This window comes from Lytechinus variegatus, chromosome 14 (genome assembly GCF_018143015.1).
Source record: "Lytechinus variegatus isolate NC3 chromosome 14, Lvar_3.0, whole genome shotgun sequence".
Lineage (NCBI taxonomy): Eukaryota > Metazoa > Echinodermata > Echinoidea > Temnopleuroida > Toxopneustidae > Lytechinus > Lytechinus variegatus.
In genome coordinates, this window is record NC_054753.1 from 25,489,909 (window position 1) to 25,550,145 (window position 60,237).

The window sequence follows — 60,237 nt, forward strand, 5'->3', positions numbered from 1 at the left end:
AATACCCCGACTTGATACGATTAGTTTTCCCCCTCTCCATCAACTTTTAAGAAAAAGGGTGCATATTTTCATAAAAATATCATGTGTTATATCGACGGACGCCCGTGCGTACGAGCAGGAGGAAGCCAAATGTCTCGTATTTTTCATAATGATAACGTTAACACGATGAAGTCCAGATCAGCACTGCCTTTACTTTCCAATTCAATCTTTTGGGAAGTTCTGCCAATGTACCCACATTGGATAATCATAGAAATCAACCAATCAAATACAAGGAAAATGGTATGAACTATAAAATGAACTAACCCTATTTAAAAATAAGAACCAATCAGAGAATAGAGAAGGGTGATCATGAGTTAAACTGAATCCTAATGGAATTAAACAATAAGACCATGTGGAGTGGAAAGCTAAAATGGAAACCCGGGGCGGTATTCTGAACATTGTCTTATCTCCATATTTTATCTTATCTCAGAGATATGACAAAATCGATATTCTGGTGGATGTCATAACTTTTGTCACAAAAATTGTCATAAATTTTGTCAGCTCTTTGGCGCGCACCAAAAATACGCGGCTTTGATGCGCGTAATCCTTTTATACAAGCAAAAGATATGACAAAAGTTATGACAGGGGGTAGCAGTCATAAATTTTGTCATATCTTTTAGTACCAAATATCCCGATACCCTGCCGACTGAATGTCAAGCATATAACGATATCATTTAGATTAGATTGTGACATAAGTTTCACTCATCATCCACGACAATTTTCAAAATTATTTTGTCATGCTACAATTAGTTAGGCCCTACATATTAATTTCTCCCTTTTTTCTCTGTTTTCCTTATTTTTCTACTTCTCCTCTAAAATCCTTCACAGCTCCCTGTCTCTCTTTGTAATTAAGCGCATCAATATTCGCGTAGTTGCGCGATGCCAGAAACAGAATTGGGGATATCCCCTACCTGTCACGGGGCATTCCTATTGGCTAGAAGGGCTCCCACTGGGAACTAACGATGATTTTGATTGGATTGCTTCCGAAAAGATGGGCGGGAACTTTGAGAGATATGACAGGGAAAAGACAATGTTCAGAATACCGATTTGTGACAATCATAGCGGTGTCACATCTCGGAGAGAAATGACAAAATTTATGACAAAAGTTATGACAGAGTTACAGAATACCACCCCAGGAAGCATGACTGAGGGGAAACTGAATGAAAGAATGAAATGCAATGAACCTGTGTTGCTATGTGAGATGTATTGTGGAGATGGAATGAAAGATGAGATCATGACAATGTATGTGGATTGTGAGGATGGAAAGAAGGATGAGATGAGTTGGAATGGAAATGAACAAGTTGAATGTAGAGAGTACACTACATTTTTGGGGGTTGAATTTCAGCAGCCATTTTTCTATTTTGAATGCATTGTAATGAAGGAAAAGCCCGGGGGGGGCCACTTACATTGACGAGTGGATACCATGCGCGACCAAAAAACACGTAAAAAGGATGTCTTTTTCACGATAGGGCACGTTACGTACGTAACGTGATAAGGGTGTCAAAAACACAAAAATAATGAAAAAAGGGTATCTATTTCGCTAGGAAAATTACGTGTTTAGGGTCGAATTTGCGGGGATGATAAAACAAAATTAAAATGTTTGAAAAAGGATGTCCTTTTTGCCCCAACACTTCGTGTTTAGAGTCCGATTTGCGCAAGGTGTAGAAGGTGGGGTCGTACTAAACCAATAACGTAAAGCAGACGACCGAATTAAGGACCCGTAACAATAAAACATTCCTGTACTTGTTTAGGGGTTCATTTCAGGGAATATTTGCCAAGAGTATCGTTTTGTTTCCAATACTTGTTAAGGGGTGCATTTTCAGAATATGGAAATTACGTGTTTAGGGTGCTTTTCGAGACCCCATGGTCGCGCATGGTATCCACTCGTGAATGGAAGTGGCCCCCCCGGGAGGAAAAGCCTAAATCAAAAGAATACATGAACAACCAAGACATCAAAGGTGGTAGTCCAGGATAGAAGAGGCATAGCCATTGTATACACTATCATGTACAATATGAATAGGGAAAACTAATTTTCACAAAAATGAGCACTAAACTGCAAAAAATTGCAATGTATGAACGAAGTAATATATGCAAATCACCATTACTAACGAGATATATAATTTTGATGTCATATATGGGAAAATTGCAGAATTTTGATGTCTAAAATAGCCGCCACTGGCCCAAACAGTATTGCGTACAATTGCAATGCCGGGGGGCCAAAAAATTCTCAAGAGTGATCACTATAATGCTTATTATGAAGATTAAACAATTGGAATACTGACTATAAACATAATTATTAACGAAATATATTATTAATATGCTATGTATGTGGTAAATGTTGTATTCAGATATTCAAAATGGCTGCCAAATGCCCTAAAAGTATTATACACAATGAGAAATGGTAGAAAATAAATCACAAGATTGAGCGCTAAAATGCATATATATATGTGATAAATTAACTGGATACTGTCTAAAAACGTATTTTCTAACGAAATATATCATTCCGGTTTCAAGTTTGTGTTAAATACTGTATTTCGACTTTCAAAGTGGCCGCCATCGACATTAACCGTATTATGTACAATGCAAAGTGGGAAACCAATATTCACAAGAGTGAGCACCATAAATGCACGTAATAGTGATCTATGAGTAAAATATTGTCTGAAACCATCATTTCTATTAAGATATATCATTTATTCTGCCAGTAAGGTGATAAATACGGTTATTTTAAAGTCAAAATGGCCGCTACAGTCCCTTACGGTATTATACACAATATGAAAGGGAACAAATCATTTGAAACAGAATTTGGCTTTGCTTGGTCAAATGGTGATGTATGAGTGGAATATTGTCTGAAAACATGATTTATACCAAAATATATATAATATCTTATGTAATTTAGGTGATAAATACTGTATTTCAACATTCAAAATGGCTGTCATATGCCCTTTTTGTGAACATCATTTGTCTCCACCCTAATTGTATATATACGATAAGTGCTTATGGTGGCCATTTGTAATTAAAAAATGCAGCATTTATCACCCGAATTACACAACATTATGATATATCTAGTTAGAAACCATGGTTTTAGACAATAATTCACCTTTACATCACAATTCACAATTATATGCAATATTTAGAGTCAAGCAAAGCCAAATTCTGTCCAAATTATATGTCCCATGTTACAATGTATACAATACTTTGAGGACCTATGGCAGCCATTTTGGATTTCAAAGTACAACATTTATTACCTCCACCATGTCCACGACCAATATGTGATGTATTCAGTGAGAAATAATGTTTAAGACAATATCTTTACCCATACATCACAGTTACATCCATTTTATGATTCTCACTCTTGTGAAAATTAGATTCCCTGTTCGCATGTTACATAATTTATTAAGGGCTTGTAGAGGTTATTTTGAATGTCAAAATACAGTATTTATCACCTATGTGGAAGAAGAAATGCGATGATTAAAAAAAAAATGTTTTCAAATAACGTTTTACTCATACAACAGGATTATATGGATGTCATAGTCAAGCAAATCCAAATTCTTACAAAATTATATGTCCCAATTCACATTGTAGGTAATACTGTTAGGGCCTATAGGGGCCATTTTGAATTTCATAATACAGTATTTATCTCATGCATGACAAAAAGAAATGATATGTCTTGCTATAAAACATGTCGTCAGACAATATTTTATTCATAGATCACAATTACATGCATTTTATGTTTCTTACTCGTGTGAAAATTAGTTTCTTTATCGCATTGTACATGATTAATATGGGGGCTATGGCGGCCATTTTGAATTTCAAAATACAGCATTTACCACATAAATGGCATATTTACAATTATGTTTTTAGTCAGTATTCCACTCGTTTATCTTAATAATCTGCATTTTAATGTTCAATCATGTCATTTTTTTGGCCCCGGCCATTGCCATTGTACACCAATACTCTTTGGGCCAGTGGCGGCTATTTTAGATGTCAAAATACAGCAATGTTCCAATATTTGACATAATAAATAATTCATCTCATTAGTAATGATGATTTGCATATATTACTTCGTTCATACATCGCGATTTTTGCAGTTTAGTGTTCATTTTTGTGAAAACTAGTTTTCCCTATTCATATTGTACATGATAGTGTATACAATAGCCTATGGCGGCCATTTTGAATATCAGGAAAATAAATATTTTGTCAAAAATTAATTTTTAATATTGTATTTCACTCCTGCCACACATTTTCATGATTTCACAGCCAATGTGAGGACAAGTTTATGAGTTTCATGGGTACTTTGCATATTTTGGCGGCCATATTGGATTTTGACAATTTGCGGAAAATGCTCAAGGTTACACGAGTGGCATCATTCAGATTCGTAATCAGCATTGGCGGCGGAAGCCAAAAATTTTAGGAGGGGACAACCCAAGAAAAAAATTTGACAAGCAAAAAGTTTCTCAACCTAAAAATTTTACGGGGGACGCGTAGGAAAATAAATTGACAAGCAAAAAAAAAAAAAAAAAAAAAAAAAAAAAAGGTCATCAACTACAAATTTAGGGGGGGACCGTCCCCCCCTCCTCAAATTTAGGGGGGACACGTCCCCCCCATCCCCCCCGCTTCCGCCGCCTATGGTAATCAGCACCCTCGAATTGACAAGAAACCATCAAAAAATATTAAACAAGGTTTGGTCAATTTTCTATGGGCCCTATCCTGGACTATGGTGCTTATCTCAATAAATATTAAACCGCCATGTCACTTGGACACTGTTGACCTTTTTCTGAATATAGAAGGACGTCCCTGTTCTGATCATGCGCAGACAGAATGGAACTGCATGGCTGCTCCGAAAGGGGAATTCCCTTTCATCATCAGCTGCTCGCATGTGCGTAAACATATATATTATAACACAGAGATTTTTTTGCAATAGGGGATTTCCCGGCGCTGCCAATTTCTTCCGTTTCTTCTTCTTCCTATATACCGTATATAACACAGAGATAACACAAACGTATAACATAGAAACTCACATACACATACACACACACACACACACACACACACGATGTATAAGGTCTCATGCGATCGCTGCCACTGTGATCTTCCTTCCGGTATTATCAAGGCGCTTAGCTCCTTGGTATTATGTCGACCACGTCCGGTGAAGCAAGGAGCGCTTAGCTCCTTGGTATTATGTCGACCACGTCCGGTGAAGCAAGGAGCTAAGCTCCTTGGGTGAAGCTAGCCTGGAAGTGGTATTCCGGTGGTATTACAGGCTGTTTTGGTTCCTGACAACAGAAACATCCGTCTTTACTGGACATTTATTGAATAACTTGGCATTATCGTGATATTGGGAACCACCGTTCACTTCATACAGCAGCGCTTTATTCAGTCAAACGCACGGTTCCCTATTTCCACCTCCATTCACTTTGTACACAAGTGCGCGTACACAAATCTACGAGTGGTTCCCAAAACCACGATTTGGCCAATAACTTCTGACATTTGCCTACCATCCTCAGTTCATAACTTAGCCAAGTTAATTAAGTGAGACTTAGAACTGAGATTTTCGTTTCAGCGGAACATCAGATTCGGAGACGAGACTGAATTGAACAACAGTATGTGTCTGACTTTGCATGCTCTGAGATACTGAGGCTGGGCTGAGCTGAGTCTGGACTGAAGCTTTTTTTTTAACTGCATGAACGTCATTTCTCAGGGAGACCAGTGGCAGTGGAGCAAGATCAGATTTGGTATCATCGAAAATTGGTCATGATATTAACATACAGTCTATGTTGCTTTTAGTTTTACTTGCACGCTGTAATGTAACTTAGCATTTTTTATCAGATGATACACTTGCAGACTGCACTTCACCAGCACGACATTACACCAGACAGTGTCTTGAATTGCACTTGTACTGTCTCCATGCAGAAGACGAAGACGAGAGAGCAGCTTTCTCTTTGCATTTATCTTGTTTATTGACGAACAGCATAGAGATCTAGATCTCCCCTTAGCTGCTAGCATGAATTTGATAAAACAGCCAAACTTCCTTCAAATTCATGAAATTTGTCACATTCGAGCGAACAAGCAATTGGAAAACTGGTACTATGTGAGTATACCTACCTATGGATACCTATGGATGCTTCTGAACGCAGTCTAAGACTCTATATTCAGTTCCAAATTCTGTCTCCTTTTTAGGTTGGCCGGGTCATGTCCTGGTGGGTCAGCATCAAACTTGAACTTCACAGGTTCACATCTCCAATACTTATCCAATCCATTCTCGAAGCTGTGGACACTGGGTGCATTTACTAATTCATTACTTAGGCTATTCCAAGGTTTCCTCATTCTTATGTAAAAGGAATTCTTACGTTTCTCAGTTACTGACCTCGGAATGTACAATTTTTTATCATGACCCCTGGTAGGCCCCTGCACCTGTCCCAAATCTGGCACTACTTCCTGGTCATACCTGTGAAATAACTTGTATGTTTCGATCATGTCTCCTCGCGCACGGCGATAAGCTAATGTAGGAAGTTTTAGTTGAATCAATCTTTGTTCATATGGGAGGTTCTTAACCTCAGGTACCAACTTAGTGGCCCTTCTTTGTACATTTTCTATTGCTTGAATATGTTTCTTTAAGTATGGACTCCATACTGCATGAGCATACTCCAAATGAGGTCTAATCAATGCTTTGTATAGGAGCAAGAAGTTCTCCTTGTGAAGATAAACAAATGTTCTCCTAATAAGATTCATTAGCCTATTGGCTTTATTTATCTTTGACTGAAAGTGCTGGTCAAAACTAAGCTTTGTGTCAACGATCACTCCTAAATCTTTACTAGTTTCAACTTGTGATAGATTATGTAAGGCATTATCATGTGTCATTGTATAGTCATTGGAATCATCATTTCTTTTACCTCTTGTAAGTACACAACATTTATCCGGATGGAACTTTAATAGCCACTTGTCTGACCATGAAACTAGACGATTTAAGTCCGCCTGTAATAACTCAGCATCTCTGTCATTTTTTACATGCTTGTATAACTTGGTGTCATCTGCAAATAAATGAACAGTACCCAGTAGTTGTGTGTCCGGACAGGTTGTGTGTCCGGACGATCACTTTTACATGTAGAATGTCATTTGGAAAACTTTACAAGTGAAGTTTCATCAATTTTTTAGTACAAAATGTTAGGAAATATTATAAAGAACAAAATAGAAAATGATTGCAACTATTGAATTCATATTTTTAGCGTAATCCAAAGACAAAAAAGAAGGCTTCAAAAATATAGTGTCCGGACACCTGACCCCCCATCCTATGAAGTGTCTTTGGAGAAATATTCAATTTCAATTACCTTGCAAATGAAATTTCATATTTTTTTCAGATTTGGCGTACAACTACTCTAGTATGTAATTTTGTTGAATACTATGTAAATTAGATATGAAATTCCTGAATAAATAAATTTATGATTTAGTGCCACCCATTTCAACGTTATTAAGTTAGAGATTTATGAAGTTAGAGAGCATTGACTTTTCCTCTCATCTCTTGACAATGACATGAAAAAGTTAAAAAACATGTACATTTCATGTTTTCTTCATTTGCAGAACTTGACTTTTGACCTTCATGCAAATATTTCCTTTCTGAAAAATACACTGACTTACGTACATTCCCAAAAAGCTGGCTAAAGGAAATCAGCTGTTTTTCTTTTGCTCAAGCATAAGTTCTCTTCAAACAACATAAAGCATGTGAAACCTCAAATTGGTACTTTGCTCACTTTTTAATTCCTCCTTTGGAACTATCCAACCTACCACTCCAGAACAGATCATATCACTTGTAGGTACCCCTAAGTCTTGTCAATATGATGATATTGAGTCCAACTATATTCAATCTTTTTACTACCTCCAGCTTTGGAAGAGTTCCTTTGTGACAGCTGCCCAGGCCAGAGTGAAACAAAAGTATATCAGGGTTAGGTTGGCTGTCGCAAAAGGAACTCTTTCCTATAGCTTTTATTGAATAGTATCATACTACATGTACGGCATTTTCATGAAATCAGGAACAACCATTCACATCTTCAGTTCCACGTATTGGTTCCCTCGCTTGTAAACAAGTGTGCGAGTCCGGGGGGGGGGGGCAGTCAAATATATTGCTGTACACACGCGTGACCAAAAAAATCCCGCAAATAACTTGTTTAGGGGGTTATTGTGCACACAGAAAAACTTGTTTAGGGGGTGCTTAGAATTAATTTAGCCACACGTGTGTACAGTAATACATTTGACTGCCACTTGAAAGGAAAACCTTGAAATCTTATACATTTATTTTGCATTGACATTGCATATAAAAATGTAGTATTTTCAATGAAACTGGATAAAAAGGAATGTGTAAAGTTGAAAAAAAAAATGAATTAATGATAGTGATTTTTCTTTTCAACCTAACCTTATTTCGTAGGTCTATGCTTAAAGTAAGTGTTAGGTTGCCATTAAGCAATTATAATTATTGTTTTCATTATTCGTCCCTATTTTAGACTTCCATTTGACTTTACGATATTGGTGTGTATACACTAGAAAACGTTGGTTAACCTCGGTCTGTGAGAAATATTTTTTCTTCAAAGTAAACAAAGTCAGGTTGTCGAGTAAAGTTCACACACACACAGGAAAATGCCCCACAAAGCGTATTAACAACAATGTCATTCTTTTCCTCTTATTTCCTTTACTACAGATGAAACTTCATCTTCTAATATCACTCTACTTCCTTTCTGTAAACTTCCCAGTGACTATAAAGGCCTTGCCCATTCAACAAGTACCATCTCTCTCTCAGGTGAGTTTAAACATTTCATTTCCTCCCAATAAAACCCTAAAAAATCGATGTTGCCCTCATCCAACCGACTGCAAAATGCGACAAAAGGATCAACATTTTTTTTTTCAGCAGAACCGAGATATAAAAATGCAGTGTTTTCATGAGAAAATGTCAGATTTAGGCAAAGAATTTGTCCAAATTCATATTTAGTTGTGTGAAATGCAAATAATTTTCCATTTTGATTGCATGAATAAATAATTCCATGTATGAATTTCTTTTGTGCAGTATAGCAGCGAAGGTATAAAAACAAAATTAAAGTAAACCAACCGACTCAACTTTCTGATTTCTGGCTTGAGGCCAACATATTAGTTTTTAAAGGAAAATTACTATTTTCTGTGTTGAAGTGATTGACCTCATTGGCTAAATAAAAGATAAATTTTTTATTAGTTGGTCCTAATTCATCCTTTCTACATTTCTGGCAACAGCCACCCAAAGTGGGCTCCAGCCTCCAGTTTCTTCAGACCTTCAATTTTACAAATCAACTTATCGGCCATGCTCCCTCGTTGGCTAGCTTACGTACATTTTAAATCATTTTAACCATTCACACTCCCACCCTGAAAGATACTAGTATATGCATGGCCTTGCATACTACAATCTACATGTACATGTACAGTTGTGCTCAGAAGTTAGTAAACCCCACCACAAAATCCACTCCTTCATACTGATTTTTTTAATATAGACAGCAACACTATATGTACAATGTTTGGCAAGCCCAGCAACAAACTTTATTTAATATGATATTTGATTGATCATCTAACTTTACAATTAAATATCCAAACATTGTAAATGTGATAATTTTCTGATGGGGCTCACTACTAAAATTTGAGCACCACTGTATATTAAATCATTATCTGCAATACTTATTTCAAATTAAGCTGACCACGAATACACAATTAATTTCCTCCTTTGTTACATTAAGAGATTTACCTGAATCAAAATCGCTGATCTTTTTTTTACACATTGATTAATAATAATAAGAATGATAATAATAAATAATGATAATAATAATAATAATGAAGATATTGATTATATTAATGATGATAATACTACTACTAATAATAATGATAATAATTGGAACACCTCATATCCTACGGAAGGTCTTGAATTAGAAAGAGAAGTGAACAATGAGAGGAGGACCCATTTGATAGAATATAGAACAATAACCCTAGATTTCTGGAAGAAGTCCGGTTGCTGTTTAATATACCGATAGAACATCAAGTTGTGGACAATGGAAATAATAATAATAAATTGGTACTTACATGTATATGGCGCATAATCAATTAAAATTGCTCTCTACGCTTTAATACAAATAGCTCTCCAATATTACATTTAAGCTACAACAAAAACAAGTATGCTTTCAAATGTATTTTAAACGATTCAACAGATGTACATGATCAATGGTAAAAATCAAAGCCAGCTCTCCCCCCCCCCCCATAATGGTAATGATTGTTGGGTTTCTTAAAATACTGGAAATAACAGGTGAAGGGCTGAATTACATCCAGTTCACAATGTAATGTTGTTTAAAAGAGCATGCACACCATTAAAAAAACACTAATGTTTAGTGGCTTACTAGTATAAAGAAAACACTGTTTTTATTTGTTGTTATGGCAACATGATATCAAACTTGTGAAATTTTACCATAAATAGAACATGTTTAAAAGTTGGTAGGCTACTGGACATTGTGCGGTGTCAATAAGTGCAAAGAGGTTAAATAATTCTAGGACACATTTGCATGTTACATGTATTTTGTTCTTTCCCTTCCGGATTGTCATGACAACTTAGATAAATAAATGTATTGGAACAAGTACTGTAATCATGAATGAATCACTAAACTCCAACTCTAAAGCAATCAACCCATTGTTTAATGAATGGGATTTTTAGCAGGTGTCTGCCATCCAGTTTAAAATGTTTGGTTTGTTGCTATGGCAATTTTTAGCATCATTATATTAATATTATTATGTATATTGTTATTATCATGTCGGCATGGTAATATTTGAATAAACTATTGTGTTGAAAAGATTAGTTACTCACACATAAAAACAAACAGAACTAGCAACACTTTATTGATTTCATTGTATTGAGGTTCACACAAAATCCACTCTCTTGTTTACATTACATTATTCAAAAGACTTTGCAGTATTTTTAGAATAATTGATCAGACGTCCTTTTGTTGCTTTATAGTGAATTCTTTACTTTAGCCCACGTATTTTAGAATGTTTATTTTTATAGTAGTTATTAATAACTCAGAAGATGTAGGAGTATATACATTTTGTGCATGCTTTATACCATGATATAGATACCCATGAGTCTTCAAATTTCTCAAGTGATATATGTTTTATAACAAATCCATTAGCCAATGACACAATGATCTCTTTTAACATGCAATGTTATGTATAACTCAGGATGATATGATTATCTTTAATATATATCCACCATGAGTATAGTAACAAATGAAATTCAAAGTTAGGAGCATGTACTATATACTAGCATACAGACATATGCTAACATATAATGTGAGTGTGTGTGTGGATTTTTGTATGTATATTTTTCATTTTTACTCTCTACATTATCATTGTATATATTTTTCATCTCATTCTTGCTGTAATGTTCTATATAAGGGACCCCTCTCACAAGCTCTGCTTCTATGGGATCCCAAACCTATCATGTATTCTCATTTTTTGTTAAATCGTGTAATATGTCTCTTGTTTTGATTGGTTTAAATAAACTTGAACCTGATATGCTCATTATTCTCATTCATGATAATGGTGTTTGGCATGTTCCCCTTTTGGCCAGTATTTTTTTCATCAAGGATGATAAAAAATTAATAAAGTTTTGAAACTCAATTTTGGAAGAAAAAGGGGTAATTTTTTCAGGTTTAAGTCAGTTTTCCAATCATCTGTCAGGTTATAGGAATTTATATATATTTTTTTTCTTTTGCTTCTATTTTTTTCTATTAATGAATGTTAAACTTTTTACTATTATGTTTAATACCCACGAGGATTATTTTTTTAAATATTTTTTCTAGACTCATGATTGGGCCCAATGTGAGTTTCAGGGATTTGAAGATTATGAAGAGGTTTGCCATACCCAAACTATAACACTGCCCACATGCAACCCCGGATATAGAAGGGCATGGCCCTGCTTACCAGATTTCGATGGACTTCCAGAGGACTTTGACCCAAATCATGATGTGTAAGTTAATAATATTATTAGCTGTGAAGGAAATATTTTTATTATTATTTTACGGGCTACTCTACCATATTGGGGTAATTGTTAATTTTTGGGGGCTATTTCTTTCATTTAAAGGGCTACTTTTCTTTACCTCATGATAAATTATTTCTGTATAAGCTTATCTGATTATTTTGCTGAATATAGAATGTTGATTTTCAAAATGTTGTATGTGGCAGATCATGGGGCAACTTCAGAAAAGATGTATTGCCCCCCCCCCCCTTTCCCCCAAAAATCATTCTATTTTTGCAAATTTTTGTGTGCGAGTTTGGCTGTCATGAGAGTATAGTGGCTGGTCTTCCTCATGTAAGTCCTGTAAATTTTGATTAATTGCCATTCCGCAGATCATAAATCCTGTTAGTACCCTTTTGAACTTTCCCTTTCCCAACTTAATCAAATCTGATTAAAAGGATGCTTCGATCTGAAGATATTTATATCTCAATAAATAGAGTAAAATTCACAAAGCAAAATGCTAAAAATTTGATCAAATTCGGATAACAAAGTCATTGAATTTTAAAGATTTGCATTATTCCGATGAAAAAGTTCAAAGGAATGTCTTCATGAATATTCATAAGGTGGGCTGATGATGTCATATCCCCACTTGTTCCTTTATAGTTTATTATATGAAATTAGGTTTATTCAAAATGTTCCTACCAAGAATTAAAACAATTGGAATGACAATCGATTAAGTGCATTCGTTATTTCTTGCTGCAACTTATTTCATAATAATGGAGACATATCAATTACACATTTATGAAAAAATGAAACAATTATGATTTCACGTAATAACATGAGAAAAGGGAAAGTGGGGATGTGACATCATCAGCCCTACCTATTGAATATTCATGAAGACATGCCTAGAATTGTTTTACCAGAATAATGCAAATCTTTAAAATTCAATAACTGTGTTATTATTATCCGATTTTGCAGAAATTTTCAGCATTTTGCTCTCTGAATTTTACTCTATTTATTTAGCTATTAATATTATCAGTCCAGAGCATTCCTTTAAAGTCTGAAATAGATAATTGATTTTATTTCCCCATCTCTTCTTCACCTAACATATGTCTTTCGCTTCAGATGTGATCGCTGCCCACCGAATACATTCCAAACTTATTATAACAAATGCCCGGTATGCCACAACTGCTCTGTGTGTGATGACGGAGAAACAGTCCAAAAGCAATGTGATATGGAGAGTGATACAGTATGTTCGCCGTCGGATTCCGAAGAATTGGTTAGTGGTTGCTTATTCCATGGAGTTTTGCCAAATTACTAGTTTTTGGCATTGGCATACATGTACAATTGAATTGTTTAATGATCAGTACTGGCTGCAGGGTAAACATTGTTTAATTGTGCAACAGAGCACTGTAACAGTAGATCTGATGTCAGACGTCGATCCAAGATGTACATTAAATAACAAGTTCTTGTGACATCAGACATCACTGTGACATTAGGGGGCTCACTGTTAACACAGGGCGAAAGGTACAGAAGTATGGTACCGTATTGTTAAAATTGTTCTTTATGGCTTCATCATCATATCCATTTTATCCCTCCTCCGCCATCAGCAACATCATAACTGTTGTCACCACCAACACACCGCCATCAATACCACGATCACCATTATTCTCACGTCTTCCTTCCCATATCATCATCAATATCTTCATCATCCTCCTAATTAACATCTTCGCCATCGTCATAAAAAACACCACCACCATCATCACCTCATCACTACAACTCCATCACAACCACCACTAATACCATCACCTTCACATTCTTCTACTCCTGATCTACATCATCACTGCACCTCTGCCACCATCATAATTTGCACCTTCATGATCATCCTCCTTTTCATCACATATCAAGTCCTTTTACGCCTTTTGGACCCCTTGCGCGAGCCAATGCTCAGCGGCGCATGCACAGTCGCACAAGCGCAGCCCGGCTAGCGCTAGGGCTATACGCTAGGGCACGGCGGCCGTGGCCCCTGCCTGCTGCACTGCATATTAGGTACAGTACGCGCCCGGCCCGAATATGACAACTTTTGCCATTGGCTTGTGGTCTGACACATGTTTATTTAAAGCTAAAACGCGAACGCAAAGTTTGACCAATGAACATCATTCTTACATCATCGTAAAGCTTAGAAAAAACTGCACAATGACTCATGGGAACTAAGCTGTACGATACCATCAAGCGAAATTGGAACGAGTGGGAAATCGTTTGTGGTGACATAAAGTAGGATTTTACGTTGAGTTTCATCCTATTTTTTATATGAAAGGGATGTTTTTGACCCCAAAACGCGAATGTAATTAACATCTTTGCAAAAATGTCAATTATTTAATGGAAATAATATGATATCAGCATTATATCATTGGAACTAGGGATAAAAGTGGGAACTTTTTTCAGGAATGACAAAATTGTTAACAAAACATGAAATTTCCAATGGTATTTCCATAGAGTGGTAGACACGCGAGGAAAGCAAGCGCAGTTATTGTCCCATAGGATCCGATATGTAATTACCATCATCATCATCAAAGTGATCACATCCATCACCACTGCCACCTTCACTACATCCTCCACCATCACCACTATCATGCACCACCCTCATTATCATCATCTCCCTCCTACTCTTGATCAACATCATCACCACCATCATCGACATCATCATCACCATCATCGTTGTTGTTATAAAAAGCATAACCACCACCACCACCATTATCATCACTACTGCCAACATCACCACGACCAACAGCACTACCCACACCATCACCATGAGTCACTACCATCATCATCATCACCACCACCACCATCAGTCAATTCCATCATCCCCACCGCCATTATCATCACCATCATCATCACCACCACCACCATCAGTCAATTCCATCATCCCCACCACCATTATAATCACCATCATCACCACCATCAGTCAACTCCATCATCACCACCGCCATAATCATCACCATCATCATCATCACCACCACCATCAGTCAACTCCATCATCACCACCACCATTGTCATCACCATCATCATCACCACCACCATCAGTCAACTCCATCATCCCCACCACCATTATCATCACCATCATCATCATCATCACCACCAACATCATCATTATCCTCAACAACATCATTGTCTCCCCCTGATCATCATCATCATCCTTCTGATCAACATCATCATCCTTCTCCTGATCAACATCATCATCACCACCATCACTGGTGGTGATGGTGGTGATGATGTCTCTTCAATGGTGATATCTCTCTTCAATCCATGCGTCACACCTGTTGTTCAGAGGGGGATGATCTATTGTTCCATCCCCGTCCCTGAACAATAGGTGTGACTCAAGGATTTATGCCAGTGATCACCATTATCAACATCATCATCAAGATTACTTGTATTACTGCAGTAGCACACTTCTTACTGTGCTATTCTCCAATTTATACTTCATTATAATTCATGCCTTTCTTTTGCAAATTCTCTACCTCAAACCAGTCGAGTCCCTTGATGCCAATAGTCCCAACTGTGAAAGAAATTATGCCATCTTCAGCGGAACCAAATAGCTCTCTTCAACCATTCATTCCTACGGTAATGTCACCAGATGGGCAAACTCAGAGAACTCATGAAACTGATTTACCAAATGGTATGAGGAACTCTTCTTATTTTGTTTTTGTGATCATTATTTTATACATGTCATTTTTTCCAAACACTGAGATAGTAGGGGAGACCGGGGTTAGTTGGAACATGGGGTAAGTTGAAACATTGTAATTTCCTTTAATGCCTGTAAAATAAATTTATGTAATACTGCCCTCAAATTTATTGCTATTAATACGACAACTGTGAAATTGAGGGCAGTATTGCATAAATTTACTTTACAGGCGTTAAAGAAAATTACAATGTTTCAACTTACCCCATGTTCCAACTAACCCCAGTCTCCCCTACTGCTTGATTTTTTAATCTTTTTTTTTTGAATTCTCATGCATCTTTTATATCAAATTTAGACATTACATAGGGGTACAGCATTGAGACCAACATAACTTTTTAGAGAGCATGTCCAAAAGTTTTTTTTTTTTTTGGGGGGGGTGGAATATGTGTAAAATTCAATATAAGTCTTGAAAAATTATCAAGGGTTATTATTTGTGGTTTATTTGGTCCACCTTGGTAATTTTCTTGATTAAACAATATGATGTAGTTTGATATAAATTGTAAGTAAAAAAACCCCAAGAAAATGCATTAGAAATTTATAGACGTAACTGAAGGTTAAACTACGTTACGTTAAAACGTAAGGTAAAAATTTGAATTTAAATGTATGTTATGAGGAGCATTCACTTAGAAGATACAAGGGTCATCTGCCAACATATATTAAATGTTAGGTGAAACCAAATGTTCAATTTGAGACAAATTGTATGAGAGGTATTTTTGGTACTACTTAAGAAGGATTTCTTTGCAGAATTATTATATTGTATTTGTAAAAGTATCATGAAATTTTCTTATTTTCTATTTTCAGATTTCATTTTACAATATTATAGGTATTTTAGAAGGATTTTTTGCAAAAGTATTATGTTGTATTTGTACAAGTGTAATGACGTTTTTTTTAATTTCTTTTTCAGATTTCATTTTACAATACTTTAATTTTACAATATTATATTTAGAAGGATTTTTTTGCAAAAATTAAGTACAAGTATCATGAAGTTTCCTTATTTTCTATTTTCAGATTTAAATTTTACAATATTTACTACATGAGCTTGTCTGAAAAAAAAGTGCAAGTGAATATCAGTTTCACTTAAAATTTTGATTATTTTTCAACTTCATTTTGAAGAGGATCCACATGATCTGCCTATTGCTGAGCCAAGGTCTACCAAGGAAGGAGTGTATGAAGCAGTCATTATTGGTTTGGCTGTATTGTTCATCTTAGCTTTGATAGGTTGGGGGTGGAGAGAATGGCATTTCAGAAAGAAGCTGCAAGATACTAAAAATGGTCAAGGTAATTATACCTCTATTTCTTATTATTTTTTTTCATGCAACATAACTTTTCATTGCATGTAATCCTGGAAACTTTAACAAAACTCATACAGGTGGATGCATATAAAAAGAGAAGTAAAAAATTCAAAGCGTACATTATTCTATTTATTATTTATTAGCATATATTCATCCTGCTGCAAGAAGTCAGAAAAAACACAGCAGCAAAAACGCAGTATTTCATCAATGGCCTCATGCAAAACTCACAATCGCAGCAGAAAATATTATTAGTAGTAGAAATAAAATCATAATGACAAATATTTTAATCTTAGTAAATGCTTATTGAATTGAATAAACAGATACTTTTGCATAAACAATAACTTGAAAATGAACAAAATTTTGAAGTTAACACAGTGAAAAATATGAATATATAGTAAACTATAAATTGTATAATCCCTGAAATTAAAGTGGATTCAGATTCACATGCAAGTTTCTACACAAATCATTTCTGATATGCCTCAGTAGTTATCGATTATAATCTGCCATGCGCGTACGATTTCCTACGCTGTTGGACTCGAATTCGAGACGAGATTCCACTCTTACCTTAAGTATCAAATTCATAGTAGAAACATGTTTAATAATTATGAAATCTATCTCTGGAAATGGGTTTCCTTTTTTGTGGGACGCACTCTATTTAATATTTTACCTTCTTTTATACTTTCTTAGAGAATATCCAACTGGAAACAGGTTTGGCTAATGGTAGAGCACCACATGGAGCTGATGACAAGGATCGTGAAGAAAGAGGTGTCTCAGGTCAGTATTAATAAACATGTGTATCTTTTTTGGTTCCTTCTTTTTCGCATTTTGAAAAATACCTGCATTGCTTACAATCAATTCTTGTTTTTTGATGAAAGGTCATTGTTTCATTAATTTGTGCCCGAATATCTTCCATGTAGTGATTATGATTATAATTTTTCTTTTTTTCTTCCTTGTCCCTGGATTTGTTTTTAGAGCCCCTGCTTGGAGGGTGCAGAAATGGAGAAGCTGGGGGAGCCTCGGGTCATGCACCAAATGGTCAACTTGTTGGAGGAGCTTCTGGAGATGCCCCTGGTGGTGCTTCTGGTGGTGCTTCTAGAGGTACCTCCAGTACTGCATCTGGAAATTTGTCTGGTGCTGCTTTTGGTCTTTTTGCTGATCTCAACCCACATTGTCAACATGACGGTGTCTATGGTCATCCACCTGATGATGCCTCTTTTCATTCATCTAATAATGGAGATGATGCTCCTGGTCACGCAACTGCTAATGCTCCTTACTACTCACCTGAAAGAATCTGTGGACAACCTATTGTTTGTGCCTCGGAAGATCCACCTGATGGTGCTCCTGGTCAGCCAACTGCCGGTTCTTCTGACAACCCTTCTGAAGTTGCCCAAGGTCACCCTGATGATGGTGCCCCTGGTCATCGATCTGATGGTACCTCTGGTCAACCATCTTGTAGCACCTTTAGTCATCCAGATAAGGATGCTCTCAATGATGCATCATCTGACCATGGCTTTGATGATCCATTAAACAGTGCCACTGCTGATCAATCCGACAGTACTCTGGGACATCAGACCAACGGAGCCTGTGGCAATCATTTAGAGAGTTCCCTTGGTCATCAGTACAATAACACCTCTAGTCAACCAGCTAAAAGTGCCCCTGCCAATCTTTTAATCAATTCATCTGATCATCAATCGGACAGTGCCTCAGAATCTATCACTGCCTCTGTTCATTCTGCCTGTGGACATCAATCTGAAACTGCCTCTGGCAATCTGTCAGACAATGCCTCTTCGTTAGGCAGTGCCTCCATCCTTAACCTATCTGACATCGACTCTGATGATCAACCTGAAAGTAGCTGTGGTCAACTAAATGGTAATGCTTCTGGTCGTTCATTCGACAGTGCGGATGTTGATGACAGAGGAACTAATGCAATCCCAGTAAGGCCAGAAATCCCAGCAGGTGAGAATACAGTACCTTATTAAAGCTGGTGGGTGTTTCATAAAGCTGTTCGATGACTTTTACAGACAACTGCTGATCCTTTCTTATACTATATAAACACACAGCAGATTTTCGTTGGTGCAAGTTAGGTTCCTAAGAAAGTGTCACCAGTTACTTGAAACGTCGCTTGTAACTTATGAGCTCTATGAAACAACACACATCTGTTTTGGTTGATATTTAGACGGTGTTTAATGCAACACATGCAAGCATTCCTTTCGTCAGGCCCATCATAGTTTACTTGTCTTGGGAAAGATTTCTATGGGAAACTTGCATACAATTAATGACATGAAAACACAGGTACAGGTCAAGTCAGATGGCAAAGTCATTGTTCTGTCCATGTGATCTTGAAGTTTGAATATTAGAGAGAAAGTCTGTAAGAGACCAATCTCCCTTTAGGAAATATAACAATTCCAGTCCAGTTTACCGTTGTAATAACCCATTGCTACAAGAAACAGACAACCTAATCATAAATGTATAATAGGGTGTTTTCCTTCATCAATGAATACTCTATACCACTCTGTCCCTTTGCACTCATTGTGTTTTGAACATGTTGCAACTTCTGTGGCACTCCGTGGCAAAGTGTTAAAATGGGATCTTACATCACGCTGTATCAGCAACAATGTCGCGTACGTTGAGGTCTGATAAAGCTAACAGCCTAGCAAGCAAAAACCTACCCCCCCCCCCGAAAAGAAAAGATGGAATCTCTGTTGATTTTGTATTAAAAACACTTCTCATGTTGTTTGAAGGTTTGCATGGTGGTATGTACAATTGCTGATGTGGTTTACAGTACACCATGTGGAGTGTTATAGAAGCAGTGGATAGAAGAAGAGAAGGAAGTGGATAGGCGAGAAAGTGGAGATTTGAGAATAGAGTATTCTTTCTTGAGAATAGTCCTGAAAAGGACTGTAAACCAGAAGACGGACAGTCAACCTGTCCGAAACGTCGAGTCTCTCTACTACTCATCATCTCTACTCGCCGACGCAAGCCAGCATCTCCTCATCAGCTCTACTACTCAAGCTGTTCTCACTCAACATTCCTTCTGGTTTACAGTCCTTTTCAGGACTATTCTCAAGAAAGAATACTCTATTCTCAAATCTCCACTTTCTCGCCTATCCACTTCCTTCTCTTCTTCTATCCACTGCTTCTATAACACTCCACATGGTGTACCGTAAACCACATCAGCAACTTCTCATGTTGAAACATCAACCTTTTCAGTTTGTTAAATTGTATAAAGATAGGAAGATTTTGTAGGCTGCAGCTCTGTAGCCAGAGTTTTCGATAAAGGTGGTTTGATTCCCACTATTCCTTAGCTGATACATGTATATGTGACAAGCAAAAAAAGAAAAGATGTGTGGAAGTATATTGTCTCCAAAAACTGTTTTTCTCCCATATTTTTGCTTTGAAAAATGTGGTTTCAGCCCGATAGTCCGCGGGTCTGATAGTCTTCGGGCCCGATAGTCCGTGGGTCCGATAGTCCGCGGGTCCGATAGTCCGCGGTGTGTGTAAAATTATGATCAGGATATAGTAAGATCAAATGTCATTGGGAGGTCAAATGATACGAGTCCATAGGGTTGTATAACGATACCCCAAAGCACAATGACCTCCTGACAACTACTTCAAGGATAATATTATCCCCATATTTTTATCGTTGGTGATTATTACCCCCCAAAATTTATCCTCTAGACTAATGGACCCGCGGACTAACAGACCCCGGACTAACGGACCCGCGGACTAACGGACCCGCGGACTATCAGGATGTCCCTGGAAAATGTAGGGGCTTTCATCGAAACCCCAACCCCATGGCTACCTACTTGAATACACTATTCAGTTTCTTACACAGTCATCACTATACTCTTTTTCATCTCAGATGATGTAGTAACTACCAAGTTCCTCCAACATGTTGCCCAGGAGTTACCCCACATCCTAATCAAGAAGACCTGTCGGTTGTTAGGTCTCCAGGAGAAAGACATAGACGACATCGAAGCCCTGTGCCATAGAGATGAGCAAGGATTCGAGTTCCTGAAGAAACTGTTGGGCGTAGTTGGCAAGGACTTTACTTACCGTGCGCTCCTTGATGCCTTGAAAACATTGAAGAATAAACACCATGCAGATAATCTCATCAGGGATTTTAATATAGTACTATAATGTTTATCGTTTGTATCAGTTGTGTATTCGCAATGGGCCGATACTCAGTGTTGCTCACTGCCAAAAAACAGTCCTGTGAATATTTGTTTTTATGAATTAATATACAAAGTATGATTCAGTGATTGAATGAATAATGAATTAAGTTGTATGAGAGGAAACCATTCAAGACTCATTGAATTGACTGACCATTGAGGAACAGTTTCAACAGGCATTGCCTTATTTATCGCTTTTGTTTTAGACCGAGGAAAAGTTGCTCCTTGAAAAGTAAGAACAAATTATGCCTTCAAAATTGGATGAATTATGTTTATGTTGATTGATGTAAAAACAGTAGAGCTTTGTACATGAAGCAAAAGGTATCAAAGATATATGGCCCCCGTGAGATAAAGCTTAGCAATTGATCATGGTTTCTGAATTTTACGATTGATCATACACACTTATCAGTGCAATCACTTGTAAAAATAATCCCCAAAGATCAATTGCAAGCTTTATGCTACAGAAGGGTATTTCACAAAGATCACACTTATTTGCTAAATTTAGGCGCGATTTCACAAGCCAATCTTACTCTACTAAATCCATATTACTTAATACATTGAAGGCGGTGCATATGTTGATTTTCTTATGAACTCCCCTGGTGCTTTTGTACAATTCTGGATCTGGATGATTGATGTACAAACGCCTTATTTACCCTTCATGGTTGTAAACAAACATCTTTGAAGAGTGCCTTGTTGTTATACTCTGAGCCGTGTTGATTCCCAAGAGATGTTTGATGTTACTGGGGATTATACCTTGAGTTTCCTTGTAGATGATCAAGAGGCGGGCTTGGGATCTTCTTTCTTCAAGGCTTTCACATCCCATGCGCTTCATATCATGCTTGTGACACTAGCAGTCCTGCTGTACTCATTGCATGCCAAGTGTGGTGGGGGCTTGCGTTTTTCCAGCCTAGAACTGAACCGTTGCTCAACAGACACGGCTAGACGAACCTGTAGAAAAGGATCTTCATTTTATGTAGTAGAAGCAAGGGGACATAAAGCATGGGAATACATGTATTGATGGGCGTCATCGCAGAGGATTATCTTCTTTCTTTTTTTTTTTTTTGGGGGGGGGTTATGCAGCGATAGATGTACCCCCAAAACAAAATCCTCTCTGCTGACGTCCATGCTCATATTAGCGGGAGTTTGATGATTGCTTGTTCTATATATATATTTGACACTATATTGAGTGACAAAAATCAAGTATTTGTCTAACATGTTTTTGTCTCGCCCAACAGAGGTGAAGGCGAGACTAAGGTATCCAAGTGTCGTCCGTCCGTCACATACCTGTAATGACACATAACTCCATTACCATAAGTCGCTTGTCAACCAAACTTGGACGGTAGATGGACTTGGGGGACCTGCACGTTATGCTGCAGTCGGAGGTCACATGGTAAGGTCAAAGGTCATTTTGAGGTCAATGTTAAAGTTCACGAGCAATGCTCTTATGACAAGTGTTATTCCATCCCAGTCATTTCACAATGAAGTTTCGATATAATTCTCTTGCGTGCCCTCGCAAATCATGATATTTCTGGTTATTTTCATAAGTGGGCGAGACACAAAATTGCTTTTGCCTTGTTTTGATAATGCAGGTTTCTCTACCTACCGTATTATATACCGCTGAAATCTGCTTGACTTGGGAGATTTTTGACTGAGAAGTTGTTATTATCATGTTTTGCATATCCTGGGACCTGTACTACAAAGAGCTGCAATTGATCCAATCAACCACAACTATGGAAAGCCAGCAACGTCAACATCTATTATGCATGTTAGTTCAAGATTTTCTAACTATGATGTATATTCATACATTCATTGTTTACTTGAAAATTCAGTGTAATTCTCTTTGTATGTAAAGGACATTGTGCAAATTTCCTGTAGAAAAAATTATGACATTGATAGATTTCCACAGTTGAGGTTGATTGGATCAGACGTAACTCTGTAAGACGGCACCCAGATCTGATATGTTTTTAGTCAAGATGGTTATTTGACTTACAGAAGGTCGACTTATGCAGAATATACTGTATTCATACAGTTCTATGAAAATAATGTCTTGGAAAGAAAGATGAATGTCTTTCAAATATAATAAATGTGACTGATACATTTATGATTTACTACATTTTACGTATTCTGATCTGAAATAATGCTTTAAGGCAAGACAGTTGACTTATGGAAAGTCGATTTATGCAGAATGTAGTGTATTCATACAGTTCTATGAAAATGTTTATGAAAGCAAGATGAATGTCTTTCAATTATAACAAATATGATGTACAGATATTTTTTTTACTTAGTGTGTTGATAAGCACTTTAAAACTATGTCATCTTTATATCATGCTTTTTTTTTATATTATACAATTCTATGAAAATGTTTTATCAATTCAAAGAGTATAAATTGTAAGAGAACTCTGTGTGTATGTTTAAAATTATGACTGTCATTGAACTGTACTGATGGCTGAATATTCAGTAAAATTAATTCCATAAATAGATACTGTAAAACAGTGTTGGCTTTTGTTGAGTTTATTCCAAGATCTATTCTGAACATATCATCTAAAGGGATAGAGAAAGGTAGAATAAAATTACTGTCAATTCCATTATTTCTGCAAGCAATATTATTACTAAATACTATCTTTTGTATTTTCAGATGATTCTTGTAGAAATTACAAAACAAATTATGAATATTCATGAAGTATATTGTCTTTGGTTTGATCGATCATGTGTGCATTTTATAAAACGTGTCTGGAAGTTGTGCCCTTGTTGCAGAGCTGCCTACTACACACAGTACAGATTTTCAGTAATTATTACTGAAAAACCAGAAAAATACTGATGGTTTCATGCAAAAAAACTAATTTCTAAAGTTTCAGTTTTTGGGTTGTCCTACAGTATTTCTTTGAATATATACTGATTTCCTAGCCTCTGTTATTTTGATGTGACTCGCATGCTTCAACCTTGAGAGATTGGTCGACCCGGGGGGGGGGGGGGGGGGCACTTCCATTCACGAGTGGATACCATGCGCGACCATGGGGTCTCGAAAAGCACCCTAAACACGTAATTTCCATATTCTGAAAATGTACCCCTTAACAAGTATTGGCGTGTGAAACACTACCCTTAACAAGTATTGGAAACAAAACGATACTCATGGCAAATATTCCCTGAAATGAACCCCTAAACAAGTACAGGAATGTTTTATGGGGTTTTATGTTACGGGTCCTTCGGTCGTCGGCTTTACCTTATTGGTTTAGTACGACCCCATCTTCTACACCTGGCGTAAATCGGACTCTAAACACGAAGTGTTGGGACAAAAAGGACATCCTTTTAATATAAAACATTTTCATTTTGGTTTATCATCCCCGCAAATTCGACCCTAAACACGTAATTTTCCTAGCGAAATAGATACCCTTTTCTCATTATTTTTGCATTTTTGACACCCTTATCACGTTACGTACGTAACGTGCCCTATCGTGAAAAGGACATCCTTTTTACGTGTTTTTTTGGTCGCGCATGGTATCCACTTGTCAATGTGAGTGGCCCCCCCCCCCGGGGGTAATTGGTAAAGACACCAAAATGTTCATTGGCCATGGTTTAGCGCATAAGAAAAGTTCACCAGTCGTTCTTTAAGTCGCTCTTAACTTACAAACAGCTTTAATATGAAATGCCCCCCTGGGATCTCCCATTCCTGCACTTTGGTTTCTTCGGTGAGTTAAATATTTCTTTACTATTTTTCAATACTCTGTCGAGGCCTGTGATTTGATGTACAGTGTGTTTTGGGAAAAAGCTCATCGACCCACAACCTCTCATTATAATGAACACTGGTAGCGCATGTATTATGTGATGATGATGCCGACGATGATGGTGATGATGAATACAGTGATGATGATGGTAATGAGGATACATGGTGGTGATAATATAATAAATACAGTGGTGATGATGATGAATACAATGATGATGATTATAGTGATGATGTTTATGGTGGTGATGATGGTCATTGTGATAATTGTGGTGATGTTGATGATGGTTTTCTTAATGATGGTGATGACGATAATGGTGGTAGTGATGACGATGATGATGGAGATGGTGGTGACGATCATGATTTACTGCAAGAACAAGCCCTGTTCATAATCCAGTGGGCAACATAATTAGGTGGACACCATGTCCGTCCATGGGCTTTTAAAATGGACCCTAAACAAGAAATCAGTCTCAGAGTACCATCAGAAGCAGGAGTGGATCCAGGGGGAGGTGATGGTAATGATGATGATAATGGAGGTGAAGATGGTGATGATCATGGTGATGATGATGGTGGTGATGATAATGATGGTGATGGTGATGATGGTGATGGAGGTGATGATTGTGATGATGGTGGTGATGATGATGGTGGTGATGATTGTGATGATGGTGATGATGGTGGTGATGATAATGATGGTGATGATGATGATGGTGATGATGATGATGGTAATGATGATGGTAATGATGATGATGGTGGTGATGATTATGGTGATGATGATAATGATGGTAATGATGGTGATGGTAATGATGGTGATGATGATAATGATGATGATGGTGATGATGGTGGTGATAATGATGGTGATGATGATGAATACAATGTTGTGATGATGATGGTGGTGATGTCAGGGGGAGGCGGTAGGTGCAGCCTGTAAAATTTAGAAATATAATAAAGCAGCCCAAAGAATCCCTTCCCTGCATACCCCGTAACTGTTCCTTTTCAAATATTTATTTCAGACAAATTTTCACCCTGTAAAAGTCTTGACTCTGAATCCATGCCCGTTTTATGTTTTCCCCACCCTCGCTAATGGCTCTTATCAATTTTCAGGATAATAAACACCAAGTACAATAGAATGAAAAGTGTAACCTTTTTTCCTGAATTTGGCGATTTTGACACTTGTCTCACTCTTCGCACATACATCAACTGGCCATGAAAAAAACAAACTTTAAATTCTTTTGTGGACGAGCATGGTGTTCACCTTATGACAGCTGCCCCATCCATAAATTTAGTGAACTTCTTGATCTTTGACCTTTTGACCCCCAAGAAAGGGACGAAGAACTCAAAACGTAACAGCCGAGGTACAGTAATTAACAAGAGGGTTATGGCATGAAAATACATCAACATAAGAGACAAGTTCATTTAACGTGAAAATTGATGGACTTTTTTATTTTTCTGAAAAAATTTACATCAGTAATTAGACATGTGTAAATAGCATTTTATTTGTATAAAAAATATGAATGTATCCTTGCATCAAAAGTATTATGATTTCACTGAACAGAATCAATAAGATAACACTGAAAAAAACAACAACATAATCAGACATACCCTAAACCCAATATACACTATAATATAAACCCCGAATATAAATTAGATAAGCTATAATTACAGTACATTAAGATGATGGCCACAACAAGCAGTTTTGCAGAGCAAACATATGCATATATTCCTACATTATCCACAGATTAATTACAGCAAAATTCATTCAAATTTATTTGTATTGTGGTATGCTCAAATATCCCACTCTAAAAGAAACTGACAAGGGGTTAAGTACAGGGCCTTGAATCTATAGTGAGCAGCGGGGGGGGGGGGGGGGGGGTGGTGGACACAGGAACATGTCTGTCCCCCCTCAAATTCTTCCGGGAAGAATTCCCCACCCCCCGCCCCCTCTCAATTTTCAAAGCCTTTTTGATAGACTTTGTATTTCCCCATCTGTCCAGGAGATAAATTTGATGCAAATAAACTTAAAAATAGTCTCATTTTTCTGCTTGTTAACAGACACTCATTACATGGCACACACCGCCCTGAAATAAACAAAGTTATGCCGCGTAACGTAATGTACATACTTTTTGTTATTTTTGATGTGGGCAGAAGGAATTCATAATGTTCTGTCCTTCATACACATACTCCAGAAAATGGTTCACAAAATTGGAACACACAGGTTTAAATGGCAATTTTCTTTACTCCAAAGTAAAAATATTCCTTTATATTAGGAGCAATTTTCTAGTATGCCATCAATTAGCATTAACTGCACACAGAGCAAATGTCACCCTGGGATAAAGACATGTATTTTTTTTCATTCTATTCAAGTAACCCGACCACTAACATGTTTGCTTGATTTCTTACATCTGAATAACTTAATTGCTTGTTTCTTTGTTTTCTTTTGTTCATATATGGCTATTATCTTACTACATACCAGCGAAAAACAATTTTTTCTGTATTAATCCTGCTGGAAAGCCAAAATAAAATATCTTTCATTTTGTATAGTAAAATGCAAAGCATATCAAAACCACAGATTACTTAAAAGCATATTAAATAATAAAAAAAAGAATTGTAACAACTGACATCTATTACTTGTATAATTGGCACTAACTTTTAATTCTATTTTCAAACTCAAGAATGGTTCATTTCAGTACAGTAAGCCTAAATGTAAGTACAATATTACAGCATTAAAGAGCATAGTGGAATAACAATGTACATTTATATCACAGGAATTAAAGGAATGTAATGCAATATCTTCAAATTTTCTCAAAATGTTAATACCTGCGAAAAGATGAAATTTCATTGATATGAAAGTGACCTTCAACGGGTTGAATAATCTAGTCCTATCGATTCAAGACCAGCATGGGCCTGTTAAATAAAAGTTATTACTACTATGGTAATTTTACCATCCAATGGTAACTCATATGGTAACGATGATCAACAGCCAATCAGAATCATGGATTCCATGCAAGTTACCATAAAAGTAATGTTTATGCAACCATGCCATGGAACACAAAGGCTGACAATTGATTTCTACAATATTGTACATTGTAATCAACGATGATGGCCAAGCTCTGTGTTACCAGCCCCAGCATACACAAAATAAATGCATTAGGTAATTTTTCTGTTTCGCAGTGAAATAGATTTTCATGGTCCAAAGAGATTTGACAGAGATCCATTTTTCTGTATGCTCTGTGATTTTACGCCATGGTTACTAAACCTTTTAAAGGGAGTCCACCCCAACAGAAACTTCATTTGAATAAAAAAGAAAAATTCAACAAGAATAACACTGAAAATTTCATCAAAATCGGATGTAAAATAAGAAAGTTATGGCATTTTAAAGTTTCGCTTATTTTCAACAAAATAGTTATATGAACGAGCCAGTTACATCCAAATGAGAAAACTGATGACATCACTCACACACTATTTCTTTTGTAATTTATTATATGAAATATGAATTATTTTCATTTTCTCTTCATTGTCATGTGAAATGAAGTTTCATTCCTCACTGAACACATGTAATTCCATTATTTTAACATTTTGTGCTTCAGACAAGGAGGTCCTAATCGTCAAATTCGTAAAAATTGAAATATTGTAAAATTCAAACAATAAAAAACAAAAGAAATAGTGAGTGACATCATTGACTCTCTCATTTGGATGTAACTGGCTCGTTCATATAACTATTTTGTTGAAAACAAGCGAAACTTTAAAAAGCCATTACTTTCTTATTTTGCATCCGGTTTTGATGAAATTTTCAGCATTGTTCTTCTCTGATTTTTCTCTATTGATTCAAATCAACATTTTTCTGAGGTGGACTTGACCTTTAAGGAAAATTATCTTAGAAATTCTAGCTTTTATTAAGGTGTGGAGTAGAGCCATACAGAACAGCTTTCTGTTGAGTTGTGATCAAGTCACAAATGGAGGGGTGTGAAGAGGGGAGGGGAGATGGGGGGAGGGAAGGGGAGATAGAGGGGGAGATAAAGAGGGCTGTGATCAACACACACAGGGAGGGGTGTGAAGAGAGAGAGGGGGGGGGGTAGGAGAGGGAAGGGAAGGGGAGATGGATTGGGAAGAGAGGGGGAGATAAAGAGGGCTGTGATCAACACACACAGGGAGGGGTGTGAAGAGAGAGAGGGGGTAGGAGAGGGAAGGAAAGGGGAGATGGATGGGGAAGAGAGGGGGAGATAAAGAGGGCTGTGATCAACACACACAGGGAGGGGTGTGAAGAGAGAGAGGGGGTAGGAGAGGGAAGGAAAGGGGAGATGGATGGGGAAGAGAAGGGGAGATAACGAGGGCTGTGATCAACACACACAGGGAGGGGTGTGAAGAGAGAGAGGGGGTAGGAGAGGGAAGGAAAGGGGAGATGGATGGGGAAGAGAAGGGGAGATAAAGAGGGCTGTGATCAACACACACAGGGAGGGGTGTGAAGAGAGGGGGTAGGAGAGGGAAGGGGAGATGGAGGGGAAGGGGGATGGAGGGGAAGGGGAGATGGAGGGGAAGGGGGATGGAGGGGAAGGGGAGATGGAGGGGAAGGGGGATGGAGGGGAAGGGGAGATGGAGGGGAAGAGAGGGGGAGATAAAGAGGGCTGTGATCAACTCACACAGGGAGGGGTGTGGAGAGGGAGTAGGGGGAAGGGGAGATGGAGGGGGAAGAGAAGGGGAGATAAAGAGGGCAGTGATCAACTCACACAGGGAGGGGTGTGAAGAGAGAGAGGGAAGGGGAGATGGAGGGGAAGAAAAAGAGGCCCGTGATCACCTCACACAGGGAGGGGGGTGAAGAGGGAGAGGGGATGGGCGAAGAAGCGGAGATCAACTCACACAGGGACGGGAAGGAGAGAGGAGGAGATAAAGAGGGTTGTGATCAACTCACATAAGGAGGGGAGGTGGGAAGGGAAGGGGAGATGGACGGGAAGACAATAAGAGCTGTGATCAACTCACAGGGAGGTTTCTCTATGAGCTGAAAAGGAACACACAACTTTACAAAAATACAGACAGGCAGATTCAAGATTCATAGACAGAACCATGTCATCATGATACAATTCATGTACAAAAACCTCTTTTCTAAGAATCACTCACATTTAAGATTGAAAAGTTTCAAATTTCAAGTAAATAAGATTGGCAGTTCCATCTCAGCTCTGAATACAAAATACTCATATGAAAAGATAAATACACAGGCAGAATATAATTGGAATGGAATAATTGAAAAAAATCACACAATTTACAAGTATTGATTCTCATATAGACCTACATAGAATAAAGCAATTAAAAGTACTGTTGATAAGACTACATAAATATAATTTAACATCAAAAGCAATTTTACACATACTGTAACATGAAAATATTGTGCAATATTTTGTCAGAAGGCGATGTTGATCAAGGTTATTGTCAATTATCAAATATAGCAAGGATTTTGATTACCAATTTCACTTTTAAGGGGAAGAAAGACAATTCAAATACAATATTGGTTGTATTTGTTGTAGATTTTTTTTAACAAACAATTTTCATTTCTAGTTGCTATTCATCAAACTGACTTGCTTTAAACTAATCAATCAATTACTCAATCACCTATACTTAATTACAAATATCAAGTGTTTGTTCACAAAGGCACACATTATACAAAGCGCTTTTTAGCAGTACACTAGCTCTGCTGAGAAAGACAACCTCGGGGACAGCGGAATGATTTTGAAAGAGGGAGGGGTAGCACTGTCTATCCAAAGCATCACAATAAGATGGTATTTTTAAAAACTGAAATGGGGGCTGAATCAGAGCTGAAAGGGGGGGGGGCTGAAGCCAATTTACCCCCCCCCCCCCCCGGTTCTTCAGCCCCTGAAAATTATGCTAGAATAATGGTGATGTTATTTGATAACAAGTGGAATGCCTCTGGCCGTCTCACCTGCATCACGCGGTTCAATATAGCAGCAGTGCTGACTTTGCATACTACTCTAACTCGCACAAGATGTTCAGTGATACATGGTTACTCTTATGTCCTCTTTTTATGAACTAGACCAATAAACTTACAGAGATATGATGGTTATTCAACAAAAAACCCCAACATGGCCAAAGTTCATTGACCTTACATGACCTTTGACCTTGATCATGTGACCTGAAACTGGAACAGGATGTTCAGTGATACTTGATTACTCTTATGTACAAGTTTCATGAATCAGATCCATAAACTTTCAAAGTTATGATGGTAATTCAACAGATACACCCAATTCGGCTAAAGTTCATTGACCTTTGACCTTGGACATGTGACCTGAAACACGCACAGGATGTTCAGTGATACTTGGTTACTCTAATGTCCAAGCGAACTAGACCAATAAACTTTCAAAGTTATGATGGTAATTCAACAGATACCCCCGATTCGGTCAAAGTTCATTGACCCTAAATGACCTTTGACCTTAATCATGAGACCTGAAACTTGCACAAAATGTTCAGTGATGCTTGATTACTATTATGTCCAAGTTTCATGAATCAGATCCATAAACTTTCAAAGTTATGATGGGAATTCAACAGATATCCCCAATTCGGCCAAAGTTCATTGACCCTAAATGACCTTTGACCTTGATCATGTGACCTGAAACTTGCACAAAATGTTCAGTGATGCTTGATTACTATTATGTCCAAGTTTCATGAATCAGATCCATAAACTTTCAAAGTTATGATGGGAATTCAACAGATATCCCCAATTCGTCCAAAGTTCATTGACCCTAAATGACCTTTGACCTTGGTCATGTGACGTGAAACTCATGCAGGATGTTCATTGATACTTGATGAACCTTATGTCCAAGTTTCATGAACTAGGTCCATATATTTTCTAAGTTATGATGACATTTCAAAAACTTAACCTCAGGTTAAGATTTCGATGTTGATTCCTCCAACATGGTCTAAGTTCATTGACCCTAAATGACCTTTGACCTTGGTCATGTGACATGAAACTCTAATAGGATGTTCAGTAATACTTGATTAACCTTATGGCCAAGTTTTATTAACTAGGTCCATATACTTTCTAAGTTATGATGTCATTTCAAAAACTTAACCTCAGGTTAAGATTTGATGTTGACGCCGCCGCCGCCGCCGCCGCCGTCGCCGTCGCCGTCGGAAAAGCGGCGCCTATAGTCTCACTTTGCTTCGCAGGTGAGACAAAAACTTGACATGAAAGTTAAAAGACAGTAGTTGCAGCAAACAATTAGTGCATGAGAGTCTTTTAAATCAAGGTTAATTGTCAAAATATTTCCATCTACATGTATATCTGGTACATTAATATAAACTTATTTTTGTAAAATCATGAAATCAATCAGCTCAAAATCGATAATTCTGATGATCACTAACACAGAAGAGCGTAAGTGGGACGGTGTATTAATATTGCTTCGAAAAATACCTGACATGTGATGGAATTCTGAGCTTATTTCGCTAATTTTCAGCACTTATACAATTTTCTTTCACAGGGCTATTTGGCACACATCTTTTATTTATACATACAAACACTCAAGTTTGGTGGTAGTTTCAATGGATTCTGTTCAAACTCATTTTGAGATCGTTACCACAACTGGTATCATCTGTGGCCAATAAGTGTTCTAAGAAGCAGCTAAAGAATATAATTCTGCTCGATCTTTATCATTTTTTTTTTCTTTTTGAGAAGACAGGTTAAATTTATCAAAATTAACTCTTCAAAACATCTCAAATTAACTTCCCAACTCTTCATCTATTCATCTATTTTGAAAATGATATCAATACTTTTATGATAATATCACAATGACAAAAATCTACACAGATGCATACAATGTATTCGAATATCACAAAGCAGTAGAAAAGCTGTGCACCAAAATTGCATATGAAATATACTCTCATTTGCACATTTATTATAAAAAGGATGGATTTAGAGATTTTGGCAGAGGTAAAATTCATGTCAAGATCCACCAAAACGGAAGACTGATTTGAAAAAATATAGAAAAAAATAAAACACAAATGACATGCACTTATAATATTCCATATCTACTATTTCTTCCACATTTGTTACATTCAATTTAGAACATTTTAATTGTTAGTTAATAAAAAGTCATAAACATGGTTGACTCCTTATTAACACATTAGAAAGCAGTCGACGGTCTCACGAGCATAACATAGTGTTGATTTTTTGTGCTCGAAATGTAAAATTAAATATTTACCTGATAGACCCTATGCCATTAAAGATACAATTTACAAGTTTCAATAAATTTCATTAAATAATTTTGAAAATTGTGAGTAACTGTTCTTTCAAGTTTATTAACCAGAAATTCGTAAAATTTTAACAAAAATGCTATCCTCTGGTTTAAGTATTTCAGGCTGAATATACAAGAAGGTCAAGTTCATTGACCTCAAATGACCTATGATCCTAACACTGTGACCTGAAATTACTGCAAGTTTCATGAAATAGGACATTAAAGTTTAAACTTAAAAAATCATTTCTGAATTTGACCTAAGAAGATTTTAATCATGCTACTGCCACCATCATAATATTTGTTTTGCATGAATGACAAAATTGAAACAAAGAATAAAATATTGGCAATATCATTTATGATAAATACAAAATAAAATCAAGTGCATGACATCCTCAGCCCTTTCAATTGCATAACTTCAAAGTCTGATATGCCTATTGACGTTTGACAAGAAAAATGTAAAACTACATCCATCGTTATTTTCTTATTCATCTGATTTTCTTCTCTGTTTTTGTGATATTCTCATTTTAATTTTCTCAAACTAACTTGTAGTTCTGGTGGATCTGACATTTTAATACATATGAATACATGTACACTTGCTTATTCTTCTCTTATAGTTTCTTATATTATTATCGCTGTAAATGAATAAAAGTTAAATACTGTACATACTTCAGACATTTAACAAGTACTAAGTCACAGCTTTCGAAATGGTGGTATCAGTTTGAAAGAATTATTTTGTATCAATATTGAAACTTCAAATAATTTAGAAATACTTTCTTATATATATATTATGTATAATCTATTGGTCACACTCCAAGATATTTGTTCAGTATCAAAACAAATAAGAAAACTTTTGTGGATGAGTACTGACATTAATCTAAGGCACCTCCTTAGATTTTCACAAAAAATCTACAGCTTTTACACACATGTATATACATATCAAACATAAAAAGTCCCCAAATACGACCATTTTGCCCCAAGTTGTAATTGTTGAAGATTTATTGTTGTCATCTTTCATATGGAGTCTAGTTGTACAATTTGGTGACACCAAAAAAGAAAAAAATAATAATGATAAAGTGAAACTAGTCCAGTCTCCTCGGACCTCATTGTCCCAGCAAACAGATTCCAGCAACAAGAATTCTTTACCTTAGAATAAAATGGTAATTAGGGCATAGTGTAGAGACCCTTCTTCTTAATGTATCTAGTTCCAATCTTCATGAAATGGATGCGGGAAAGGTAACAGTCATGACACTCCTGGATCTGTCTGAACCACCTTTGAAATTGTGAACCACAAAATTCTGTTAAACACCATAATGTCTCTTGGTATTAAGGGTAAAGCCCTAGATTGGTTCACATCATATTTGTCACATCACTCACAAGCTATTTTGATAAATGGATGTTCTGATTTTCTACCGCTTACCTGCGGGGTTCCTCAAGGCTCTTTGGGTGGGCCTATCCTTTTCTCCTTGTATCTGATCAGACTGAAAAACATTCTTTAGCACCACTGTTACTAATCATATCTATGACAGTGACATTAAGATATTTACATCCTTCAAACCCGATTCAGATACAGCTGCTGCCATCATTAGCAATCTATAGGAAAGCATAAAGGATGTACCCAATAGTTGTGCTCATACTCTCGAAAATTGAATTTTTCTAAATGTGAATTTGTGTTGTATGCCTCTAAAACCCATCTGTCTGAAGTACAAATTTCAACCACATTATTCAAGTTTCTCACACATGCCATAATCTAGGTGTGTTCCCCGACTCATGAAGACGATGGTACTCGAATCCAATACATCTGTAAATCTGTACGGTATCAGTTACACAACCAAGGGTTAATATGCAAATATTCTACTCTTGATGCGACAGAGAAAAATTGTTCATTCATTGATCTCTTCATGTCTTGATTTTAGCAATATTTAATCTACCTTAATCTCCCAAATTACTCGTATACAAAAACTACAGAATTCTGCTGCTCGTTTAGTGACCCTTCATAACAAATCTACCCATATCACACCTGTTCTTAAATCTTCACATTGGTTGCCCAAGAGTGAACGTGTCAAATTCAAAATCCCTTTGCTAGTATATCACTCAGTTCATGGCTCTACTCCGCAGTACAACACTGTTCTCATTAACAAGTACACACCATCTAAGCTTCTACGCTAGATGGTCTCCTTGACAGTTCCAAAATGTAAAACAAAGTGGGGGAAAGGGCATTCATCCATGCGGGGCCCTTGCTATGGAATTCCATCCCACAAGAGATCCGGGATAGCAAGTGTGTTGAAACATTTAAGATGAAGCTAAAACCTCTGAACTCATTTTATCAATAAGGTTTTTTCTTATTTTGTTTGCATTTATTTATCATTATCATTATTTTATACAGCCACAGGCAGTGAGTTTGTATAAAATCATTTGGATGAGCACCAAATAATATCAAACTCCCAAAGAATGACAACAATATGGCTCTAAAACAGCAAGGGCAAATAGCAGCGTACATGACAATTTATTATCATCTCTGGTCATTTTAATTTGTTATAACTGTCTAAGGCTGTCGCATGAAACTTTACAAGCACTACTTGCAAACACTTTCGAAAAATGGAATACTTTAATCATGTCAAATTGGAATAAATGGAATAAGTGTTTTTCCTTACTACCCTAAACCATTCTGGTTTGTCATCTTAGATTGTACTTCTTGATGAACTCTTCCACCAAATGTCCATTTTTGCTTTGCCTCATGGCACGGATGGTACATCTATACGTAAAACTTTGGCCCTTTGTGCTACGGATGTCCATGAACATCTTGAAAGCTAACTCCCGCCCATGCTCCAGCTGGTGGGTGATCTTCATGTTGGACACATCTTTTGCCTCCACACCCAGTTCTCTGCACAGTTTGTCCAGTGTCTTCAGGTCAATATGATCAGCAAGGTCATCTAAGAATTTTTCAGACACCATTTTGTCTGAGAGAACAAGAGAAAGAGAAGATAAAATGAAAAAAAAAAACAGGATAAAAATCTTGAACAAGAATTGGAGAAATGTTGCAATTGCATGCCAAATCGCAGTTCAATTCTGTTTTTATAAGCAGGATCTTTACTCATGTTGTTGTTGAGATGGTAAAACCAGGTATCTCAGAAAATATAAAGGTATACGGTCCTGGGATGCAAGAGAGCACTTGTTGGATATCCAGCTAGCTCTAGCTGTCAATTGACACATTAAACGATTCTTAAAGGTAAATGCTAGTTTTGGTAACAATATCAAAATGAGTTCATACAGAATCCAATGAAATGACCACCGAAGTGTCTGTTTGTATAAATGAAAAGCATGTGCCAAAGGATTCTGGAAGATATTGTGTAATTGCTGAGAAATCAGCAAATAAGCACAGGATTCGGGTAGAGCGTCGGGCCTGACGCTCTAAGCAATAATTATACATTGTCCCACGTGCACTCATCTGTATTAAGATCTTCGGTGTGAACATTTTTCAGCGTAGATTTCAAGATTTCACAAAGTTCAGTTAATGTAACTGTACCAGATCTAGATCCTCCATGATATACTGACAATTAAGCCTGGTTTTACAGACTTTCCCATGAAATGAGTGTTTACTGCAACTACTGGAACTTCTCTTTAGGCATATTCCATGTTCTGAATGCCCAACCTATGGCAATTATCAGTATGCTTCTGATGCCGTGTTGAAGATCCTGGCAGGTTGGCAGTGCCTCCTTCTTCTGTTAGAAGTGAAATCAGTAGATGTTTGGCGCCATGGGTGTGTTGTGAATCTATTTGTGTTGTGAATCTATTGTTCAAGGGGGAATGAACTATTGTGTCTCCCCCCCCCTTGAATAGTGTGATGTCACGGATTGACACCAGTGTTTGGGGCAACGCCAATGCAGCCAAAAGCAGCACAGCATATGTGTCCTGTGCATGAATACATGCACTGCTCAACTGGCTGCTGACTGACAGGTTCATGTGAATTATTTCAATGACCTTTGTACAGAGATGGTGGCGAGTACAGCAGTGTCCAAAAGCACCCTCTTGAATCCTGAGAATGTGCACCTTTAAAAATATTTTAGGATAGCTCAGAAAATGCTGTATTTTAGAACTATGATAAGAGTAGCAAGCTTTCCTTTGAATAGAAAGAGTTCTCTACAAAAATTAACAGACTTTTTTCAGACTATCTATTGAATCATAATTGGGGTATCACAATATGGTAGTTGAGATAATCTACTAACCTGAATTGCTAGATAAATCCTCTTGAGGCACAGGAGCATATTCTTCCATCTTTGTCCGTTTTCTTCCCTTCAAGAAGTTAGAAATGATCTTTCTTTTTGCTTTTTTGTTGGTACCCATCTCTGGGCCAGTTGGCTGCTGCCTCAAGGGATCAGCTTCAGGTAAGCCTCCTACCTTATCCCTAGGTGCCCCAGAGCGAAGAGTCTTCGGACGGTCTGGAGAATGTTCACTCTCCGGGCCCGTCACAGAACCGTCGGAGTCTCCGACGCCACTTGCACCACTCGCCGAAGAAGCTTCAAAGCTCTTCTGCTGAATACCATTGAAGTTTTTATCCTTTGGAGGGGGCCTACCTCTCAAGTCCTTGCCAAGATGAGCAGCGGAAGCACCTATACCAGCAGGAGTATGAACAACAGCTTGAACCGTTCTACTGCAACCTTCTATAACCCCTGGCACCTCTGTATCTGTTCCACGATCATGCAGTCTATCGTTACTACCTTGTTCCTCAGGATCTCCGCTGCCTTCCCCATCTTTAGCTAAATCAGAAGAGCTAAGGTATCTACTGCCCGGAGTACTGATACCATCCAAACCTAAGCTTCCTACACTTCCAGTCACGTTGCTCTGCGCACCCTCCTGTGCAGCTTCCTGTCGCTCCGACCAGTTGGGCGTGGACCCAGTTTCCGAGTCGGTGTCTGCATGCCTTTGAACCAGGAATCTTTCCTTTGGAGGATCATCTAGGCCTGTCCTCTGCGATTCAGAATTCACGTATTCACCCTGACCCAGTTCCACTTGGTAAATATTCTCACTTGCACCACTCGTCCCAGGAGCATCCAGTTCTTCACCACATGCGCCATTTAAGTTTACATATTCTGCAGGAGTGGCTCCCGGTTCTGAATCAAGGTCAGCATGGCTACTTGGTAATCCTGAATCAAGAGTTTTCATCGGAATTCCATTGCGGGCATCTGCAATTTCATTGCAGGTATCTGCAATATGGAAGACATAGTCATGAACGTTACACTTAGAAGTGCTCTATATAAGGGGATCGTTTCATAAGACAATGGAAACATTATTGTAAATTGCCATAATATACATACTGTACAAAAGGATGAAGAAAATACAGCAAATCTATAAACTAATGAAATATATAAATATTATTGTTGCAACTTTTTGATACACATCATACACAAATGGTGCATACAAATAGGGTGAATATGTGTGGGGCCCAGAGGGTATCACCAAACTCGCATGATTCCCAGATGTTTCCAAGAAATATACACACTCTACCCCTTATCTGTGCACCTTCTTAAAATTATCTTATTTTTATCATTCTTTCCTTTCTCTTTTGCACCTTGGAATAGAATATTTCGAGAAAGATGGTGCTATAAAAATGCCTATTATTATTATTATTATCATTATTATTATTATATCTGTATTTTTTTTCTAGTTGCATTGCTCTCAAAGTTTAACTGCTTGAGCAGTCCATGTACAGAGTAAAAAATAAGAGGGGATATATTTTTTCCCCCATATTAGGGCAGTTGCCAAATTTTGGGGGCTACTTCTTTCATATGAAGGGTTGTTTTGGGGGACAGTAAGCAATTATGCTGTATATATACTAAAGTATCATTGATCTGCAATCTGTTACATGTATATGGAGAGTATTGTTTTCTAAACGTTCTTGAATATCGTCTGTGGTAGATCCAGGGAAGACCTGATGAAATGATACTTGATTTTTTTTTATTTTTACCCTAAATCTCCCGGGGTATTTTGATTCTTGTCATTCCCGGTGGGGGGCCCATTATGGCCCCCCTTTAAGATCTCGGCCGCCAATCGCGCGAGCGATGCAAAAATTTGCACGCTGGTAGTGTGCGATGTAATCTACAAGGCTGTATGGTAAAATTTTCCAAAACAATGAGATTTTATTTCATATCAATTAATTATGCTAATTTATGCATAAATCATACTTTTTGCTCTAATTCACTAAATAAAGCTCCTAGAATGCTAATTTTTGGTAAAAATTTACTTTGTAGCATTCTTAACAATCGTAATTCAAAAAAACTTTGGTTTGGAAATAAATTTCTTATGTATTTTATTGTTTTATGAATTTCTTATGTATTTCTTTGTTTTTTTACTTTTTGTTTTTTATTGTTTTTTCAATGGAAATTGTTCCAGACATAATTCTGATCATAAACAAGGCAAAATTAATTAAGTTTAATCAGTAAAAGTAGAAATAATGATACATTTATGAATTTTGGCTAAATACGCAATTTGCATTGGATTTGTACATGAAATCACATTTATGAGCAATTTTGGGTCTGACATGCACTTGCATAATGTTGCGTAATGTCGTAACCGCGTACCCGGGCGTCACAAATTTGGTCTCAAAATTTGCGCGAGACTTGAATGTAAAAAGTCGGTGAGCTGCGAGGTGAAAAAATTTCGCGCAGCAGATATATCGCGAAAATTGTCCCCCCGAGAGAATTAGGGTTAAGGGCAATTAGGGCTCTTGTGAGGGCAAAATCACCTCTTGCCCTCATGCATTCCTTACACTGCCATAAAGCAAGGTAGCAATGTACTTTTTAAAAAAAATTACTTTTATTTATTTATTATTTATTTTTAAAATTTCATTCAAGCAATCTGAAATCCACCAAAGAAATATCTCTAACATTATATATTTATTTTGTAGTTGATAAATAGATAACTTATGCACATTGCATTATGCTGTACATGTACCTTTTTTATGTTCAATTTCAATTTATCATTTCTCTTTGTACATAGATGTATATCTGTATAATAATTGGAAATATATGTATTGATGTATAACTGATTTATACGACATACAGTTATGAATGTTTTTGTTTATGTTATCATTGTATATATTCTAAAACAAAATGTTCATGCCAAATGAATGAAGTTTGTTAATAAATTCAAAATCAATGTTAAAATAAATGGATTGGACAGAGAGGAAGCTTGTTTTCATGGCATTGCCCAAACATGCCTCCAAGCAAAGTATTACAATAATATTATTTTGATCTGCATTAACTTGAAAGAAATAATTCTGCACTTTCATATGGTACTCAACAAACCAAAATCTTTGAAAGGACAATGGAGACTTACGTGTTCTGAGCTGGGCTTTCAGCTCTTTGATCTTCCTTCTTTGCTTAAAAATAAAGCAACAAAGAGTAGTGAGTGCCACAACCAGGACTGCAAGTATCACGCACACTGTTATTGCTATGGTCCTGTATTCTGTATTATCTGTATTCACAACAAAAACCAAATGAAATATGATCATGGCAAGTTATAAGATAATTTTCAAATGAACCAAATCTGGGATACAATTCATTGTTCTTGCCCCCCCCCCATATGTCAGGAGCAATATTTTGAAAATCGTCTTAACACAAACATTTTTGTATCTTCAGAGTTGTCATGAAATAGGTATTCTGAAAATTCTTGTTGTTATCACTATATCTTTTCTTCTATCTTTCACTTCTATTTGTTTAAAGGTTGACTAAAGAATGGGCGTTTCCAGAGATAAAATATGGGACGTTCTTATAAGACAATTTTCAGAATACCGATTTGGAGATAGAATCAGAAGCTGACATTTTTTCTCTCTCTCTATGACAGAGAGAGAGAGAGAGAAGAGTGAAAGAAAAGGAGAAAGAATGAATCACTAAAATGGAAAGAGGGAGAGAGTAAATTAGAGAGGAAAAAATATTCTTTTATAGGATTGGTTTAAGTCCTTAAGGTCTGCTAACCAGTTTGGGTAGGAAACTTCCAGCAAGTGAAGAGCCAATGTATCTCTATCTTTAAAGGGGAAGTTCACCCTGACAAAAAGGTTTATTTTTGAAATAGCAGGGGGAAAATAAAAATATTTGTGAAGGTTTGAGGAAAATCCATCAAAGATTTAAAAAGTTATCATGATTTTAATTTTTTAATTTTATTTGTAATGTGATATGCGAGCAGCTTCACCATATATCATGGGGGGAAAAAAAATTCAATGAAATGCCATTTTCTCAAAAAAATGTAATGTTTTTCATTGAATCTTTAGTATTTAACAAGGCAAAAGCCATTTTGTGTCTCACCCACTTATGAAAATAAACAGAAATATCGTGATTTGTGAGGGCACGCAACAAATTTGTATAAAAACTTCATTGTGAAATGACTGGGATGGAATAACACTTGTCATAAAAGCCTTGCCTGTAAACTTTAATGTTGACCTGAAAATTACCTTTGACCTTACCATGTGACCTCCGACTGCAGAATAACATGCAGGTCGCCTAAGTACATGTACATCTACCATCCAAGTTTTGCCAAAAAGTGACTTACGGTTGCTGAGTTAGGTGTCATAAGAGTCTTGCATGTAAATTTAACGTTGACCTGAAAATGACCTTTGACCTTACCATGTGACCTCCAACTGCAGCCTGACATACAGGTCCCCCAAGTCCATCTACCTTCCAAGTTTGGTTGAAAAGTGAATTACGGTTGCAGATTTAGTCTTGCATGTAAACTTTAAAGATTTAGGTGTCATATGAGAGTCTTGCATGTAGACTTTAACGTTGACCTGAAAATTACCTTTGACCTTTATGTGACCTCCCACTGCAGCATAACATGCAGGTCCCCCAAATCCATCTACCATCTAAGTTTGGTTGAAAAGCAACTTATGGTTGTGGAGTTATGTGTAATTAAAGTTTTGTGATGGACGGACGACATTTGGGTCCCTACGTCTCGCCTTCACCTCTGGTGGGCGAGACAAAAAGACAAATTATTTCACACCTGCTCCTAAAAAAATAGTAATCATGAACAATTAAAATTCATGTATTTCATAAAAAAGTTATGGGGCAGCTTCTCATTCATGATGTCACCGCAAATCTAAAAGTTAAACTCCTAATAACTTTCTTAATCTTTGATGGATTTTCCTGAAACCTTCAAAAATTTTGTTTTCGTGATATTTTTACAACAAAGTTTTCTTCAAGGTGAACTTCCTCTTTAAGAGCTTCTCATATAATTCAACATAATATCGTTCTGAGGAAAGACAGTTAGTACAGAAATTTGTGAATAAATCAATACCATACCATTAGATGATGATTGAGGTGGCTTTTCTATTCCAGCCTGACTAGTTGGAACAACTTCAGTTGTATCGACGATGCCATAGGTTACTCCTCTGGTCGTCTTGTTCTCAGCAACCGCAGTGGTGATCCTTGGTGCGTTGGTCGGAGACTGGGTCGATGAAGGTGTAGGAGGGTAGGTCAGCGGTGCCACGGTGGCTGGGAAGGTGGGGACAGGTTCTGGGGGAATGATGTTCTCACAGATGGTGTCCGTCTCATCGGTGCACTTTTCCTTGATCCTTTCGTTGGCACCGCACTCGGAGCAAGGGTGACATGCGGTGCACCGGTTGTAGTAGGACTGGTAGAACTTTTGAGGGCATGGGTCACATCTGCATAGAAAGGACAAAGTTAATTTGTTTCGTGAACACCAGGCTTGGGCGTTGAAAGATTTTGGCAGGAAATCTCAGACATTTTAACAAAATATGCAAGTGAGACATTTATCTTCATTTGCAATTTTGAAGATGAATAAAAAGGTACTGGACCAAATCCTGATCAACCAAGAAGAATTTTTAAAATAATAGTACGAAGCAGGGTTTCTCAATTTTCTTGGTTCAATAATCACTTTGCAGTGTAATTGAAACCATACAAAAAAATTGGTTTGGAAATCATAGTATCATGTGAAAAAAGTTATGTATATAGCTACATAAGGAAATGTTAGCCTTAACTTGGTAGATAAGTCATTCTTTGGCAACATTGTTTTTTTTTACATATTTTTTTTCAATTTAGCTGTCCACTAGTCTGGACAACTGACTCAGACAAGTGTACTTGGCCAATCCTAGAAAGACGCTTGCCCACTTGCCCAACAATGATATTTACTGGTCTCATACCAATGAACAGGAGTCAAGTGTTGAGCTCTGTGCTATGAGACGCATATACATGTAGAGTCTGCCACCCTCTACATGCATCTTGTAGCTTAGTTACCAACAAAGAGAACAAGATGGCCGTGTAAACATCGGCAAGTTTTTTTCCCGTCTTCTCACATTTTTCTCTGTGGCAAGACTGAACAGAACATTCTTGATAAACATATCAGGATATTGTTTTTATCAGAATACCTAACCAGAAAAACAAAACAAAACCAGAACCCGCACACATTCCAGTATTCCGTCTGTTCCGACCCAGGCCTAATTTGAGACTTACATTCTTGACGTGTCGCCATCTTGGCCGATGCACTCGGCAATCTTAAGCTGACCAGGGTTGCATAGTAAGATGTTTGTTGCTCCATTGGGGCAGGGCTCATCATAGCGTTCCAGGGTTTCACCAAACTGACATGATTCCCAATCAGTTGCCTAAAACAAAAAAAAAACAAGAAAAAAATAGACAAAATGTGTTGTTGTTTTTTTATTCAGTGAAAGGTATGTAATAGGTGTTGGGTGGCTAATGAGCAAGCACATTCATCGTAGCATGACCCAATCTTGTCAATTTTTTTCAGCGCAACCTGATTTTGACATTAAAGTTTCAAACTCATCTCACTTTTGTTTCATCCGGGGATAATATCAACTGAAAATCGTAATAATCTAATAATTACATTGCCCAACCCAGTAACCTACGGTACCCCTCTCAACTCACTTTATGTTTTAGCGTATTTACTACCATTTTAAAGACATAAATAATGTGAGCAATGTGATACGCAAATGCGAGGTAAACATCTTCGCGCTTCCCACAAAAGAGATTGGGGTTCGAGTCGAGTCGAGGTCGTATCATATAGCATAGTAAGTGAGTCAAAGAAATCCCGGGAAGAAATCTTGGACGAAATAATCGTCAAGTTTATTAGTGAAAAGCAGATTGTGTTATTAAATATATTCATTTTTTTTGTAGATCTAGGCCTGTTTTACAGCTGTCGGCCACGGTTGTCTGGGAAGTTCACGGTTGTCGGATTTCCCCTGAAAATTTTCAGGGTTGTCGGCGCCCGACAACCGTTACGCGTGGTAGCGAGAACGTTGTCTCGTAGTGGGTATAGAAATATAGAAGAATAATTGAACATGCTGTAAATGAAACATCACACCTTTGAAAAAAAAATACATAAGAATCATGGTTTCCTTTCCCCGAAATGCAGTGTACATGTATTTAAGTTTTATTATGTCAAGGATATTTGGAAATACATGCTTTGGCTGTTTTACATGTAGTACGAACAATCACAGCACTTTATTAATTCAAGAACTGAGTCCTGCCAGGTACCCAATTACTACACCTGGGTTGAGAGCAGCACAATGTGGATCAAGTTTTGTTTGAATTGGTATCAAATTCATATGGGTAGAAAAATATGACTTGTGTATCTTTCCCTGAAAAGAAGGACTGCTCCAGGGAAATTAGAATAGTTTAACCAGTCCTGTGGATTATTAAGTTAAGTGTAATTAAGAGTCATGCGTCCATATGTCAACATACACATGATATTAAACACACAATCTCACAGAGTATTACTTATATACATGAAACATGCACCCTAAAAGGATCAACTGACCCATACGGTGATGTATTATAAACATCTACATGAACCTAACAATGGACTACACCTAACTAGAAGTGATGAGTATTTAATCAATCTTTAATATTTGTGAAACATTCCCCTGTTTGGATATAATTTTTCGCAAAACCATGGGATGCAGGAATCATTCTGTTAAAAAGATGCCAATTGCGCCAAAAAAAGAGGAAGGATGAAAAAAGAAATGAATTACCTTCAGACTCCTCCCTATATGTCTCCAGGTATAAAATTCAGATAATCTTTGTCTGTTCTCCACCTGTTCAGGTTAACAAGAATAATCATTAATTAATTGGTTATCATATTTAAAAACAGCAAAGAAATTTAAGCCCAATGAAAATCATGCAATAACTCGCTTTTGAATACACCTTTTTGCATTGACGTCATCATGCCGCCAATAGAGGATGAAGTCATTGCCTCGCATGCATTGGTGCATCTCTAATAACTCAGTTTATGCAATTCTTACAAATATCCTTTGAGGGTGACAACATATTTGCACCTGCAAAGTAGCGAATGCAGGGGTGATTAAAGGGGTTCAACCCTCCCTTAAATTTTGTTGATACCCAAATCCCCCCCCCCCTCCACAAAAAATTTTTTGGAAGACATTCTTTTTTTTTGCTTGTAAATATTTTTTGAAGGAACAAAACAATGTAAGATTTGTGGTGATGACTTTTTTTCTTGTCAATTCTTTTTTTTTTTGGGGGGAAGGGGGGTAGGAAACGACCTGAAATTGGTTGTGAAATTTGAGGGGGGGGGTTGTCAACATTTCATTCAGCTTGAAACCTGAAACCCCACTAAAAAATCCTGTTTACGCTACTGCTCCTGTGATAATTGCTCCGGGCTTTATTTCATCTAAGATGTGGGTTATTAGGGTTGGAATAGGGTTTTATGTTAGCTTTAGGATTAGGTTTAGGGTAGGGTATAGTGTTAAACCCAGGATTGGAGCTAATTGGTCATTTGATTAGTGCGTGGAATTTAGAGTGGAATTTAGAGCGGAGCAGATGTCATGGAACCTCTCTGAGTTTATAGCATGTCCTTCTCAAATTACTTGCACAAAGCAGCACCAAGTCACTTCAATACATGTAGGTGGTTTCACACTGGCCGCCTCGAAGTTCATCAGTTTCAGGTATTTTAAGTGTGAAAGCAAATTATGCGTAATCTCCCCACAAGAAAATACCAGCTAAAATAGTAGGTATTTGTCAAAATCACAAGAACTTTGCGGGGACTTTTCCAAGGTCGCAAGTATTTTGGCAGTGTGAAAGCAAATTACAGGAACTATTAGCTCAGCGTGTAGTTGGGCATGGGCGCCATGGGTGGCTGCTGAGCTAGCAACTTTGAATCTCACGCCTTGCTTGCTCGTAACTTCAGAAACTTATCCCCAGGGAAGGGCGGGGAGGTGTCAATGCGAAAAATAATTAACCAGTATTTTTTAGCCTGAGAAAGTCCTTGGAAGTAATTTAACAGGGATTCTTGTGAGAGAGGCCGTTTGATATCAAGCAAGTCAATAGAAGGCGGGGGGGGGGATGGTGGTGAAATCTTGATAGATCCATGATGCAAGAAAGAGTATATATGCCCTATTAATTATAGGCCAGAAGTTTACATACACCCAGGAAATTCAAACAAAAGTTGACACTAGCCAAACATCATAAAATTTACTGTATCTTATGAAATATTTGTGCTATCTTGACGAATTTGACATCAAACAAATGAGTACGTCATACCCCTTCATCACATTGCTTTGGCATAAGGAACTGAAAAATATTTAGGTGTCATTTTTTCCCCCAAGAATCTTCATATTTTAGACAAATTAAAAATAAAAACTTGACAAAAACTTTTCATATTTGTGCTAATTTCTTTCTCAACACAAATATTTCAGACTACAATTTTTTGTTCATTGGTGGCATATCATGATAGAAAGTGTAATATAAATCATATATTTGAATTTATATATTTCTATGAAACAATTTTTGAAAATATAATAACAAACAATAAAATACATTTGGCATTTTACCTGAAATATATTTTAATCCCAATGGCATCCCAATCATGTGAATGAGCTTAATATGCCCTTTCATTTGATACCAAATTTGTCATGGTAGCATTTATATTTCTGAAGATATATTAAATGTTACGATGTCTGTCAAGCGAACAAATTTCACCGAATTCCATGGGTGTATGTAAACTTTCGGCCTCAACTGTAGCTCAATAATGAAATGTAAAAGCTTATATATCATAAAGTTTAAAAGTTTTAATTTTTTTTACCATACAATTACTGACCTCAAATAACCTTTGACCTTCACTTGAAAACACTTTACTCATGGCATGTTGTCATTGTCTGAAATATCTTTTGCTTTATTAGTGTCATCAAATTTCTTCAAATGCTTTGAAACTGTAATTATTTTCCATAATTATACATGTAAGTTTCAATGACCTAAATTACATGTATATGACCTTGACCCAGTATCCTATAAAATAAACATGACTGATGACACAGTACTTGTTTCATTTTCAAACGATTTCACTATCAAAACAATAAGCTTTTTCGCTGTGACAGTACTAGCACACCACAGTTAAACCCATTTGTTGACCCAAAATGAACTCTGACCAAAATTCAGTGACCTACAGGCAAATATCACATCAAAAGATCAATACAGTTTGATGTAAAGGTCCATGAAAAAGGATCTTATGATACAATAATACAGGTTCATACAGTGTATTTGCAAAGTTATGAGGCCGCAACCACTATCGCCATGACCGGAACCCTGTCTTACTTGTGCTATGAAGGCAAGAAAATAAAATGATGAAGGTTTGCAATAAAGTTCAAAACAATGTTCATGATGATGCCCTGGGTAAAAACTAAAAACTGATATATTGAGAACAATGAAAAACATGACATAACTCAAAATTACAGAATTTAGACAGTACAATCAGAATTTAGACCAATAATACAGTATCACTAATTGTATGCATTCAATGTGTAAATAGTATGGAAGCCTAAAAGTACCATCCAGATGTTCAGATTATGATCTTGTTATTTCTACACCCTTTGAAAAATGACATGATGACAAGATCTCGGATCTCACAATGTCTATATCCCATGGGAGAGATGATCACATGACAAGATCTTGGATCTTGGATCTTGTCATGTAGACTTACATGTACATCCAGTGGGAGAGATGATCAGATGACAATATCTTGGATTTCGTCACGTCTATGATCAGATGACAAGATCTTGGATCTTGTCATGTCTACATCCAGCGGGATAGATGATCAGATGACAAGATCTTGGATCCATGATCTTATGATCTGATCATCTCTTCTACATTGTAAAAGATGTAGACATAACGAGATTATTATCTGAACATCTGGGTGGCACTTTTAATAGTACTGCCTTATATTGTTATTCTTCAGCTTGTAAAAAAGGGAAAGACATTCGCTCTAATGCTGTACTGAGAAGTACACTGTGTAAATTGTGACATATACATGTATGTTTGGTCTCTTGAAATATTAAAGTCTTCTGCATATTATGTAATCCAAACAAAAATATAAAAAAGCAGCAATGTTGAAAATTAAAACAATAAAATGTACAAAATAATAAGTAGTACATACATGCAATATATCAAACGATTCATGGCATTTATGCAATTCAAGGAATTATTTCTTGAGAGAAAAAAAATAGCGATGATTCATTAAATTAAGTGATGTACCATACCCTGTAAGCAAACAATCCCTAAACAATGAATTACAAAAATGCCAATTTAAATCATTACCAATAAAAAATTGCAAAATTGTTGAAAATTCCACTACCGGTAGTTGACAGTCTTAACCACAAACCACTACATGTACTAAATTGTACTATGTATTGTGGGGAAAGAAGCTCTGTAAAATTAAACTACATGTCTACATGTACTTTTAATACAATCACAAGTACACCATAAATTGTGTGGAACTGAAAATAAATCAATATGAATCATTCATTACTAGCATTTCTTTTTGTCTCTGTTTGTGTGTTCATAATAGCACCTCTTCTTTAAACATGCTCAATATGACAAGACAGTAAATTCTGCTCTCCAAGTGCTTGCAGAAAGTATAAAGGGGATATTAATGAGAAAACAAATCGATTTTTAGCTTATTTTTTTAATACTTTTTAGTGAAGAATGTGAATGGATATTGATAGGGAGAGTAAATTCCAGATACCGGGAATATTTGATAGTGTTGTGCAAACATGCATACTGTATGGTACATGTACTTAAAAATATAGCATGCATTAATCACATAGACAAGACACATTTACGCAATTCTACATTGAGACATTGAGCAATAACAGAGAACGGTGCTGGTATTGAAGTCTTGCGAAACTTATTTTTCATGAGTGAGTGAGTAATCATGATGACTACTCCCTTAGCTCATTCAATAACGATCGCATTTGTGAAGTTTGGACTTTGATTTCAAGTACTGTTCAAAATATGAATACTGGTTACATGTATGTCTACATAAATCGTTTTAGTGTTCTATTCCATTTGCTTTCTTCTTTTTTTCTCTAGTTTCTGATATGTTTGTAAATGTTTTATCTTATCAAAACATATTCAGGAATATGAATGAATGAAACTGATTAGATAGATATACTCATGTATATGTATCCATGTTTACAAACTAAAGTTTGACTTTGTACATTAATTTTTCATTATAAATACAAGTCACATAATGTGAAGCTACATGTACATGTATAGATCAGTTTCATGCAAAATTACAACATAATCATATAATTATTTTTTTTTCAAATCCAATTAGAAGCGATAAAAAATAAATCCATGCATAAAACTTAAAGGGAATAAAGAAAAAGGGACCACCTATTGGAATAAACAAGCCTCAACCCCACAAACACAGTTAATTTGAATGAGTTTGAATGGAAATTAAAATAAAAATACATTTTTTCAGATTTATTTCAATTTCAATAAATCAAAGACAAATTATCGGATAAACATTATTAAAACAATCAATGGTTGCTAGTTTGCTATTAATGTAGAGGGACTAAACTCACTAAAGGTTTATTGGTATGGAAATTTACTTGGTACATATTGCTATTATATGTAGGTCTAAAAGCATGATTACTCTAATGCCAACTTTAAATAGTTTTGACCAGTTGGTCTACATTCAAATTTGTCTATTTTCCCCTTTTTTTTCCCGGCGTTAAATGAAAATTTGTTTCATAAACAGTTCATTTACATGTAAGTAAAATAATAGTCGTCATGGTATTTGCCCCAATGGCATTGGAAATATAAAATTAAGAAAATATGAAAAAGTGTAAATTTATGGAACAAATAAAATTTCAGGACCGAAATGATGACATAAAAAAACACACTTTGTTTTTGCATTTCAGAATTTTTGATACCATATTTTGGTAGAGCATGATGACATACCTCCACTGCCAAAATTTACTGTGTATTATTGGCAAGATTAAAATGTAAGGAACCAGGCCAATTTCAGAGATCAATGGGGCTAATTATGTATTCATGAGGTCATATCTCAGGCCCCCATGGACCGATTCCCATCAAATTTTGGTGGTGGAGATATATTATCATGCTCTACAAAAATATGGTATCGATAATGCTGAAATGCAAAATTGGAATATTGATGTCACACTTGGGTACTCTTTAGATCAAATGGTTAGTAGACAAACTGGTTGTAGATGCAGTAGTAAAGTCGACCATGAGTGATAAGACCAAACAGAAAATAGATGAAGCAGGAAAGAGCTACATGCACGTATCAACAATTTTTACCGTGACACATTGCCAGACAAAACCCATATCCCATTTTCTGATTTCAAATCCTACAAGTACTCCAGTACAAACAAACTTAGATAACTCCATGCTACCATCACCAAAGAAAATGTGACACTGAACATGCTATAACTCACAACATGTTCTGCTTTGATAGCGGCACACTTGATAGTAAAGGTTGTACTTCAGTGCAAGAAAGCTAGAATAAAGGAAGTGAGTGAAGTAGAAAGTAGAGAATTACAATACAGGTGCTGGAAAAAAGACACAAAATGTTCATTAGGTCTATACATGCAGATTTGGAAATAGGAATATCAACTCTTTTTAAGTACAGAGTCTAGAAGTCTCTTGCTGGAATGCTCCCAGAGGAGTGGAGAAATTGCATAATACACTGGCACGTATTCTGAAGTCAGGATTGACTTAGACCACGGTCTAACAATGTGCTAAAATTATGGGCAGCCAAAAGTGTCAAAATTTTTATTAAGTTGTATGTTTCTTATGTTTATTGTGCTTTTTCCTGATTCATCGAAGGTGAAGACAATTATCTATTTATACTTTCTAGATATTTATGAATGATTTGAGAGCCAAATGATGAGTTGAAAAATTATATCTCTTCTGTTAGTGATTTATGTAACAATTGGCTATCCATACTTAAATCACAACTTTAAACCTGAGTTTAAGTTAAACCTGACTTCAGAATACGGGCCACTGTCTATAGGGCAAAACCAGAATCAAACAACCAGAACAAAGTTATATCTATCAATGCATCAATGTTAAAACATAATCAAACCATCAAAAATATGACAGGAATGTATGTTTGAAATACCTAGTCCCCACTGTTACAATTTGCACCACGATTCAAACGGCGTACTTAATCGTGGAGTAATCGTAGGGATCTCACCAGATCGTATCAGATCAGTCATGGCAATTGTGTTGATCGTAGAAAATTTTGAATGGTTCCAAAGTTTTTGTGATCAGTTTAACGCAAAAGGCCTGTCATGGCTTTCGTAAAGGATCGCATGGCAGTGGGAATGAGCCTGGTATAAACCAAGTTACATCATTGCATGATTTCACTTGAACCCTATGGCCTGTATTCTGAAGTCAGGCTTAACTTAGACTATGGTCTAACTCTGCACTAAAAATTATGGAAAACCAAACATGTCAAAATTTTTAATTTTCCTGACATTCCAAACTCGTGAATGGTGAAGGAATTTTTCCTATTAAATGATTTGAGCAAAAAATGGGCTGATACACATTATATTGTTAGAGATTCTTTGTTGTGCTCTTTCCAAACTCATGAATGTCACAGATCCATAACATCAATCCTGACTTCATGTTCCAGAAAGCAACGTATCAGAGTACCAGAGGCCATTCTCAAAAGCTAATAAAAAATCATTCCAGACTGGACATAAGGAAACACTTTTTTAGCAAAAGAGTAATCGATAGCTGGAATAAACTTCCTGAAAAAGCTATCAAATCGTCCTCACTCCTCAGCTTTAAACAGAGACTATCCAAATTAGGTTATTAATGGGCTACAAAGCCCCCAAAACCCTGCCACACTAATATCTACCTACGTGAAGATGGAAGTGTGGCACTTCAAGGTATGATTAATGCAACTATTGGCTGTCCATAGTTAAATCACAACTTTAAACAAGAAATTGAATTAAACCAGACTTCAGAATACGGGCCTAAATGTTTATTATCTACACTATTTATACTATGAAAAGAAATTGTTCACTTACGTGTGCTTGGTCATTTATTGGCAGTGATATACAGCATTCTACCAAAATAAAAATGATGATGTACAGGCAACTGGTCAAACTCCCTAAATGATTCTCCATCCCATCTAGGGGGAAAAAAATTAAAGAATAATTATTTCAATTTTTTCTTCAAAATGTATTGTACAGTAAATCACTTCTTGAGTGGGAATTCGGAAAGATAATGAGTTTCTTTAAACAACAATGTGTAAAAAGTCTTGTCTATTTAGAGGTCTGAATGAATCCTACGGTGACTAATCCTATCATGATATGAAAAGGAAAGCTGATTGAAGAATTCAAAATGCATAGATGACTTCAGACAAAGTCCAAAGTTCGTCTTTATCTATCCATACCAGAAATTTTTTTTGTTCACATTTTTGAAGTCAATAAACATCAAAATACCATATTAAACATATGAAGCCATTAGTTATAATTATATACAGTGAATATCATGAATACCCGTTTACATGAAGGTTACAAAACAAATGAAGTATGGTACGTAAAGCTTCCATTTGATATTAGATGACAATACTTGAAATTCAGTACAAACGAAAGTACCAGTTATCAATATTTCATTACAATTTGAAATTTAAATTCCACTTCAAATAATTCAAAAAGTTAATGTAAAGAAATAACTATAGTGCACGTATCCACCTTGCTAGGTGCTCAAGGCGCTCCTACATGTACATGTATATTACCCCGGCAACGCTAGTCTACCGATTCTGGTGTGCACAGCTTTTTGAGGAATTACTTCCTGCCAGGACCCATTTACCTCACCTGGGTCGAGTGCAGCACAATGTGGATAAATTTCTTGCTGAAGGAAAACACAATATGGCTAGGATTCGAACCCAAGACCCTGCGTTTGAAAGACCAGAGTCAGAACCACTAGACCATGATGCACCCAATTTGATTCTTGCAATAACTAATGAACCCTTTGCAGGATCAACTTCAAACTCGGCCAAAGTATGGAAATTACACCAAGCAGTAATTACTATTTCAAAAGCTTTTAAAAAGTACTTCAGATCTTGCAATGATGGGGTATTAATAAGTTTTGTACATCATTCATGTAAAACTACATCATTTTGATGTAAACTGAGTATTTCAGATGTCTCTTAAAGTCTAGGTACAGATTTATTTATTTTTTAAAAATAATTTTCATGCAGCCTTTAACATGTTTATAATGAATCAAAGTAGAAGTCATGGAGTCTTTCACATGTACATGTATGAATATGAATTAAACTTAAAGTAGAGGTCAAGAATTGTGACAAAGAATAATATGTATTAATAATAATTATATGAGGATGAAATTAAGTATATAATGCATAGTGGGTATGCGCCACGGAAGGGACCCCCATTATTACACTCAAAAAAGGCATAGCATTTTTGTCTTATTGAGAAAAACAACAAAGAAAGCTGCTCCAAAGCATAGCATTTTCTTTTTATCTCGAAAAAAAAAAGAAATCCGCTCAAAAGCTTGGCATATTTTCCGTAACGCAGTTCCAGCCACATTGATCTGCTACAATGATCCACAATTTGGTGAAAAGCGACCGCAGAGGCGGCAGAGCACTGTCCGACCATCTCCTCCATGCTAGCGAACCCTGCCGCCAGGCTAGCTGCATGCACGTTCCATAGGGATGCATACGCACACGCACTCACACTCAGGCACTCCATTCCAAGGACCCCCATTTTTACAAACATTTGTAGTTCCAAAGCCCATTCCGAGGACCCTCCTTTTTACCATAAGCCCACTCAAAGGCCCCAGTTTTTTGTCTCGCCCGCAGCACATACATGTACATGTACCTACTACTTTTTTGGTCGAGTACCCCCCCCTTCAGGGCCAGGAGGCCCCTAGAGAGTAAAACTGTTGCACTCCCTGAGATTTCTACTTTCCTTCTAGAAGATCTAACTACATGTAGTTAGCCCTAATTCATGTAAATGAGATAGCTGGATACAACTTCATTTCCGATCCTATTTCTACACTTATCAATTTAATTTTCAAACAAGAATTCATTAAAAAATGAGAAGAATATCATGAAACGACAGGCCAAATCGTGGTTTCGGGTACCACTCGTTGATTTGTATACGTGCACCTGTGTACAAAGTGAATGGAGGTGGCAATAGGGAACCATGCGCGTGACTGAATAAAGCGCTGCTGTATGAAGTGAACGGTAGTTCTCACTATCACGATAATCATGATAGTGCCAGAAGACTTGCCCAAATGTTTACGCTGCCATCTTGTTTCTCATTGTTGATTGCTGACGTTACTGATGCCGCGTCCGTATGTTGTTAGTGAAAGTTTGAGATTTTTTGGCAGTACACGTACGTGTAGATAAATGCAATACTATGGAATCCCTGGCTATGTGGAGAGTAAGCATACGTTAGTAAATGATTTTTACTCTCTAGCCTATAGGAGCCTCCTGGCTAATTGGCATGGCATTTGATTCAGGCACAGGAATTCGCAAATTTTTTTTCTACCAGACTACGCTACAGGCCGGCAAGCAATCTGGACTACACACAAATGGGCACGAGCTCTGTATCATTTTTATCAATCATGTACTCGGCACTCACACACACCATGGACCTACATTTACTACAGAGATACCAAGTTCAAAGACCAGCTATGCATGAGATTTTTCTGTGAATCTGAGTGAGATCACAGACATTGTGTACAACGTATATGGGGATAGGCCTAGGCTGTGATAGTTGCTTGAGACAGAGATTTGAGGGATGAACAAGAGTCCAAAATGCTCGAGTCTCACGCATAATGCGTGAGACTTGGTAGCTCTGTTACTAGAGAATCAGCTACTGCTAGCATTAACAGCAGGAACTCATTCAATGAACAAGGATACTCTTGGCATCTTGCCTGCCATGTCTGCCTGCAGTGCCAGCCGGCAGCCAGCACCAGATGCTAGATGTACCGTAATTGGGGACGCTCGCTCGTTCTTTCGTTAACGCGACGTGTGGATTCGCCAAAGCCCAAAGCTTTGAAATGTAAGACATTATTATTTTATTAGGGTAAATAAAATGGCACCCAACAATCATCAGTCTATGGGAACATTACCTGGAAATTAGTGGAAGACAGAAAGTCCAGACAGAAACTTTCTACACGCTTGCCTGGCCTGCATACTGGTCCCACAAAACTTGTTCAAACTTGTAATATTGCCTAAGCCAGACACGTACATGTACCACACCTCGCACCATTATTTTCAATATGGTCATGATGGTGTATTTGTGAAAGACAGACTGCCGTACCGCCCGGTAGCGGTAGCTGGGTCTGAAAAAAAAAGATAAATGAAAAACAGATATATGGGTGTACTGATTAAACTGCTAGTAGAGCAGAATAATCAAAATATTACTTGTTAATATATTTTATCAAATCTAAGAAGCAGATTTTTACTATGGTGTATTATGACAGGTTCTGAAGTTTCCTCAAAAGGGTTTGTACATAAAGACTACAACTGGGGGAATCCCCGCTTTCACTTGCGATGCAATACCAGCAGTACGTATACCTGTTGATGTCTTTGTACGTCACAACAGTTGACCAATGAAGGGGGGGGGGGGGGGAGTCATGAAAGTTGTCAGCACTTGACAGCACGGTGACTCAATCTCAGTGCAGACAATTCGGTGAAATCCTAAGTTTTGATTGGCTGAGGGGCCCTGGCCTCTGTCTGTTACTACCGTAACTGTCGGAGAAAGTCAATCTTCTGCTGTCAACTTTCATGAAACAGATGTCCTATGTCCAGTATTTTGAACTTGATTTGATTTGATTGATTTCCGTTTCACAACATAACGGTAAGATACATATAACATGACAAGGTCGAAAATACTGCAAAACATAATAAAATATATATAACATAATCTTAGACTGAAGGAACACAATTCAACCAAAAAAAAACTTAATATGACATTTGTATTTTAAAGTAAAACGGAGGGTCTTGCCGAAAAAAGCAAAGCTTGTACAAAAGGCAAGACCCTAAATAAATTTAGTTTCATTACACACAAAAAACACTGGGTCGTAATGATAAATAGAGCTATTGTTTACAAATTAATACAAACAATTTTGGTGCAGGCGGATCATGCAGAAAATATTTCGTTTTATAGCATTAGGGAGGGAGGGGGGGAGGTTAGGGGAAGAAGAGAGGAGGGACAGAGAAGTGCAGTGTACATAACGTAGAAAGAAAGCGGGCAGCAGGAGCAGGTACTTTGGCTAATTGCAATTTAAAAAGAAAAAAGTATAACAAATTATACATGTATATAATATGAGAGCATATAATATACATATACATAAACGCCGAGATTATAAAGAAAAAAAAACAGTTATTCGGCATGACCTGCTTGTAACGAGTATTGCAAAATTAACATTTTCTTAAGTTTGCGTTTAAAAAAATGTATATTAGGGGATTTTTTAAAATCTTGAGCAGAGAGTTGGCAGTAGGCAGGCCCGAAGAAGACAAATGATTTTTTTTTTTCAAATAAAGTTCTTGTTAAAGGAAGGTGATAATATTGTCGCTGTCGTGTTGGGTAGCAGTGTACTGATGCATTTTAATGGAACATATTTGAGAAAATAGTGGGAAGATCCTCCTTGCTTAATTTGAACATTAATTGGCTAGTTCAAAGAGATATATATCACTTACTTTGAGAATGTTATTTTCAAAATATAAGATATCAGTATGTGATCTAAAGTGTGTTTGAAAAATTATTCTTAGAGCTTTTTCTTGAGAAGTAGTATTCAATTTAGTTGTGTTTGTATTGCACATCCCCATACAGGCAATTATTCCGTAATTAATTATGGTAGAATAAGGGTGTAGTATAATGTTAACAAAGTTCGAGAAGGGTGAAAAAAATTTAAGTTTAATAATAATTCCAATGTTTCTAGAAAATGTTTTACATATACTATCAATATGAGGCTTCCAAGATAATTTGTTGTCAATAAGGACACCCAAGAATCTGGTAGTGGAAACATTATTAAGAACAAAATTATCGAAGAAAATACTGTCTGGTAGAGTATTGATTATATTACTAAAAAGCATATGTAGTTTGTCTTCTGGTGATTAAGTGAAGGTTTGTTGGCCTTGATCCAATCTGTAACATTGGTTAGTTCAGAATTTACGATTCTAAAAGAAAAGAAAATATTGGAGTCGTCAGCAAAATGTATAAATGTAAGCAAATCTGATGTATTTTTAATATCATTGATATTAGTAATAAAAAGAAGTGGGCCTAGTAGGCTACCCTGGGGGACACCGCACGTAATTGGAAGAGTATGCTATTATTTACTGATACAAATTGGGTCCTGTCAGTGAGCTAGCTCCTGAACCACTCCAAGGCCTTCCCTCTAACTCCATAATGATGTAGTTTATGAAGAAGAATTTCATGTTTAGTGTCGAAGGCCTTGGAGAAGTCCAGGAAAATACCAACAGCATGACAACTATTATCGATGGAAGTGGTGACTTTATTAATAAATGACAAAATTGCATGGGAAGTACTATGGTTTTCACGGAATCCAAATTGGGAGTTTGAAAAAAAATGATGTGTAATTTGAAAAAAGCACTTGTTCTGGTATGGACAAGTTTTTCGAGAATTTTAGATAATGAAGTTAGTAAGGATATCGGACGATAGTTGGAAACGAGTTGGCTATCACCCTTTTTGAACAGTGGGATGACTTTGGAGATTATCATTTTATTGGGGACCCGTCTAGTACTAAGAGAGGTGTTAAAGATATGTACCAATGGGTCAACGATAACTGCAATATTTTTTTTTTAAGTTAGGTATGCCATCGTACCTCGGGCTTTTCTTATTCTGTAGATTACTAACCTCCATTGAATTGAACTTGTTACTTACACCCCAACAAAAAGCCAATTTTAAAATAAAAAGAGAAAATCCAACAGGAATAACACTGATAATTTATTCGAAATTGAAAGTGAAATAAGAAAATTTATTTCCCTCAAATAATTGTTATATACATGTAATGCACAAATGCGACTGATGACGTCACCCATGATGACGTTACCCACTATTATTTTTTTATTTTATGATTAAAATATTCAAATTTTTTCCTCATTGTCATGTGAAACAAGTTTATTCTTCCGTAAACATGTAAAATTACAGTGTTTAACATTTCATGGTACAATCAATTAAGTTGCTCCTATAGTGTCAAATCTGTATAAAAAACGTTATGCAATTTAAACAAGCAAAAACAAAATAAATAGTGAGGGATATCATCGGCTCTCCCACATGTCACGGAATTGTGTCTTGCGAAAAAAATAAGCAAAACTTTAAAATGTCATTTGGAGATGTTTGGCAAATGGTGGAAGTTATCAAATCCGAATGAAAGCATGCATGAATGCTTGTAAGCAAGAAACCAGAGTGCCGACGGCTTAAAGTCATCTCCGAGTATTGTCTATGAGGATAATGAAATCATTCTTCGTTAAAGTTAGGCACAAGCGCACCAATTGGGAATAAAATCTGAATCACCGGGATCCAAAACCCCCGCTTTACCAACTGAGCTATCATGCCTCGATCCTCTTTCTTATTTTACATTTGATTTTGTGAAATTTTTATCAATGTGATTTTGGTTGACTTTTCTCTATTGATCCAAATCAAAAGAAATATTCTGGGGTGGACTTTACCTCAGTTTAACAAATCATTTCTTTTTTTGTTTCTCACAATTTTGTACTGACTTAACAAAGACCATAGTCTAAATTCAGCAATTGATCCTGACTTCAGACTATACGCAGGCCAAATGACCCGAGTTTCAAAGGTGCGTTTTGCAAAAATTTGAACGCAGAGAGAGATAGTGAGAAAGGATGGGAGGGGAGAGACAGAGCTCGGGGGGGGGGAGCGGGTTGGATAGGGGGAAGGGAGAGGAAATTCTTGCATCACACTTTTTGTTCAGGGGTGATAGACCCCCTGAACAATAGGTGTGATGACCCGGGGGGTATATAATATATTCTCCTAAAAACATCATGATATGCCTTATAAAAGAGGACAATCTCTCAATATTGGGAAGAGAAATGAAGCCGGGGGGGGGGGGGGGCCACTTACATTGACGAGTGGATACCATGCGCGACTCAAAAAACACGTAAAAAGGATGTCCTTTTCACGATAGGGCACGTTACGTACGTAACGTGATAAGGGTGTCAAAAACACAAAAATAATGAAAAAAGGGTATCTATTTCGCTAGGAAAATTACGTGTTTAGGGTCGAATTTGCGGGGATGATAAAACAAAATTAAAATGTTTTATAAAAGATGTCCTTTTTGCCCCAACACTTCGTGTTTAGAGTCCGATTTGCGCGAGGTGTAGAAGGTGGGGTCGTACTAAACCAAATAAGGTAAAGCCGACGACCGAAGGACCCGCAACAATAAAACATTCCTGTACTTGTTTAGGGGTTCATTTCAGGGAATATTTGCCAAGAGTATCGTTTTGTTTCCAATACTTGTTAAGGGTAGGGTTCACACGCCAATACTTGTTAAGGGGTGCATTTTCAGAATATGGAAATTACGTGTTTAGGGTGTTTTTCGAGACCCCATGGTCGCGCATGGTATCCACTCGTGAATGGAAGTGCCCACCCCCCCCCCTCCCCGGGAAATGAAGCACAAATAGCATGACATGTTACAAAAATTGTCAGCAACATATAGGCCTGCACAACATGTCCCCTCATTCCCTGTATTCCATTCTTAATTGCAGGGCTAGTCTGCAAGCACATGTTCA

The 60,237-nt window shown here is 36.8% G+C and overlaps 2 protein-coding genes across 2 annotated transcripts; one reads left to right on the forward strand and one right to left on the reverse strand.

The window, feature by feature from the left end:
• Positions 1-5,704: 5,704 nt before the first annotated feature.
• Positions 5,705-21,552, forward strand: LOC121427640. The gene is made up of 9 exons (XM_041624146.1): positions 5,705-6,127; positions 8,726-8,824; positions 11,889-12,055; positions 13,169-13,322; positions 15,572-15,719; positions 16,896-17,060; positions 17,762-17,848; positions 18,047-19,030; positions 20,937-21,552. The coding sequence occupies exons 1-9, from the start codon at positions 6,041-6,043 to the stop codon at positions 21,212-21,214; spliced, it is 2,169 nt and encodes a 722-aa protein (XP_041480080.1). The 5' UTR covers positions 5,705-6,040; the 3' UTR covers positions 21,215-21,552.
• Positions 21,553-32,315: 10,763 nt separating this feature from the next.
• On the reverse strand, positions 32,316-51,694 carry LOC121427290. Its single transcript, XM_041623628.1, has 8 exons — positions 51,615-51,694; positions 50,912-50,957; positions 45,191-45,253; positions 43,656-43,804; positions 42,486-42,847; positions 40,531-40,668; positions 37,422-38,399; positions 32,316-36,155 (listed from the first exon to the last, which is right to left on the reverse strand). Exons 1-8 carry the CDS (start codon positions 51,692-51,694, stop codon positions 35,872-35,874), a joined length of 2,100 nt encoding a protein of 699 aa, XP_041479562.1. The 3' UTR covers positions 32,316-35,871.
• Positions 51,695-60,237: the final 8,543 nt, after the last annotated feature.

What these genes read in the sequence shown, in the direction of transcription:
- LOC121427640 (XM_041624146.1), top strand. Translation starts at nt 6,041, where the DNA reads ATGAATTTGATAAAACAGCCAAACTTCCTTCAAATTCATGAAATTTGT. An exon ending in AATTGGAAAACTGGTACTAT is followed by an intron (nt 6,128 to 8,725) that starts GTGAGTATACCT and finishes CCTTTACTACAG; the next exon opens with ATGAAACTTCATCTTCTAAT. An exon ending in TGAAACTGATTTACCAAATG is followed by an intron (nt 15,720 to 16,895) that starts GTATGAGGAACT and finishes TTCATTTTGAAG; the next exon opens with AGGATCCACATGATCTGCCT.
- LOC121427290 (XM_041623628.1), bottom strand. Translation starts at nt 51,694, where the DNA reads ATGACTGATCTGATACGATCTGGTGAGATCCCTACGATTACTCCACGA. An exon ending in CTATCAAAGCAGAACATGTT is followed by an intron (nt 45,254 to 50,911) that starts GTGAGTTATAGC and finishes TAACCTGAACAG; the next exon opens with GTGGAGAACAGACAAAGATT. An exon ending in GAAAGCCCAGCTCAGAACAC is followed by an intron (nt 38,400 to 40,530) that starts GTAAGTCTCCAT and finishes TCCATATTGCAG; the next exon opens with ATACCTGCAATGAAATTGCA.